The following is a 71,778-nucleotide window of genomic DNA, read 5'->3' as shown; positions in this document are numbered from 1 at the left end:
GTAGCCTTTTGTACTTTTTATATACCTTTTATATACCTTTATATACCTTTTATACTCCATAGTCTTTACTTTTCATCAAGGAAAGCAGAGCCTGGGTCTCAGACAATGGCCATGGGTTAGCATAGGAAGGAATGAAAAACATTGTTAGACTGTTCTGTCTGTAATAATTCAACCCCATAATTCTGCTTCATGTTAACATAAAAATAGTGATGTTCTGGTTGTCTCCTTATGATGTATTGGTACAACATCCAATGATGTGTCTTCTGATCCAACAATAAATCATCAGAGTGCTGATAGGTATAAAGGACATTGGGTTTTGGATAAGGCAGGAATAGGCTCCTGACTATAAGTAGGACCGTGTCTTAGTCATAAATTCAATAGATCCATTTTTCCCACTTAAAATCTCTCTGTTCTTTCAAACGGATATGGAGCTCTTTCTCATGCTTATTCTCCTGAACATGAATTTTATTTAGCACAGTTCGCTTAATGACAGCAGTTCTTGTATTCAGGGATCTCTCATCCCTGTTAAATACTTACTTCCAGTTCTCCACCCGTGGTTTCCCTGTTCACGTCATACTGCACCACAAAGTTCCCATCTACTGCCGTGGATGAGCACGTGGGGCATTTTCGTTGTTGAGACATTGTGGGCTTGAAAGAAACGTGAGCCTTGAAATGAGAAGAGGTCACCAATCAGTCAGGTGCTGTGTGAGAGGTGGGTCATTGACACAGAAAGAGTTCATCTGCTCATGAAATATCCTGCTCCACTGAACGGTTTTCTTCTTTTCTTTATTTGTGTTCTGAATTTAGGTGGAAAATGGACTTTGGCACTTCAAAAGAAAAACAGCACTAAGGTTTGCCTTGATATGCTGATTCAGGGGTAGCAACTGTGAAACAAGTAAGATGACCCATCCAGAGCACCAAATCTTTCAATTAGAGCTGTGCAAACTGTTTGTAGTATGTTGTCATTTCTAGTAAGTCATATGTTTTTTACTGGTTTAAATGATCTATAATTTTATCAACATTCTTAATAGCCTTTCAATTGATACTTTTCCAAAACAAGAGCTTTCAGCTTGTCTGTAAATTGAGTACTAGGAATCCTTTTCATCATAGAATCATAGAATAGTTAGGGTTGGAAGGAACCTTAAGCTCATCCAGTTCCAATCTCTTGCCATGGGCAGGGACACCCCACACTAAACCATGGCACCCAAGGCTCTGTCCAACCTGGCCTTGAACATCGCCAAGGATGGAGCATTCACAGCCTCCCTGGGCAACCCATTCCAGTGCCTCACTACCCTCACAGTAAAGAATTTCTTCCTTATATCTCATGTAAACTTCCCCTGTTTCAGTTTGAACCCGTTACCCCTTGTCCTGTCACTACAGTCCCTAATGAAGAGTCCCTTCCCAGCATTCTTATAGGCAGACTTTCCGGGCCTGATTCACATATCCTTCATTAGATGTCTATGTAAGGGTGTCTATGTAAGTGTACCCTCCCAGAGTCACTGCTTAAAGCTGTTTGAGGCAAATGTCTCTACTGTTGGAGGGTTTACTTATAGCCAAGAGCTATGCTAGAAAAAGCTAGGACAAGAATGTTAAGCAAAAGAGCAGTTCTAGAATAAGTCCCTGTGCAGATGTTCTCAATTCAAACTGAGATTATGGAGTTATTCCAAAATGGTTATTCCGCTTGATATTCATCACCTTTTCCACATCCACCAATCTCAATGCGTTGCTCTTTCAGAATAACAAATTGAAAGCTTTGCATAGAGATGGATGGACACTGTTTCTATGTTGCTGTCACAGTAGTATTTGAGAATCTTGTACATACATTTAGGTATCAGTAATGAAGGCACTTAAGTTTTTCTTGCCGTATTTTTGCATGCTTCCAGCAGGTATGAGAAAATGCCAAGACTGCATTGGAGCAAGTGTGAAAACTGAAGCTTTTCATGCTGCTTCTAGTCTATAACCGTTACCTTTTTCTCCCCCTTGGAGATGGTGGTGATTCCATCAAAATGATCTCCAAGTGAATTAGGAACATGCACATAGCGAAGTCCCTGTGGTTCAATGATGCGGACATCCACCTAAAGGCAGGAAGGGAGGACTTTTAGTATGGAGCAGTGCCAGTGTTATACCAGGATCTTATGAACCCTCCACAGCCAAACTCCAGCTGGGGGTGGGTTGCCTTTGAGAATGATCCAGTAGAGCCTGTCTCATTTATGGTGGGGTTCATGTCCGAAGAATAGAGAAGATTTGGTGGAAATGATCATTTTTTCCTCTCTGTCTTATCCCCTGGGGCAAGTGGTGGGATAGGAGGCAAGGGTGGTACCATTGCTTATGCTGAAAGCACAAAAGAAGCATGAAGTGACTTTGCCTCAGTGCCGCTTTGGGTTGGGAGGCCAAGAGGACCACCAGGTGATGAGTCCTCTTCCTCTCTACTCATGCTATTGATGGGACAGAGAGTATTCTTGCTTTTATTTGGATAGCCAAGGTGATTTGGAAAATAAAGTTTTGATGTTGTCAGCATGAGATGAGGTCTTTTTCCAGTTGTGTTTCCAAACAGTTAGTAAGAGTACTACTAGGCAAGACATGGCTTGAAACAGATCATAGCCTGCACCAACGAAACGTGAGCAGCAAACTTTTATATGCAGCTTGTGCTGCAGCCATGAAAAGCTCAAGAAGACATTTATGAAACAGGCACATAAGAAAGGACAGATGGAAATGTCCAGCTATCCCTGTATCTTGTGTCTGATGATGCATGACAGAGGACACCTTTGGAGGAGTGTAAGAAAGAGGGTAGGAATAAGATAAGTCGTCTTCTGGCTGAGAGCTCTGGAGGGACTGTATTCAGCAAACATCTGCTCTCATAAGACACTATCCTATGGAATGGGGATTATTGTGAAGAGCACTGTTCCAAATAAATAGCAAATATTGTTTGTTTTCCTTCAGTTAAGGCAAGTTTACACAAGGGCACATATAAGCCAAGGCTTATTTGCCCAAGTGGTTCTGACCTGAGTCAGTCTCAATTCAGAAGATACTCAGCTGTGTTAGCATGAGAGGAAGCAGGACACATTTGCTCCTAGCTACCATAGTTCCTGGTTTGAAGTGTTTAATGCTGGTTTCTGTTTTACAAGTGACCTATTTGTACCAAGCCCATATGGAAGGAAGGAGCCGTAGATGAAGTGTCCTGCTGGGGGACTTATAGGAACCATGTCTGCTTTCTCAGTGAGGACTCACTCATTGGGTGCTGCCTACACACACCAGCTCTACTTTACCTCCATGTGCTTTGCCAAGCGTCCTGGCTTCACAGACACGATGTGCTCATATGAGCTCAGTTTCCTTCGAATCATTTCATGGTAGTGAAGTTCAAACTGGATCCTTGTCCCCGGGGGCACATTCACTTCGGTTTTGAAGTTTTCCATATCCAAGGCATTGCTCCTGAAAAGTCAACTGTGGGGTTATTTTGAGAAAATACAATGAGAAAGAGAGCTTCTTTGCATTTTGGTTTAGAGTTATGCATTCGCTGGGTCTGATTCTAACTGTGGTCTACGTCAGGGAACTGCAGTTGTCCTTTAGCACAATGTTTTATCAAGCTGAAAGCAGAAACATGAGTTAAGTCCTTGATAATTAAATAGCAACCTGTTTTCCTCCCCAGAGCTCTCTCCTCCTGGGATGGGTCACCCTTAGTTCTCCTATGAATAAGTTCAATACAATTCCCATATGCCAAGGTCTCTATACCTTACTATTCCAGCAGCTTTGCCTTTGGCTTTTGCTTGAGCATACATTTTTCTGGCTTCAGATTTTTCCCGGATTTGGCTGGTAAAGGTTATACCATTGACATCCCTAGGAGAGAAAAGCACAGTCAGCTTGCAAAAGAAACAACTTTACAGTCAGTGATTGTTTCTTCACTTTAGGAAAACACCAGTGAAATCTAAGCTGGTGGGAAACGAAATAATAAGGCTCTTGTTTAACCCCAAAGGAATGAAGTCTGGTTTCCATTAGATCTCTATCTTTTCCCTACCTGCTTTTTCATTTCAAGTAGCAGCACTCTTGTACTGTAAGGAGGTTCTTCTCTCCCTCATCTCCTTCACCCTTTCCCTGTTCTTTGGGCTGGCCAAGCAGTTACCAATGTCATGGCTGTTATGGAACATGGATCAGGACACATCTCCTGACTAGTGAGCTGGCTGCTGCATCTCTGAATGGAGACTGAACCAAGTTAGTTTCTTTCTGTTCTAATTTGGGTCTCCTCCTCCCTCCCCTTTGATCTGGTGCCAACTTGCACAAGAGAGGTGGGAGCTTGGTCTGTTTGAGACTTCTGATCTTTTGTCAAGTATTGTTGATGTTGGCCAATGGCCCAGTAATTACTGGAGAGGAAGAGATGGCTGGACAGACAGTATGATGGCATGACCCTTCTTTTCTAGTAAGCCTGTTAAACTTGCTTACACTGGAAAGTAAGAGGTGTTTTGCTTTTACAAGCAATTCCCTCTCACCACGCTGAGTCCTGACAGAGCACAAGGCTGATACCTGCCCACTACTTACATAGTAAAGTTGTCAATAAAAGCTCCTTTGGGGACTTGTACATCAAACACTATGTGCTGGGGCCGTTTTGCGTTATTCACCATTTTGGCTTGGATCATCGTGTTGGCCAACCGTGATGTTATAGTGGATTGAACTTTGTAGCTGTAGAGACCTATCTTGTCATCATCCTCCACCTGTGATTGACAAAATGGCTCTGTAAATTTAGGACACAGCAAGAAAAGACGCCCTTGAGGGCAATATCAATCCCTTTTATAGTCTCAGTGCCTTTTATTCATCTGCTGTTCCTTACAATATGGCAGCTAGATGGGATATGAACTCAAGTTCAGGACACCTCCATATTTTACCTGGCAATTGTGACGGGATACTCATGTCAATGTAGTTCATTATAACACTTCAGCTGAAAGAGGGAATTTATTAAGCTGGAATGTTTTCCTTGCTTTTGACCATGCAATTTTGGAATGACTCTACTGGTGTAACCAAGCATAGAAGGGTACAGAGTAATCTTCAACACCATATACTGAGGAGAAGAGAGCTTACATTTACAATAAAAGTCTTAAATGAAGAAGACCTGAAGCATTAGTTACTGACCTAAATGGTTAAGCTATGGCAGTTGGAGAACAGTATTAAAGTGGTATATTAAGACACTGGTTTTGTCTAATCACTTTTGACGCTTATTTCTTCATATTTACCATACCCTTCTCTCTCCAAGAGCAGTTGTACAAACAGCGTTGTGCAAACAGTGCTCTGTTTAAAGAAAAGACGTTAATACCCAACCAGCAGTAAAAACAAGGGCCTGAACAAACAAAAGAATTGATTTCCAAAAAATGGTTAACTAGAAAATCACTTTGTTCAGGATTATTTTCCATGGAGGAAGGAAAAAACTCACCAGATCTCCAACATACCCCCAGTCGGATGTGCTGCGCTGGAAAAGGAAAATAGGGAGAATGTATTTCAGCAAAGCTAAGAACATAGAATCACAGAATGGTTTGAGTTGAAAAGGACCTTAAGGTCATCCAGTTCGAACCCCCTGCCATGGGCAGGGACACCTCACACTAGACCATGCCACTCAAGGCTCTGTCCAACCTGCCCTTGAACACCACCAGGGATGGAGCATTCACAACTTCCTTGACATGGATTGTGGGTGTTTCAAGACAGGGATCAGACAGTGGTAACATCTAAAAGCTACTTTCCAAGATGATGAGAATTGGCTTGAGTTCTCAGGCTTAATGTGCTTACTCCCATGCATACTCCTTTTGTCTTGTTTACATATTTACACATGGGATGTTGGAGCACGTCATCTCCCAACTGTGATTTAGAGGCTGTCCAAACCAGGACAGCTCTCTTGCTCTGTCTTTTATTTCTTGTAGAAAACATTCTCTTCCAGAGTAAACCGTTCTTCCTGGAAGCAAAGCAAGCTGGCAAAAAGTCACACTCAGAAACCACAGCTTTTAACAGGAAAATTCTTGTTTCATTTTTCTAGGAAAAGTGGGAAAACCTCAAAACACAGACCTTTTTAGCTCCTTTTGTTTTAATTTACATTATAGAGTCTGTATTTACATTATAGAATATATATTTACATTTTTGTGTTACAGTCAATATGTATGTATAGAAACTCCTATTATGTAATCGATATCACATTTATATACTTGCATACATGCGGTTAGTTCTCTATGCACTGCTTAGAAGAGCTGAAGCTGCTCATTGATGGTTGGGTTTTCCCCTGCCCTATGAGTAGTTCCATTAGGAGATTGCTATGAAGAGGTGGTGACATCTTGTGGCCATTTGAATCATTCTGTTTAATTCCCTAGAATTTAAACCCTGATAACTGTGGGATGGGATTTGGCTTACCTAGTTCTAGGGGGAGATGGGTTGTTTAATGCAGATACCTGCTTTGGTGTTATCATCACAACTAGGCAAGCTCAGCTTTTCAAACTCGATGGAGTGATCCCTTTCATCTGAAAAAGGATACCTCCATTTGGTTGAACGAGTCCTACCCTCAACCATGCTGACTGTACTGATTAGAGGAGTGGGTGCCCAGTGCCGTTGGTGGTGCCCAAGGGTACCTCCTGGCCTTTAGCTGAAGATCCAGGAGCTCATGAGACTCCTATAGGTTTTGCATGGTATCTGACACCCATAAGATGTCTTGGACACTGCTAGATCCATGTTTGTAGGCAACTGAATTGAGCCATTCAACTCCACTGATGATAAGAAGGAACTTAGGGAGACGAGTTCAGATTCTGATGGCTAAATTAAAAACATGTACCAAAGCATACCAATCCCATGTCAGGTTTCAGTTGCATTCGAATCCAAAAGGACCAAAACCACAGAAGATGCTCACAAAAACTGCATTAGCCATAGCGTGCATATAAGGCTTTCTATACAGTTACTAAATTCATTTGAAGCTAGTTAATATACTGTTACTAGGAAAAATCTTGGGCTGCATAGAATATATATCATAGCAAGGTCATTTTAATGAGGTGATTTTAAGGATCCTTTAAAGCCAGACAGAGAGACTGCAGGATTTCTGTCTGCCTTGGAACAAATGTGGGGTTTACTTACTAGCTATGCAAGCTCTACCTGAAACAGCCAGGGATTTCAGGATCTGGAAGCCTGGTGGACTGATCCTTGCTCAGTCCATCCTGACTCTCCACAAACATCACTGCACTGTGGTACTGGACGTTGGACAGAGCCTTGGGTGGCATGGCCGAAGATGAGGCATCCCTGCCCATGGCAGGGAGTTGGAACTGGATGATCTTAAGGCCCTTTCCAACCCGAATCATTCTATGATTCTATGATACAGAATCAGACTATGAAGAATGATGTTTCCTATACCTTGGGCATAGGAAACATCACCAGCACAAATACAAATTAAGACTAAACCAACCTTAACCGAAACAAATTTAAACTTGAAAAGATGAAGACCAGGACCTTAGCGCAGAAGCCATTTGTTTTATTGCGGCACTTTTCTGTTGCTCAGAAGAGCTTAGGGTTCCTGACTCACTCTTCAAATGATGCTTAAAGCTTTCAAGATACCCAGGTCTCCTTCCTTTTTGTGAGGGAAGAGATGAGGGGAGAGGTGCTGATAGAGACATGAGCTTATCACTTGCACATGTAGCGACTCCTACGGCTGTTGTTAGAGATCAGACACACGGTGGTCCAGCACTTAGGATCTCAAAGGCTGCAGAGGGCAGCCACTCCACAGGAGGACAGAGCTGTGGATGCTTCAGGTCTGGGCACTGGTGTGGTTACTGAGAACATGGGGTTTGTAGGGATTTCTGAGGCATGTGAGACTTGTGCTGTTTCTGGCATGAGGGGTCATGGCTGATCCTTGCCTTTAAACCACATCCACATCTGCTGATGCCTGCACTGCGTAGAAACAGCACCTTGTGCAATATCTAATGTGTGGCAAATTGGTGATGAGGACGGAGAGAAGTGCCTCAGGAACTGTTTTAAGGACCTGATCTGAAAGACACTGGGGCCTCTCTTCAGGTACTGAGGCCTGTCTTCTGCCATCTATATGCCATCTATATGCCATCTATATGCCATCTGCCATCTATTCTGCCAGGCTATATGTATGGATATTTAGCCCTCCATAATGATCTTTGTTCAAATCACTGTTCATGAGTGTTGCAGTCTATCATCAAGAAAATAACTAGCTAACTTTCATCCAGGGCTTCTGGCCCTCACTCCTACTGTCCTATCCCTGAAGGAAGAAGGCCTGGTGCCTAAGAGAGGAGCACATTAGAAGAGACGATGCTTTACAAGAGATTGCAGGTTTTATTTCATCTATGGGATGCCTAGCTTACCATTGCTTTCGAGCTGCAGTCCACAGGCTGCTTCTGGGCTGTGACTCAGTAAACCAAGGAAAGCAGATTCAGAGATGTTACACTGCATTCAAAGGGAACTACTTTTGTACAGGGGCATGAAAAAGATGAAGGAGCAGATGTGCAGCATGAGGAATGAGAAAAAAGATGCGATCTACCTGGCCTGTCCTCCCAATTCTTTGAGGTGCTGTTTCCTCATGAAGTCCCTCATTTTCATGTGAATCATTTCCTAAGCAGTTTTTAACAGATTGCCAATTTCATTGCAGCCTCTTCAGATTCCTTTTGGGGATCACAACCCTTACTGTGAGGTGCAAGAAGACCAGTTTCAAACCTAAAGCTTGGTAAGGTTTGTAGTCACAGTGCTGCAGATGAATCCTGGTCTCTCTGGTTGCATTTATATCCTGGGAGCTTTGGGCTTACCAGGCACCTGATTCCAGCCTTTTCTTCCATATTTCCTTGCTGTGCTGGTTCTTATGGAGAGGAAACCAGGCAGAACAGTAAGGAAATAGGTGTGATCTATCTCCATGGAGAGGAAAGCAAGCAGGTAAAGCACTAAGGAAACAGGTGTGATTTCACCTGGCTCTGAACAGCTAGAAATCAGGACCAAGACTGGGATACATAGAATCATAGAATAGTTAGGGTTGGAAAGGACCTTAAGATCATCCAGTTCTAAACCCCTGCCATGGGCAGGGACGCCCCACACTAAACCATGGCACCAAGGCTCTGTCCAACCTGGCCTTGAACACCGCCAGGGATGGAGCATTCACAACCTCCCTGGGCAACCCATTCCAGTGCCTCACCACCCTCTCAGTAAAGAATTTCTTCCTTAGATCCAATCTAAACTTCCCCTGTTTCAGTTTGAACCCGTTACCCCTTGTCCTGTCACTGCAGTCCCTGATGCAGAGTCCCTCCCCAGCATCCTTGTAGGCCCCCTTCAGACACTGGAAGCTGCTCTGAGGTCTCCACGCAGCTTCTCTTCTCCAGGCTGAACAGCCCCAACTTTCTCAGCCTGTCTCCATACGGGAGGTGCTCCAGCCCCTGATCATCCTCGTGGCCCTCCTCTGGACATGCTACAGAGCATCCTGCCTCCCAGTCTAGACACAAGCTATCTCTGAAACAGAGATAACAGCAGTGCACCATCATATAGAGGTTCACAAGGTAACCTGCATTCCAGCCCATGGGGCACTCCATTTCTTTGGTCACGAGGACCGTTGATATACTGAGACACTGTATTTTGGGAATTACTCAGGAGCAAGTATTTTTCACACGAATCTGGACCTCGAAAACAAGTCTTTCTGTTTAGATCTAATTAATAGGGTCCTAAGAGGAGCTCTGTTGTCTTGTTGCCCATGGGCTAGTGACTGTAGAAAAACATAGTGCTAAACCAGTGATTTGGAAGACAGCCTTCATATAGTGATTAACACTAAGTAACTATGTGCCAGCTTTGGGCCCAGAGTTACTGTCTCAAGGTGTTTCACATAGCTCAGTTTAGACTCATTTATTAATACTTCATTATAACATAAGAGTAACTCATTCTATAGCTGGAATCTTAGTTCTACTGCTTTGCAAAGACTCATTTGATAGGTAGAGGATGGGAAATAATATATGGGAATATAAGGAATAACTGGGGAATATATATGGGAATATAAGGAATATATATGGGAATATTAGGAGGATATGGGAATATAAGGAATACATGGGAATATACGGGAATATAAGGAATAAGGAATATATATTAACAATATATAATAATAATATAAGGAATAATAAAACCATTGGTAGAATTGGAAATTACTGCATGTGTATGCCTTTACACTATGTATCTGGAAAGTTGGGGAACAGAGGCAACATAATACATATGGCACTAATACAGATGTGTTGGAAAGAAATGATGCCTTGAGGAAGTGCAGTTAGAGAGGATTTCTGCTAATATCATGATTAAAGTATTTAAATACTGGTCTGGCAAATGTGAGCCACCTCGAGTCATATTTATGCCACAATCTTCCATTTTTCTCCCAGTGTAATGGAGAGGTTTGGGTTTTCATAAGTTACATTTCCATTCTGCAGGAGACCCCTTTAGAAAAGCCTTGGGATACAGAAGAATCATGTTTGCTTAATGTCAAAGATGCAGGGAAATCCACCTTTACTCAGGAGGCTCTTTTGTTTCCATTGTATTGAGCAAGCTCAAGAAAGGCAGCACCAGAACGTGGTGGAGGATGAGGTCCACTCTGATATCATTTCCTTCACACAGTGTAATAAAAGCTAATACATTCAACCCACTAATTTCATGATTATTATTAAGTGCTACTGTGTAAAACACAAGGAAACTCCTACAATGCTGCTTTAAATGATTCCATTTCAGGAGCCAATAGACTAAAATAAGGTCAAGCCATCAGCATGTTGCAAGCCAATTCTGTTCCCTGGTCTCAGACTCCAGCAGCTCATCACCCATGTGTCAGTGTTCTGCACCCTTTTGACCTGAGTTAACTAGGAATGAGTGGGCTACCTGCAGGACTGGAAGGTTTCAGCCTCCTTTGCCAGTGTCTGAAGTGCTTTCCCATTTCCTCATGGAAAAACATCACCAGTATCAATGTTTTTTTTCCACGGAAAGTTAGAGACAAGTATCTCCACTGTATAATGGTCCTTAGGAGCACATGTATGGAATAAAGCCTTGTGCTAGGTCCTGCACAAAGGATAGTAGCAGCCCTTATCCCAACAAGAGATATGGAGGTCTCAGTGCACTGCTGGTCCCATCTGATTGCACACTCACAACCCTTGACATGGAACAAGTCGCCTGGAGAGAGCTCCCAGACATTGTTGCTCCCTTGTTTTGAGGCATTTCTGGGTACTGTACCTGGTACCTGCCGTTTCTCGTCTTGGAGCTGGAAGGAAATCCATCAATTTCTAGATCAATCAGGTTTTCCACTTCCTAAAGGAGAAAGAAAGGAAGACATGTTGCTGCTGCCTTACTGTTTGATTAATCACTCGATTTAGTATCGATTAGCATTCTAATAGAGTTGCAAAGGGAATTTATCTCCCCTTGGTGCAAATGGGGAGCAGAGGCACAAACCATCTCAGACCAAAATGCTGCATCCTCATACATTCAGCTACTCTCTATGGCCAACTAGCTCTACATACTCCTATAAGATCATGACCTTTACCATCATTTTACAACCTTTCCTTCTGAAACAAGGAGTAATATTTAACCCACTGAAATGCAAGTGGCAGATTATCATCAGGATGGGTCTGGTCGTTGTAACTACAGCATTCCAGATACTGATCTCACTTAAATTGACAAATTCAGGGAATTTCTACTTAAACAGTAAAAACTGCTTCTGATTTTATACAAATATACCTAAGATCTAAATCTGTCCCATTGACAGCAAAGGAACATCAGGTCTTTTACAAATATACCTGAGATCTAAATCTGTCCCACTGACAGCAAAGGAACATCAGGTCTTTTCTAAGCCGCACTTAATTTATAGCAATTTAATTGCACAGATTTAGCCGCACAGATTAATTTATAGCAATAAAAATATTTAAGTACATGAGTTGTTCTCCAACTTTTATGATAGAATACACACAAAGGTTTGGGCAATATTAACTTGAAATGTATAAGCACATTGCTGTTAAACTGGTACAGCATCTACGGTTAGAAAGGACCACAGGTCCAGAATATTTTTCCTGGGAATTGCAAACTCAGGATCAAAATCTCACTACATCATGAAAAGTGCCGTAAGAAGAAAGGAAAAGAGGATATCCCTGCTCACTAATTCCTTTTGTCAATCTTGCAAAGGAAATAAAGCTTCCCACCATCCCTGCTGCCTCCATGGGAATACTGCAATACAGCCATGTGGAAATGGGTGCAGACACCCAAATCTAAGATCACCTGAGGCTGGGGGTTCACATTTGGAGTCAAAGCTGTAATTGTGCTTCTTTTCATCATTGCATTATCCTAAGAAACGACAAGCTCTTCTATAAATGATCCCTTCGCTGGGGAACATAAAGTCAATAGGATCTTAACTCTGTGTTGGAAGCCTTGTTAACAAGAACCTGAGTCAACATGAAGCTCTGCTCCACTTCATTGTGGTCCATCCAGGAGACCACATCCACAAAGATATCTAGGTGCTGTTTCTGCTTATTCCAGGGAAGCAGGCTATAAAATATGCTGAAAATCTCAGCATAGAAGCCCACTTGAATGTTTAAAGGTTAAAAGCACCAGAAAAGGCAAATTTGAGGTAAAAATACGAATCCTGCTTGAAAAGAAAGGTGGACTTGTGCCCATATTACCCTAACTTTAATAATATTTTAAAAGCAACACTACAAACGACAGGAGAAAAGCAATTGCCAGAACAATCCCATTTACAACTACAAGCAGAAGAGAATTGATGAGGTACAAGCAGAGCTATGAAGCCATGACCCAGTTCTGCTCCCCACCAAGCTGCATCTTCAACACTGACTTCAGCAAGGAAAGGAGACCTGGGCCCTGCCTTGAAATACTCACGTCTGGGATTTCATCAATCACAAGATCAAAGCTTCCTACTCCAGAAATGAGGAACAAAGCCAGGAAGCAGATCAGATGCTCCATTTTCTTGCTCCTTGCTTCCTGAGACGAGCCCACATAGGTACCAGGCACAAGATCTTCTCTTCTCTTCTCTGAGACAAGTTCAAGGAAACAGCTCAGGGTTATGGGGTATTTGGAACACAGTTTTGAAACGCTGACTTTGTTTAGGCCATAGGTAAATATTTGCCTTGTAATGTAAGCCTGAGCTGTGGTGCCTGAGCAAGGGTTATCCAAATAGTGTCTTCACTTGCCTCTGCTCTCGATAACAGCTCAGGCTTGGATAGGCTCACTTCTTGCTTTTGTAGCTTCCCCTTATGTTTGAGTAACTTCCTGCTGGGCACAGACCTTGGAGTATCCAAAGCTTCAACAGATCAAAGCAAGAACTCACTCCTAGCTTGTTTGTTTATAGTAAATGAGGTGAAGACTGGTTCCCAGAGCAATGGAGGCAGCAACACAGTGCTTCTCCAAGGGCCCTCCCATCACAGGGGTCGGCAGAGACCTTTGGGTTGGATCCTGACCCACACAAATACCCTTTTTCCACTCTGGCTGGGAAAGGATCATAGCTGCTGGTGGGATAGTTCTCAGTTTTCAGTCTTAGTCATGTGAAAACATCTGATGATGTTTTCAGATGCATGCTGTACAGTTCCTGGTTGCTTCTGAAACTGTTTTTTGGCCTCCCTGCCTCTTCGGATACTTCAAGAGGTGGGATGAAGTGAGCCAGCAAAGCAAAAGGGGGACAGAAGGGAGGAAGCAGGTTTCTGGCAGAAGAAGCTGGGCTATCCCTTCCACTCTTCCAAGAAGAAAGGAAATTTGCAGACATGGGAGCAACCGGAATGGAAAAGATTGAATTACTCTCTGAATCCAGGGACAAGACAGCAGACAAGATTATATTATGTTGTGTTATGTTATGTCAGCCCCTCAATGTTTCTCTTGTAGTGAGGGGCCCAGAACTGAACACAGGACTCGAGGTGCAGCCTCACCAGTGCCCAGTGCAGGGGAACAATCACTGCCCTGGCCCTGCTGCCGCACTGGTGCTGATACAAACCAGGATGCTGGTGGCCTTCTTGACCGCCTGGGCACGAGCTAGATCTTAACCAAAGTAGCATAATGAGGGATGGAAGTACCCTACTGCACATCTTTGCCTTCCTTTTCAGTCCATGGTAATAAATAGATCTTTTCTGAGTGCATGGTGCATGACTCTAATTCATTACCTGCCTTACCATAGAATGGGCTGACTGCTGCCCTTGCTGGGTCTAATTCATGCCATGTACAATATAAGGAGTCCACTCAGGGAGCTCAGAGGAGGATGCCAGCTGTGGGGACATCTATAATTCAGCTGGAATGAGCAGCTGTGCATTTATCACTGTATCCTTGTCACAATTTACCCATTTTAGACGTTTTGAGCAGAGGAGAATCTCCGTGTCACGATCCCGGGTATGCTGCTTCAAACAGGAGGTTGGTGGTCAGCCCTGTGATACCTGAAACATCCAGGTTGCTTTTAAATCATGCAGTCAAGAGGCTGGCAGTCTAACCATACACCTTGGACTCCGTGTTTACTCAGCCTCTTAGGCTGGTTTTGCTCTGTGCTGTGTGCCTCTAGTCTTCACAGTATTTAAGTCAGCTTCCTTAAAGTTAGCTTGGGAACAGCTCCATGAGTGCTGTTTGGGCTATATTAGGGCTTATCCGGGTCTGCAAGAGCAGCAGGAATGAAGCATCCAGTCTTTGCTGTGTTGATGGTCTCTAGTATGCCTTGAATTTCCTGCCTAAGCTCAGTTCCATTTACACATGTGCCCTTAGCTCAGTGACCAATCCTTTCTCCTCAGAAACTTAAAGCTGTTCTAGAGGTATGTGGGACCCACGGCTGGGAATCTAATCACTGCTGCTCTCAAGAGATTTAGAAGTCCCTTTGGGACAGGAATTAACGTAAACAGTTCTTTTGTAACCCCTGATTTCTGTCCTCTCATAACCCCCAAACGTGGCTTAGGGGTAGTTTTTGGGTAAAAAAATAACAGGCTAAGGAAATCAGTGCGACCACTAGATGGCATGAACCGCTTAAATATACCGTCCCAAAGAGTCGGGAAAGCTGGAATTCCTCAAAGAGGAGCTGAAGGAAATACCCAGAAGAACAGGTACACTCAGAGCCCTACTCTTTGCTGTCAGGTCAAGTGAACTTCCCCATGTGTTCATGAGGAGGACATGGTCTCAGATGCCTTGTGGTGTCTGTTGGGCTGTTTCATGAGTTGTCCTCTCGTGGTCGGCATTCCTGTGGAGGGAAGTTTTCATGCACTTGCTGTTACTGCTGGGCAGTGTGTCCCTCAGAATAACCAGATTGCATTAGCTTGGTTTGCACCTAGGAAGAAATACTCTCAGTTTCTGTGTCTTATGAGATAGGCAGTTTCCCTTTCCCATCTCAAATTCCACATCCAAATTTCCAGCGATCCAGGTGAGAACAGGGTGTACCTGCAAGGCAACACTTACACAGAGTGTCTAATGCCCTGACACTCATCCCACCACACACAAGCCGTTCTGAGAAACAACATATGGACATGTAGAAAAGGTTTTTTTGGTGTCTTAACTTTCTTCTCTTAGAATCATAGAATCATAGAATAGTTCGGGTTGGAAAGGACCTTAAGATCATCCAGTTCCAACCCCCCTGCCATGGGCAGGGACACCTCACACTAAACCAGGCCACCCAAGGCTCTGTCCAACCTGGCCTTGAACACTGCCAGGGATGGAGCATTCACAACCTCCCTGGGCAACCCATTCCAGTGCCTCACCACCCTCTCAGTAAAGAATTTCTTCCTTAGATCCAATCTAAACTTCCCCTGTTTCAGTTTGAACCCGTTACCCCTTGTCCTGTCACTACAGTCATTAATGAAGAGTCCCTCCCCAGCATCCTTGTAGGCCCCCTTCAGATACTGGAAGGCTGCTATGAGGTCTCCACGCAGCTTCTCTTCTCCAGGCTGAACAGCCCCAACTTTCTCAGCCTGTCTCCATACAGGAGGTGCTCCAGCCCCTGATCATCCTCGTGGCCTCCTCTGGACTTGTTCCAACAGTTCCATGTCCTTTTGATGTTGAGGACACCAGAACTGCACACAATGCTCCAAGTGAGGTCTCACGAGAGCAGAGCAGAGGGGCAGGATCACCTCCTTCAACCTGCTGGTCACGCTCCTTTTCTCTTGGTGCTATCATCCAACACAGACATACCAGACACCAGGACTCAGCAACCTGCCTGTCTGTCCTGAGGACCTCTTCAAAGTGGCTTTCACATCAGTCCCCCAGACAGAGCCAGACACCCCCAGCACCAATGCCCTTTGGCAATTACTTCAGGCTTACTTAAACAGAAAATACCAGCATCTGAAGTTCTGACCTGCTCTACAGGGCCATGGCACGCACAGGTGATGGCAACAGGGAGATAAGCAGCCACTGGGACCCCAGGAAAGAGCTTTCAGGATCACAGGCATCTCCCAAATAGTGACAGAACTGAGGACCATCAGGTCCCATGTGGATGTTTCATAGGAAGTTGATTGGATTAAGACCTGAAAGAAAATATTTAATGTAATTCCCTGCACTTCACTGTATTAAATTTTAGCTCTAGATATTTATCTATGTTGATGCCTTTATAATCCTTTGGGACTTTTCCCAATTTCTTGATAAAAATTGCTGGCTTTGAATGCCGCTAAATTCTACACTTCATTAAGAGATTTAGTTCCTGGTTCAGACCCTTCTCATTGGGCATTTAACGTAGGTGCATTTGCACAAGTTGGGTCTCTTGTATCCCATTCTTCTACTTGGAACAGAGAACTGGAGGTCTTTAATTTATGGATCCACGCAGCCATGGCGCTGATGCAGTGATCAAATGTGGCTCTGATCTTGTTCCGTCAAATTCAGTCTGGAGTCTGGAAAACTGCTCTTGAGCTAGAAGGTGGCAACATTTCCTTTAGTTTCAACACTCCCTACAGAGTTTATTTAACTGGCATGATGAAAATCAGGAAGGCTGGTCCTATCCATGAGCCTTGAATGGAGAAACAGGGGATGCACATCATGTGAAAGCAGAGCATCACCAAGGGGGATATGTCAGTGTATTGGCACACAGAGAGATTCCTTGATATAACATGATGTGTTCCAAGTGAAATGCACACGGAAGCTCACATTAGCTGTTAGATCATGCTTCTTTCCATTGTCTCTGCTCATGCTGGCCGCAGGCATGCCAGGCAATTGCATTTGCTGAGCTCCCGCCCAAAGACCAGCTGCTCATCTTGCTGAGTCGGCAAAAGTCAGCATCAAACACGTCTGATGTGAACACACCTGAGTAACTGCTTATCTTGTTCTCCAATGCATCCCCAGAACAGTGCCTGGCACGTTCGCCCCCAAATCAGGAGCCTGTATTCCAAGGGTAATGTGAGCAATCAAGACCCCAGGGTTAATGTTCACTCACCAAACCTAACCGCATCCGAACCACATTAAAACGCACCTTGGTGTTATTTAGCTACGTGCTGTGTCCTTAGGTGCCCTTGCTGAGGAAAGCATGAGCAGAACTGGCTGCTCCTCATGACTCTGGGAAGGGCAGTGCTTTTCCCAGCTCATTATCTCATGCCTGTGGGTTATCCGGTGTCTGCTCCAGGGTCCTGCTTTGGTCTGAATATCCCCCTTTCACCAGCTGGGCTAGGATCAGCTTTATTGCAGTATCTTTGTATTGTCTCACTGTTTGATTTCCTCTGGCCCCCAGCTCCTCACCTGTGCAATGTGAGAAGAGCGGCTGTAGAAACAAGCTGAATACGGATCAGGAGGCAAAGAGAGATAGACAGTGAGATCTGGATGCTTTTCCAAATGCTTCTTGCCTGCCTAATGGGTATTTCAAGCTGGCAAACATCTCCCCTTCCTGCCCAGGGACTACTGTTATCTGTAGAGTTAGCAGGGTAGTTTTGAACTGCTTTTACAGGGGTGCTTTGGTTTCCTCTAGGTTTTCCAGACCAGAAGGAAAATCATCCTACATGGATTGTTTTAATTGCCTGTTTCCTGCATTTCTTAGCATATGCTGACACTGATTCATCTGTGTCCCCTGGTTAGTGAAACGTGGACAGAGCAGGTTGAGGAGTGCAAGAGGCTGCAGCCTTATATCTCATGCTACTCCTGTGCCCTTGTGTCTTGAGCCAGACAAGGCACGCAGGAGCTGAAGTAACCTGGATCCAGATTAAAAACACTTCAGACCATTTTCGGTGTGTCCTTAAACCAGGCCTCAGCCTGAACCATTGCTTTGAAGTCTTTCTTGATACCCAGATGGATGGCTGAGCCCTCTTCCATCTCCCTTTGAAAAGGCTGAACATAATGCCCTGACTACCTCCTGGCAGGGACCGCATCAGCACTACAATCATTTGGGGGTTTTGATTAGGGGCTTTTGGTTCCTTCCCTACTGCTGGCAATGCCAGAAGGGGTCTGTGTGTGAACATGGTGTGGCCTCAGCCTAAATCTGAGCCACCCATTTGCTAAAGGGACGTTTCAAAGGTGCTGACCTCGCTGTCCCTTCCCTTTGCTCCAGCTCCAGCTCCTCTCATCCTTTCTAAATGGAGAGTGAGCATTTTCCTGCCCCTCCATTACACGTGGTAGATGTGGAGGATATAATGCTCCAAGGACACAGGCCTTTAGTGAACACAGTGAAAATGCTCTTTAGGTGGGTGCACGTGCGTCTGTCCAGGAGAAACACCAGCGACCCAAGGGTGCCTTTATCCATATTAGCAAAGCCAAAGAGACATTGAAAGGTTCACTGGATTGTCATTGCCATGGGCTGGGGCTGAAGCAAAACAGCTTCAGTCCCTGATGGCCCAGAGCTGGAAAGGAAAAAGAAATCGCAGTGATTTGAACCCTGACATGTGTGTGCGTGCACAAGGGAAAACCGAAACCCCAAACCAAACCAAACCAGAAGAAGTCAGGTCTGATGGATTAAAGAAGTTACTGTTGGCATAGCAAAATAAAGTACTAGCATCTAATTTAGGGTTAGGTGAGTGCAGCAGGTACAAGTTCCCAAATGCCTAGGGATGAGACATGCCAGGTCCATGCCAGCTTGCACAGCCTGGAGGAACAACCCTGACAACTGAGCCGTAGGGACCCAGCCCCATGGGGAGAAAAGAGCTCTGCCTTTGGGAAATGGAGGGGAGAGCAGCACGGTCACCCCTGCTCTGCCCAACGCAGAAACGGAGTCCAGACAATACCAGAGAGGGGTGAAAGTGTGGGTCTTGGCTGTGTTCGCTGGCACCAGGAGGGGTGCCAAGGGGAGGGTGTGGAGAGAGCCCTGCCCTGCTCCGGGATGGAGGAGCTTGCACAAACAAACCAAGGCTTCTGCAGTAGCAGAAGGTGTCCCCTTCAGAGAGGGTGAAACCAGGGGGCTTTACCACTCCTCGGTGAAGCCCCAGCCTTGAAGCCTGTCCTTAGAATCTGCTCTCTACGGGGGAGATAATGGGGTGGGAGTAATGGGGTTGTAGGAGGGTGCTTTTGAATATGGGATAATAATTGTAGCCTGGAGAAGAGAAGGCTCAGGGGGGACCTGATGGCTCCCTACAAGTGCCTGAGAGGAGGATGGAGCCAGGAGGGGCTGGGCTCTGCTCCCAAGGAACAAGGGATGGGACAAGAGGAACCGGCCTCAAGCTGCACCAGGGCAGGTTTAGATGGAGCTGAGGAACAATTCCTGCCCCAGAGGGTGCTCAGGCATTGGAACAAGGCTGGAGTCACCGTCCCTGCAAGTGTTCACACACTGTGGAGACGAGGCCTCAGTGCCATGGGTTAGGGGTGGCCTTGGCAGTGCTGGGAACGGTTGGACTGGATGAGCTTAAAGGGCTTTTCCAACCCAATTGATCCTATGATTCCATGGCTGTGGTTGAGCCATTCTCCCCTCGAGGAGACCCTTGGCAGCCCTGACATCCTTCCAGCTCCCACAGGGTCTCCAGCCCCTCAGGCAGGCACTCTGTGGCAGCCAGCATCTTAGCCCCTAACTCAGCACCCAGCACGGTGCTCACATCTCCTCGGCCCTCCTCAGTGGCGATGCTGAGGGACACCATAGGGCTGAGGTGCTGCTTGTGCCCAAAGGATGGGCAGCAGCACCTCAAGGACACCCGCGTCCGTTGCACTGATGGGGACACAGCGATGGCTCATGCCCCGCAGCCCAAGGGAACAGCCGCGGGATGGAAGCCCTGCAGCGATCCCCGCAGCCCCTGGCAGCCGCCCTGAGTGGAAAAGGGGCCGGTCCGGAGCTCGAAGGAGGAGGGGAAGAGGGAGGATCCCTCTGCCTCCTGTCAGCTCCTCAGAGGCCGGCGGCAGCGCAGGCAGCAGCGGGGCTTTCCTCTACCTGCAGGGCAGGAGCCCCGGCCGGAGCTCCCCCTCCATCATGATCCTTTGGTTGTGGCTCTGCTGCGGCTTCTCCATCTCGGTGGGGCAGCCCGACTCGGAGCTGATGGCGAGGTACCTGGAGGAGAAGCTGATGGCAGACTACAGCGTCATGGAGCAAGTAAGTGTCAAGGCGGTTGTTGTTTGGGAGCATCTGGTGTTGGGGCTGGCTTGTCCCCTCTTAACCATCAGTACCAACATGCAGGGCAGCTGCTAAAACAGCGTTTATTCACCCCTCCCTGCAGCATACCCGTGGCTGAAGTGGCATTTCAGCTCTATGGGATGCTGATACTAAGGAGCAATGAAGTTGTAAGGGCTGAGCTAGGAGAGCACCCGCACCCTCTTATAATAGTGCTAGAGGACGGGCTCCAAGCTGACATCCCCATAGCTGTGCTAACAAGGCGTTCCACAGGGACAAGGGAGTTAATGCAGTGTCCTGGCCATGCGCCAGGCTGAGTAATTCGGAGCATTTCAGGCTCAGAGGAAAGTTCTGCTGCCTATGGTCTCAGTAGTTGATTTTTAACTCATGCTGGATGTAACGGAACGCATGAATTTCTGCATGTAAAGCGCTCCTTGGCCAGGAGAGAAAGGAAATAGATTTATTCTGCAAATGAGGGCCGCTGTGTTGTGGATTGGATTTTCTGAGGAAATGGGGCTAAAAGAGCAACAAGCTTTGCAAGTTAACAAAAGAGTTTAGATGGGGGGGTTGGGCGGCTGTGATTTAAAAGGCGAGCTTCAGATCTGTGCTCACATCCTTCAGGTTCGTAACAGACACCACGAGTGACTTTGGGTCACTTAGGGCATCCGTCAGTTGTGTAAAAGTGATCACATCTGAGAGGTTCTGTATGAGACACTCAGGTGGGACTGGTCTACCTGTGGAAGACCTTGCAGGAGGCCAGGTGGGATAGATACCCTCCTATGATTCTATATGATTCTATGATGATAGATACCATGATTCTATGATTCTATATCAAAAGTGTCAGTGAATGCCTGTATTTGGTATCTTTTGCCATGCAGTAAGCAGGAAAAGTGAGACTCTTAGAATCATAGAATCATAGAATAGTTAGGGTTGGAAAGGACCTTAAGATCATCCAGTTCCAACCCCCCTGCCATGGGCAGGGACACCCCACACTAAACCATGTCACCCAAGGCCTCATCCAACCTGGCCTTGAACACTGCCAGGGATGGAGCATTCACAACCTCCCTGGGCAACCCATTCCAGTGCCTCACCACCCTCACAGTAAAGAATTTCTTCCTTAGATCCAATCTAAACTTCCCCTGTTTCAGTTTGAACCCGTTACCCCTTGTCCTGTCACTACAGTCCCTGATGAAGAGTCCCTCCCCAGCATCCTTGTAGGCCCCTTCAGACACTGGAAGCTGCTCTGAGGTCTCCACGCAGCTTCTCTTCTCCAGGCTGAACAGCCCCAGCTTTCTCAGCCTGTCTCCATACGGGAGGTGCTCCAGTTCCCTGATCATCCTCGTGGCCTCCTCTGGACTTGTTCCAACAGTTCCATGTCCTTTTTATGTTGAGGACACCAGAACTGCACACAATGCTCCAAGTGAGGTCTCACGAGAGCAGAGTAGAGGGGCAGGAGCACCTCCTTCGACCTGCTGGTCACGCTCCTCTTGATGCAGCCCAGGATACGGTTGCTTTCAGGGCTGCAAGCGCACACTGCAGCCGGCTCATGTTCATTTTCTCATCGACCAACTCATCTTCATATGTATCTGTACCTGGTCATTCAGACACTCATCCCACCTCCATAGAATGTAAAGAATCTCCCTCCAGAGGTACCCATGTTTCTCCACTACGACACCCCAGCAATGTCATAGTTGATCCTGATTGCTATGAACACATACTCCTTGTTGGGGAATTCAGCCACAAACCAACATGTTCTCGCAGACCCAAATGCCCAAGTGGGAGAGAATATCTCCACCACTGCCCTGCCAGTGGAGTGGTACCTGAAAACCCTCACTTACTTGCTTTAGGGGGAAAATCAGCCGTGAAGCTGAAGCAACTGGCTCACAGTGTTGGAATAACCTGGTTGATCACGCTTGAGGCAAATGAGGGTGTTTTCACAGCAGCTGCGTTGCTGGCAGATCAGAGGCAGAAGTAACTTACAGTACAAAAACAGTGATATAGAATCATAGAATCATAGAGTTAGGGTTGGAAAGGACCTTAAGATCATCCACTTCCAACCCCCCTGCCATGGGCAGGGACACCTCACACTAAACCATGGCACCCAAGGCCTCATCCAACCTGGCCTTGAACACCGCCAAGGATGGAGCATTCACAGCTTCCCTGGGCAACCCATTCCAGTGCCTCACCACCCTCACAATAAAGAACTTCCTCCTTATATCCAATCTAAACTTCGTTTGAACCTGTTACCCCTTGTCCTGTCGCTGCAGTCCCTAGTGAAGAGTCCAAGGTGTATATATATGTATGTATGTATATATATAAATGGAGGTGCTGGCCTACTCCCTTGGAAGAGCAAGATCTACAAGAGGATATCTGTCTGTCTTCACTGAACACATGAACCAGGTTAAGAAGAGGCAGGTGCTTCCCTAGATCAAGATACTACCCTGTAGACAGAGCTCCAATGAATTCAGGAGAATGTATAAGGCTGCATTTAACATCCTGAGAGGATCTTCCTCCACAAAGACAAGTACATACACAGGTCTCTGCAGGATCGTGGTATCTGCAATGTGTGTGGATTACCTGTTGTCTTATCCAATGATTGACCGCTCTGCTAAGGTAGTTGATAGGGTTGCTAGTTATTACTGCTGCACTAGAGGTAGTTTTCTGGACTGCTCTTCACAGGTAATTGAGTTCCTACAGCCCAAGTTATTCCCTGTAGACCATGCTGAGTAGCAGATGGCAACAGCTATGGGGTCACTACCAGCAATTAACTATTGGGCTTTAATGAGTGCTTTGGTTGGCTTTAAAGCCGAAGTTTGGTGTTAGCTCAGAAACTGCTCCATGAGATGATGCTAGTGAAGTTGGCTTATTCAAAACACTTTGATGGACTGATCAGTATCACAAACCCTGCAGCAGCGTTTTGGCAGTAGTCATGAAGTCCCAGCAAATGGAATACTGTTATCTGGTAATCCTTACCTACTCACTGGTGTTTACTGGTTACCATCCTGACTTTAGAAGGTAGCTTCTGAAGGAGCCAAGTAATACAAAGCTTTCTTATGCAGATAAGCAAGCAAACAAAATGGGTGTGTGGTGGGGAAAGACAAAACCAGTAACCAAGTTTCCAGCTTTACCAATTAGTCAGTAAAAGCCACTGTGACCATTCCATACAGGATTTTTGTTCCAAAAAGTTATCCTTTGGTAAAAAAACTACTGAGGATCCTTGATCTCTCATCCCTGCATCCCCTCCAAGCAGGATCAACTTCAGAGGCATTTTCTGGCTTGCTCTGAAGAACCTGCAGTGATAGAGACTCTGCAGCCTCTCACTGCAGGCTCCTGAGGTGCTGTGCTTGAGAAAACACTCAGACGGAAAGTTCTGTCCTAAATTTAAACTGCACAGAATTCCTCTCGTCTCCTTTCCTTCTCTTCTCCTTCTCCTTCTTCTTCTTTTCTCTTCTCCTTCTCTTCTCCTTCTCCTTCTCTTCTCCTTCTCCTTCCCTTCTCCTTCTCCTTCTCCTTCCCTTCTACTTCTCCTTCTCCTTCCCTTCTCCTTCTCCTTCTCCTTCTAATTCTCCTTCTCCTTCTCCTTCTCCTTCTCCTTCTCCTTCTCCTTCTCTTCTCCTTCTCCTTCTCTTCTCCTTCTCCTTCCCTTCTCCTTCTCCTTCCCTTCTCCTTCTCCTTCCCTTCTCCTTCTCCTTCCCTTCTCCTTCTCCTTCTCCTTCTCTTCTCCTTCTCCTTCTCCTTCTTCTCCTTCTCCTTCTCCTTCTCTTCTTCTCCTTCTCCTTCTCTTCTCCTTCTCCTTCTCTTCTCCTTCTCCTTCTCCTTCTCCTTCTCCTTCTCCTTCTCCTTCTCCTTCCCTTCTCCTTCTCCTTCTGCTTCTCTTCTCCTTCTCCTTCTCTTCTCCTTCTTCTCTTCTCCTTCTCCTCTTCTTCTCCTCTTCTCCTTCTTCTCTTCTCCTTCTCCTCTTCTTCTCCTTCTCTTCTCCTTCTCCTTCTTCTTCTTCTTCCTCTTCTCCTTCTTCTACTTCTTCTTCTTCTCCTTCTTCTTCTACTTCTCCTTCTCTTCTCCTCCTTCTTCTTCTCCTCCTTCTCCTTCTCTTCTCCTTCTCTTCTTCTCCTTCTCTTCTCCTTCTCCTTCTTCTTCTCCTTCTTCTCCTTCTTCTTTTCTCCTTCTCTTCTCCTTCTTCTCCTTCTTCTCTTCTCCTTCTCTTCTCCTTCTTCTCTTCTCCTTCTCCTTCTTCTTCTCCTTCTTCATCTCTTCTCCTTCTTCTTCTTCTTCTTCTCCTTCTTCTTCTCCTTCTTCTTCTCTTCTTCTCTTCTCCTTCTCCTTCTCTTCTCCTTCTCCTTCTTCTTCTGCTTCTTATTCTCTTCTCCTTCTCGTTCTCATTCTCCTTCTCCTCTTTCTCCTTCTCCTCCTCCTCCTTCTCCTTCTCCTCCTCCTCCTTCTCCTCGCAAGTTTCCCAAGGGAACTGTTTTCTTTTGGTTCTAATTTTACAAGATGTTGGCTAAAAGAATGTAGAAGGAAATAATAAAGGTTCTACTGGAGAAGGCTTTGATTTCCCCATTGGGCATTCCTGAGCCTTTCAGTGCATGATATAAACAGACTAAATCATCTCTTTGGCAAGGACTGCTGTTGTTTCAGTGTAAATCAACTGAAAGGGCAAATCAGGTAAAAAATATCATTGCATTCCTCTGGTTGAAGAAGTCTCTTGGCTTCCTGCATTGACAAGAGACTTGAAACTGTTTTGGGGAGGGATTTGATTTGGAGACATTTCTAAGCTCCATGTGCAGGGAAGAAGTCAGAGGCACTGCTGTTGTTGTGAAGGGCGATACAATGAGTACTATTGCATTGTCATAGGTGAAGCACTTTGTTTCATACTAAAATGTATGGCTGAGTATAAATGTCTTTATTCCCTTTCTGCACATGGGTTCACATGGGTTCTGCACAGTTCTTTTCTGCCACCACACATTAAACCCATAGTACCTGTGGAGAGTTTTGAGACAATTCAAAACTGCCATTGAGGTAATATCAATAAAACTGAAGCTATAACATCAGTTTACACAAGTCCTCCCTTGGATCAGGTCCACAGGTACAGTAGGATGGAGTTGCACTTGCTAGACCCCACCACATGAGTGTGAGGTGTTTACCTGGTCACTGCTCAAGCATTTGATGAGCATTGTGGACCACCTAGCAGCCCTTCCCATCCTGTACCATATAACATACTATGGGGCAAAGGCAGTGATACAGACAGAGCTTTTGTATAGCTCCATAGGAAGCTACAAGGGAATACACTTCCAGGGCCAAGAGCATCCAAGGTGAGGGCTGAGGTTCCTGTCTTTATATAGAAGGTCCCTTAACAAGTAGCATTTGCAAAACATGAAGTACATCCTCACCTGTGAGAGCCTCATTCCACTGCTGAGCTTTGATCGATGGGTCTGTTAATATAGAAGTGATTCAGGCTTTAACTTCAACCAAAGCAACATTTGAACCTGGCCATGGGTGATCAGTCACACAAGCCCATGTCTGGATTTAAGCAAGTGACACATCGTCTCTAAGCTGACTAGGCTCCATTAACTGCCTTAACTCTTTGCAGGTTGCACGCCGTGTTCCACGACAGGCCAAGTTCCTGCAGAGGCTGGTATGTGTCACACTGTGTCTTCATTTCATCTCCTGGGAATGACATTTGCTCTATGTGTGTATGTGTGTGCATGCCTGTGCCCAGAAATGAGCTATGTCAATGATGGTAGGTAAATCTTCATTCCAATCCTTGCAACATGTACAGGTTCTTCTACTACTTCCCAATTCATCTTCTCTACCCCAGATTTGGAAAGAGAATATGTAATGTTACAAACCTCAACCACGCAATGAATATAAGCCTGACGAAATCTCATTGAATTTTAAGAGAGAGAGAGGTTGCTTTGAAATGTGAAGATCTCTGTCTGAAATTTACTGAAGAAAGGAAGAAGACAAGGAATCCAATATCCTTCTTTCAGCAGGGGAACCTAGGCTTTGATGTGCAGCAAATCTGTGAGATCTGGCTGAACTGCTGCACCAAGAGTTGCACAGCTTGGAACAAATCTTTGACTAAAAAGGCAGCCAGTGAAATTGCTGTTCATGGCCATAGGCATGTTCTGCCTTTTCTGAGGGATGGAGGCTTCCCAGTTGAGAACTGGAGGAACTCATTTCATGCACTCAGCAACCATCACATGTTTATAGCTTTTGGTCCCTTTGATCTTTGAGACAGATTTGAATCAGCAGCCTAGAAGAGAACAACTCTCACACTTGTTATCAGTTCATTACTTCCAATCTGAGATCCGGTCAATTTGACTGATAAAGGTAAAAACGTGGAATGTATTTAATTTTCCTTCAGCTCTTTCCTGTCTTTCCAAACACTTGATGTAAACAAGCATAAAACAACGTGTTTGGCAAGAAAATCTCAGCTCAGTTCATCATAATAACCAGGACACCTTTATAAAGCACCCAGCCAACCTGCCTCATAGCAGTGTGCTGATCTGCTGCCTTGGCAGTCCCTAGCTTTATTTTTAATAGGGATAATAAATCACAGTAATAATAATATTAAACAAACGGCTTGTTTTGTTTTTTCCTTTGTGCCTCCTCTCATCTTCTGAAGGCCTTAATAAAAAGCGGAGAAAACAAACAGGCATTTGCACAGCTGTAAGTCAGAGCATCAGGCACTGATGGATTGTGTAAGAGCTCCAGAGAAAGCACAAGAATCATGGACTGGAACTTGGGCTGCCCGCCAAGCCTGACCGAGCAACCTGTTTGGAAACTGCCTCTGCTCCCACTGTTTATATTTGCTACATACAAGGAATGGCAGATCCCTTCCAGGGATGGGAAGATGAATCAGTTCTTTCATCCTCAGTTGTATGCGATGTCCTTACGCAGTGTTTGCTTTCCCCAACGGCAGCTCTCATCCACCAGGAAGAGGGAGAGGTGTTCAATGCCTTTTTCATTCATTTTCTTTTGCTGCTTCCTTTGTGATACCCTCAAGTCTGTGAGGGTATCAGAAGTGGAGCTTGTTGAGTTTTACAGAGAGATATGACAGAGATCAGCAAATAGCACATTCAGATTCAACAGAATCGCAGAATCACAGAATGGTTTGGGTTGGAAAGGACCTTAAGCTCATCCAGTTCCAACCCCCCTGCCATGGGCAGGGACAACTCACACTAAACCATGGCACCCAAGGCTCTGTCCAACCTGGCCTTGAACACCGCCAGGGATGGAGCATTCACAACCTCCCTGGGCAACCCATTCCAGTGCCTCACTGCCCTCACAGTAAAGAACTTCTTCCTTATATCTAACCTGAACTTCTCCTGTTTGAGTTTAAATCCATTATCCCTTGTCCTAAGACCCTAAGTGATGTGGTTCTTCATATAAAATATCACTAAGCTGTGGGACTCCTTGGTACAAGATGTTGCGGAAGCTAAAGGTTTACATGGATTCAAAAAGCAGCTGTGCAAAGCCATAGAATAAAAATCTATAGAGGTCTGCTAAGCACAGAAATACCACACTTGGCTCATGAGTTCCTTCAGCCCCAGATTACTGAAACAGAGATTATTTTTGGGTAGTATCAGTGCAGGTTGGACTGATTTTACGCTCTAAGCATGCCCTATTGATCTCTGCCAGTGATAGGCTACAGGGTTAGAATTGCTTTTGTTCTCACCCAATACAACAATTCTTGTGTTCTTGCAAGTCCATGTCCTCTGTCATGTTGTGAAGACTTTCTAACTTCAGGTGAATCCATCGCTGAATTCACAGAGTTGGATCTGTCACAACAGAACCACTTGTATCTCAAGTAAAAGGCAAAGGGCTTGATCCTCTTTTGCTGTTGAGCTGTCAACTATGTTTGAACCCATAGCTTATGATGAAATGCAGAACATGGGAGTGGATGCAGAAAATCTGGAACAAAAGAATTTGCTGTGGTTTATTTTAGATTCTTCTACTTCTTTCATTAATCCTCTGTATCTCTTGCTATGCCACAGGCAATTAGTGGTATGGAAGATGAGATGAAACATCAACTCATTACATCTGGAAACATTCCTACAAACACTACTTCAGATCAAAACTCCCCATCCTTTCCATTTCCAGGATAATGAGACTGGAAAGCCATGCCTATGTATCAGAGAAAGTCCTAAGAACAGCAGGATCTGATTCTAATCAACAGTGACTGAGTAAAAGCCACTTGTAGCCTAAGGAGGAGATGTAGGCAGATGTGTTCTAGCCTAGACCCATTGCACTGGGCTGTCTGATGTCAGTGAGACAAATCACACCCTAGAAGTCTTTGCCATTGCGCTTCATGTGAGCTGAGCCTGTGCTAAGCAGAATGAGAGTGGACACAAAGCACATCACACATTCTCCAGCTGTCAGACACCATGATGAGGTTCATCTGAGACACATTTATCAGAGTTCTTCCAGGCCTTGATAGTGTAGGCAGGAGGTGGGGCTTTATTCCAAGTCTGTTGACGGCTTTATGTTTGTTTCCAGTGGATTCTTCCACTCGCCTGGAATCCATTAGCCCAGCAGCTTGGTTTGTTGGATGCTCAGTAGTAGTACTGCTTCTGATGCCGGCAGCTACTACAGAACTGTTGTTTCCTGCTTACACAGACACTTGTTAAGCCATTTGTCAAATGATTCTTGTTCTGAAGAAAAAAGCCTGGAAGTGCAGCTGAAGAGCATGTTCCTGACTTCAGAGCTCTTATACGGGTGTGAGCAGAGGCTTTCTGACTGAGTTGTTTCCTCAGTCGGAAAAGTCTCACTGTATCTGGCGCAGTGAAGTTGCTCTGTATTTGCAATGTGGTTTACTGTTTGGTTTCCTTCTGCTTTTGAGGGTTTGGTCTTTGACTGTTTAAAGCAACTTCATGGGTTGCTTACAGTTAAATACACTGAAATCTTCCAGGAAGCAAACTGCTGAGCTCCATGGAGACACTGCTGTCCATAAAACACATGAGACTGAAGAAATGCTCCAACCCAGGCCTTGCGCGCAAAAACACATTCCCAAGAAGCAGAAATTGGCTTTCAGCTTCCATTGCTACATTATGTGTCATTCACTGCAGTCTCTGCTGGAAGGAATCCAATGTGGGCTAGAAGGCTTAAAATACTTTGCTTGAGACACCACGGTGTCAGTGTTTCCTATTAAGTCTCTTCCATCCATTGGCTGAGACCTCCAGGGTGGATTCTCAGCAGAGGAGGACTCAGTTGACTCCACTGACAGTAGTTTACGTTACTTATGGATCTGATCGTGTGAATTTGAAGGTGCTGCTTCATAGCGATCCCAGTTTTTCAAGAGGTCTTACGTCTGCTCTTGTGCACATTACATGTAGTTCTGGACTGTGTGGGACCTGTTTTAGGCTTCTTTCCTCAGGCCATAAAGGACTCGTCCAGATCCTCTCACATGGTTAGAGCTGAAGGCTGTAATTTAGGATACAAGTGGATTTTGTCAGTGTGTTTCACATCTAAAGGCTGGCATAATTAGAGCTCTCAATCTTCCTGGACCCTTCCCAAGCACTGGAAAATGACTGCGGCCTTTGCTCCTGTGCATGAAAAAGGAAATGCCATTTTCTTGGCTTACCTTTTGCAGCTCACCTGAAATATTGAGGGCAAGCCCACCTTAGAATCATAGCATCATAGTTAGGGTTGGGAAGGACCTTAAGATCATCCAGTTCCAACCCCTTGCCTGCTGCTGACTGTTTTATAGGAGAGTCTAATACTCACAGGGTGATAATTTGCTTGATGATATTAAGTATTAAAGCCATCAAAGCACTGATGGGGTGAGTTATCCAACTGTCAGTGTTAATGGGTAACCTTTTAATACCAACAGGAAACCAGGCCTCGGATGTCTGAGTTCAGTGTGAAATCCACAATCATTTCTCGCTATGCTTTCACCACGGTGTCCTGCACGATGGTGAACAGCGGATCTGAGGCACGAGAGGCTGTGTTTGAGATGCAGATCCCTGCTCCAGCTTTCATCTCCAACTTTACCATGTAAGTAAGTAATGCTGGCAGCTGGGTGGACAATGTGCAGGAATACATGTGCACAGTAAAACAGGCTGTATAGGTGTCATGCGTGTAGGTGCGGAGTGATGATGCTGACATCTCTGGTCTTTCCAGGATCATTGGCAACAAGACTTATTATGGGGAGGTCACAGGGAAAGAAAAGAAACACAGCAGCGATGACAAAGCAAGGCACAGGAAACCTCTGAACTCCACAGAAGGAAGGTAAGCATTGTGCCGTTAGCTGTGCCCTGGGAAGTGACATGCTCTCCTCTCATCTTCATTTTGGCTGTTTTGGCATGCCCATCCACGGATTTATAGGAAGAAGCAGTTAAATAGAACATTAACTGCGCCGCCTGGTGTCATTTCCATCTTCCGCGTCATGTAAAATGGCATGTGGTCTTCTTTAACCCTGTTATATAACATTTTCACCTCCAAGATGCTCCAGGATGTACTACAGAGGGAAAGAAAACTTGTTACTTCCTGAATAACAGGCAGGAAAGTTAAGGCACTGTCACAGATATAGTCTTATAAGAGAGAAGCAACAATATTCTGTATTGATATAAAGTAGTGACTTAACAAAGTTCAGTGGTAAATGCAAGTGGTTTAACAAGATGGCAAGGTACATTTGATTATTCACTACATACAGAACAGGGTCAGACAAAATTATCAAGGACACCCTCCCATCGAGTCCTGAGATTTGGAAAGGGCACCTTTGCTTTCTAAATTCCTTCTCCAGATACGGCTGGATCCAGGTTTCGTCCCAGACTTGAGACTTTTCAATACCAAATCGTGGGCATCACCAAAACCTCACATCAGTGAGGTCTGAAGTTACCCCTATGTGGCATTAGAAGTGGCAGGGGGGTTGGAACTGGATGATCTTAAGCTCCTTTCCAACCCTAACTATTCTATGATTCTATGATTCTTGTTACGTGGCTTATTTTCCCTTCTACAGACAGTAGTGCCTGGCATCATATCAATGCCCACGAGTTGGACACTGCAGTGTCTGTATGGGAGGTAGAGCAATTTCAGTTATCTCCATTTAAGAGGAGGGCAGCTGAAGCCAATAGAGGTGGGAATTAATCTCACTTCAAATTAGCAAACAGAAAGCTGACTGCAGTTGCATGCTGGGTGACTGATGGCACTTTGTGGTCAATAGGAAGAGAAGAGTCCTTTGAGAGAAGTGTCCAGGGGTGTAATTCTCTTATGGGAATTCCTATTTCTCCCCATTGAGTATGTAGCTATAAGCAGCTATTATTAGGGAAGAGGAATTAATTTGTCCTTTGTTTAAGATATTGCAATAAGTCAGCAATGGTAAAGTCAAGAATTCAATATGGGTCTTGAAATCCTCTGTGTAAGAAACCAAGAGACAGCCTTTCCTCTGGCCCTGCTCCATGTTATATATGTCTATCATATTCCTCTCCTCAAGAAGTCATCTCACCTTTTAGGACCTTTTCTCCTGCAGAAACCTTCAATGTGCCCAAAGCTTTGTGAAGCATTATGATGTTTTCTTTCTTGCTGGCTTCACATATTCAGTGGTAGGAAATACTTTCATTGCACCCACAAAATCCAGATTCATCATTCACTGGAGCAGGTGAGGTGTGATGTGTATGGGGTGTGAAGGTGTCTTTGGATTTTCCTTCCAGGGAGAATGGCTATGAGACATTCAAAGCTTCTGTCTTCATTCCTCGCAAGATGCAGGCCAAGTTCCTACTGCATTATGAAGAGCTTTTGCAAAGGAGACTGGGGAAATATGAGTACACAGTCAGCATCCGGCCCCAGCAGCTGGTAGGGAGGTTACGAGTGGAGGTGAACATCCTGGAGAAGTCAGGAATAGTTTCACTGGAAGTGCCTCCCCTGCGGAACAGCAAGCACAAGGGCAATGGGAAAGCTGAAGGTAAGGAGAGATTTTATGACCCTCGTAAATGGGGCCTCAGTCACTTCTCAGGATCTGGACTGGCGGTGTTGGGAGTTCTCCAAGGCAGTCTTGGATAACTGTGTAGACTGGTGTTTCATAACAACCTTCACAACCATAACAATCTGAAGGGGGCTACAAGGACGCTGGAGAGGGACTCTTCATCAGGGACTGTGGTGATAGGACAAGGGGTGATGGGTTCAAACTGAAACAGGGGAAGTTCAGGTTAGATACAAGGAAGAAGTTCTTTACTGTGAGGGTGGTGAGGCACTGGAATGGGTTGCCCAGAGAAGCTGTGAATGCTCCATCCCTGGCGGTGTTCAAGGGCAGCTTGGACAGAGCCTTGGGTGCCATGGTTTAGTGGGAGGCATCCCTGCCCATGGCAGGGGGTTGGAACTGGATGATCTTAAGGTCCTTTCCAACCCAAACCATTCTGTGATTCTATGATTCACTTTTCCTCTGCTCCAAATGAGACATTAGACAAAACCCCCCCATTGTATCAAAGCAGCATTGTCCAAGATCAAACGGTATTAGAAACTACAGGAAGACAACATGCAAAATGAATGCAAGCAGCTCATTAGGCATAAATTGTTCTGGCAAATCCCAACTATGACTTTATTTAGAAGATACATCTTTCACATTCTCTTCTTAACTCTTGCTGCACTCCTTGTATGACAGGTATATTCCACCCCAGAAGTGGCTTCATTTGAGTGACAAACAAGTGCCTAAGTATTGCAGGCCATCAGCAGTTCCTATTTAGAGATCTCTTATTCACTGGCAGGGCAATCTCCAGGTTCACAAAAGCTGGTATAATGGATATAATGTGAAAGGGATTTTGGGATTACGAACTCTGAGGTTCAGTGATGGGAATTCAGTCTTACATCAAGGCTGATGGCTTTTCTTCTATTTTCTGTAGATGACTGTGTTCCTGTGGTATCTGTGAGGACTTTGATGCTTAATGAATATAGGGCTGATCCCATTCAACTCAATAGGACTTTCTTTTGCTGTTGTCTTCACAAGCTTTGAACTGGGCCTTCAAGCCTTGGGCTCAGCATTAGAGCAGGCTCTTCCCTGGCTCCACATCTCCTGAGAAATGTTTATTTTAAGTGAATTGTTTTTTCCATCCATCCATGCCAAGGCAGATAGGAAATCCTGCATTTTAGAACATGGGAAATTCCAACAGGAAAATCCATGTTTTGCCAAAACACTAAGCACGATATGAGTATCTGCTCTTACCCTTAACCATCCTTGCTCACTGTTTGACGGTGTAAAGGTAGTTTTTCGAGTGTAAACTAACAGTGAGGAGCACAGGATACTGTGATTGCTCCTTGTCGACAAAAAACCCTCACCAAAGGGATGAGTCTGACCTGGAAGCAGGATGTAGTCTTGTGGGTTACTCTAAGTGACATAACGCCAGCAAAATCAGTGGAGCTGTTCATGTCTGCCAGCTGAAGATCCTGAAGCACATGCAATGGAGTTGAACTGATTGCTCAGTGTGATCCTCCTGATTTCATCCAAATGACAGTGAAATCAAGGCTCTCAGTGACTTGGACCAGCTTCAGGTCAAGCCTTAGGCAGCTAATTAGTCTTTGCTTGTACATCCATGTAATGTGTGATAAACGTGCTCTGTTCCTCATCAGGAGAGACAGGAAGCCTTTTTCACCTATTGGGGGATATCGTAGTGCATTGTGGCATATGTTTTCCTGCAAAACATCTGGCATTGATCAAGGTTAGAGACAGGCTAAGCAAAGCAGACACACTGTTGGTCTAGTGCAGTGTGGAAATTCCTATACACAAATGACATACAGGGAAAACTCTGGTCACTTGCTATCCAAACAGCAACCTGTGAGCACTGATCATTCTTGGCACTGTGCTTCAGATTTCAAACAGCTCATATAAAAATGGGCCCAAGCTCTAGGATTCCATAATCCGCTCTAGCCAGTAAAATATGTATAAAATAGATGTCCCATTGGGTAATGCAACTGAAGCTCAGATTCCCTGTGCTTTATCCTTGCTCAGCATTCAATTACAGACCCTTTCTGTGTGGAATCGCCCTATGCAGTTGATGAAATCTGTTTTGCTGTGATGAAATCACTGCTCTGGAAGTCATCAAAATGCCAAACCAACTTTGGGGTCCTTCATGGGCAGTCAGGACTGGGTTGTGTGTCTGCCAGATCAAGTCTTTGTTGGTACTCAGATGAGTGCCGCTCAGAGGAGTGTATAACATTGATGGATTCAGAAGGTTTGCTAAGCTTTCTGATTTAAAGCAAAAGGAGGAAACTGGGACATTACCACCAGCTAGGTAATAAACAAACAAAGAAGGGAAAAAGAAAAGAAAGAATTGGCAGAGAGTTTCAGAAGGGTCTAATATTGGTCATGGAGACAGGCAGCTTGTTTTGGATAGGAAGGATTTATTGCTCGTGACCTTTTCTGGCCAACAAGAGCAATTGCACTCAGAAGACAACAGGAACTTCCTGCCTTCCTAAACACAAATGGAAACCACAGGAATACTCTTAGGAAGGGCAAGGCCAAGGCAAGGAGCATTTCACTTGGAAATCTACAATATTCCAACGAGCTGTCGTCTCTCAAGCTTGACCCAAAAAGGAAAACATCAGAGTCATTAGATCCTTGCTGCAAAGCCTTCTTGCTCATACAACACCTCAAAACCTCAGAGCATGAGCTCTGCACATCCATTGAGACCTCTGAGGGAGGTTCTTAAGTGAGAGACATGGAAATTGTGAGTCTTACCTTCAAAAAGTGGCCGCTTGGAAGACAGTCTGCAAGCTGGGAGTAAACCAGGCAAAAAGGCAGTGTCTGGTGTCTTCTTGGATTCATGTGGTTTAAAACTTTTCAGTATCACTTGAGTGGTAGCAATCTATTAACTAAGTGGCCAGCAAAGGGTGTCAGACCTGATGCTGCCATGGTGGTGCCACAAATGAGAGAGGTCACGACTTGACTTTAAACAGTGACCGCTAAGGAGTCATTGGAAAATAGTACTGCCTGACTGGTTTGAGTTTGAATATGCCATGAAAACTCTCTTCCTCAGTTTCTGATGTCAGCAGAGATGTTAATAATATCTCCCAGTTAATGATAACGTGAGATTTTGGTAAGCAGTCATAAATTACCTGGAGAGTGTTGGGTGGAAAATGTATTGTGGCATCAAGTCATCAGTTAAGTGGCATTCTGAGTAACATGTCCAAAGCATCACCAACCTGAAACCATTGCTGGGGATGGGATGTGGCTTCACAAGTCATTTAAATACTTTTGACTCTGGCTGACCTCAATAAGAAAGTATATTCTTTTTTTCTGAGTACAAGTCCTGAGGATCCAGTGTAGAATAGGTAAAGTAAGTTGAAAATCAAACATGTTTGGGTTTGGAGTCATCCACATCTCTGTATGATTAGCACTAGCAATAATTGATGTTCAGCACTGAAATGCCAACTTGTGGCAATAAAAGCTGCTAGCAAACCTAATGAAAGCATTTGTAACAGTAGCTCAGATGACCAAAAGTAGGGAAATGGCTGACCTGCCTTTATTTTATGGACCAATCCTCTTACATTGGTGCTTTCTACACGCTATCCATAGTCACTATACCATGCAGGAAGCATAGTGGTAAAAAATCCATTTCTCTGTTTAATGGTCATTCAGGATTTTCACTTTTGACTCCTGCCAAACTGCTGGTATCCATTGTGATGAATAGAAGAGATAAAACTTAAAGATCTATAGACAAAAGATGTCCCTTGATGAGAAAGAGTGAAGGACACTTTTCATGTATTAAACAGCACAGAAATCACAGCGGTGGGAGCAGAAGTAGCAAAAGAATCCAATTCTGCCTGTTTTTTTGCTTTAGGGGCCCAAGATACAAAGACTGGACCTGGTTCCACAAACTTCCAGTGATTTATGAAAAGTAAAGCTGTGCTTTACTATAGATAGAGGCTCTTGGAAAGTCCTGCATACGTCATCGTTGGATAAGGAGCAGGGACAATGTGATGGGAGGCCTTTCCAGGATATTTCCTTTGTCAGTGATTCCTGTGCACACAGCTCCATCTGGGAGTTGTATTTTTCCCAAAGGAAGATATCAGGCATGTGAGGTTTGGAAAGTGATCTTTTGGCATGTGCAGGTGTTGTCTTCTGTCACATACAAACCCCAGCACAGGAGGTCAATGATCCTTCTCTGGTGACCTCAGAACGGAGACACTTCCTGAACGATGCACACCCAGCATCCTCAGGGATGACAGTTCTCATCCTTTTCCTCCAGGACAGTAGTGTGAAAGCTAGGCACGGACTTGGGCAAAGAGACACTAGGCTGCTTGAGAATGACTCTTTCTTTTCAAAGTCATAGGTCTCAGAAGGGTTTTTATCTCTTATCAGAGATGTCTAGAAGTTTCTACGTTAGCAGAGGATGACCTTTGCTTTTGAGCTCTAATGCTGAATTTACCAGTCTCTAAAATAATTTAGATTAAACTGTTTCTACAGTTTCATCTGAAAAATGCTATTTTCCTGCTCTGTTTACCTCTTTAGCTGAATTTGATGGGCAGTTTGTCTAAAGGCCCTATTTACTACCTTGGAGTGAACACAGACCATCATAAATCCTTGCAACTCATCCATGCTCTGTACTCCGCAATATCTCATGGATTTTCCTTTCTCAGTCACTTGTTTAAAAAGCACTGGGCCAATAAACAGAGGAGAGTAATTGTGATCCAGATATCAGTGTTGCCTAAAAAAGAAACCTGGGGGAAGACATAGTAACTGTACTCAAATATCTAGAAGAAAGGAAGAAAGGAATACTGTGCTTGCTGTGTCACTAACAGAAAGAACAAGTCACGGGTTTATAATCTAGACAGAAAAATGTGAATTAGACATTAAAAATGTCAGACAGAGAAAAAGAGAAGCTGTGGAAAGGACTGACAAGGGCAGGTATTGAGTTTCCATTACTTGAGGTCTGGAATGCCTGCTGACCATGACATAAAACCAAGTAGGAAGGGATACGGTTAGGGAACATGGGATGAATTAGATGATAGCCTGCATTCCAGACCTGACTTCTATTATTCCAGGGTAAAAAAAGTTATTTTGGACCTTTTCTATCAGACCGTTCTTTTGGTTTTAATCTCTGTCCTGGCGATGGGAGGTGAGTGGCTATGAAGAAGATGGGAGAACTTCCCCAGCTATTTGTGCCACTGAGGCTGTGTGAGGCAGCCTTGGAAACCTCTTCTCCAGGGGCTTCTAAAACACTATCTGTGTTACAGGGGTCGACATTCTTACCTCCAAAGAGTGTTTTGAGGACTGACAGATGAATGCAATGGGATCAACATGATCCCATCTAGATTCCACAGTGTTTATAAAACTGGATCCATGTGATTATGCCCATTTAACGAGTGGGGAAACTGAATCACGGAGTGTCTACCTGACTTAGCTGATTTCAGATGGTCAGAGTCCACAAAAATGCTAGGACTGGAACCCATGCTGGTGTGGTCGTGCTCACCCATCAATGTACTTATGGCAGAGGAACAAGAAGTAAAGTCCAAAGCCCACAGCCACAGATGTATTTGTGCAGTAGCTACAAGGAGAGAGCTTCTGTTTCCAGAGTGAGACTGACTTGCTCTAACCCTGGTGTGATATAGCCAGGCAGCCTGACTGATGCTAATGCTTACTTTTCAGCAGTTAAGAAGTAATGTGAAATCCTCAGATAGATCAGAAAATATAAATGGACTGTTAGGCTATTTCTATGAATTCTGGGCATTTCCCACACACTGACAGTAAATGGAATTATGGAAGTGATAGAAGACAGATGGAAAATCCAGTGAGGCCAATACAAGCAAATCTAATGCGCTATGTATTAGAAACATTACATCTGTTGATTCATCAGACCAAAGGGCACCTTTAAAAGTAGAACCAAATGAAGATGGAGGTGAAATCTTATCGAGCTATTGATTTATGGCTTTTCTGTGCCAGGAGAAAACTGAACTATGCACAGTTAGAAAAAACTGTCAAAGCTCTGGGTAATCATTTTATAACCCCCCTTTAATATCCAGCACTAGTGTCCTTAAGTGATTTCAATGGACTGGCTGGGACCCCTCACTCTGTTTCCATCAGGATGGACGGATGGGAATTGGCACGGTCAGAGAAGACATGATCCAGCATCAGTTCTTGCCTGAAACTGAGTAATTTGGGAGTTGGAACTAGGTAATCCTAAGGTCCTTTCCAACCCTAACCGTTCTATGATGCTATGATTGTAATGTCTGTCAATCAGCTCCTTGGTCAAGGCTTTTGCTGATGAGTTGGTTTAACATTCCAGGTCCTCCAACTATAATCTATTTGCATAGAAGTCTGCACTATAAGCCAACACTTCCCTGCCTCAGTAGGACAGTCTTGTGCCTTGTCTGTTCAAATGCACTCACAGGACAGCTGTAAAAGTAAAGCCAAATCAACATGGAAGTCACATCCTAGAGTGCTGTGGATTTATGACTCTTACTTTCATTCCTCTGCCTGTAGGAGTCTAGACTGTACATAGCACTTGAGAGTAAACAGCTTTGGCTAATCATTCCATAAATCCACAAGAACCATAGTCCCAGCATTTCTAAGGGCTTTGACCTGTGGGGAATCAGGTGAGATAGGTAACCACTCCACGCTCCCATTTTCCTACTTGTTAAATGGACATAATCCTATGTATCCTATTTTGTAAATCACTGCGGGATGTGGATTGCGTTCAACGCTGCATACAAATGTCACGCTGCATTTCTCTAATGCTGCTCAAAGCACTTTACAAAAGCGGAGAAGTGCCACTTGCTGTTACAGATACAGTGTTATAGGAACCCCTGGAGAGGAGCTTTCCAAGACTGCCTGCACCTTGTCATTGTGATCAGTACTGTCAAGGGAGTATAACACATAATTCAAGTTATTCTAAAGTGGATGTCTACATCTGGCCAGATGTATCATACCCCAATCTCTCCTGTCACGCTTGACCTGATCTCCATTGAGTGTAGTGAGAGCCTAAAAAGTAAGCTCAAGCATAGGTACTTGCGTTGTGAATGACTAAACTGGAACTGAATCTCACCCTCTTTTCTTTTCCCTGCCATACCACAGGCTCCTTGGGCAAGGACTTGAGACTCCCCACACAGTGCTGTTGAGCAGCTCGTGCCCATCGATTATAATCAGCACATGAGCAGATATAATAGAACTTCCGTGCCGCAGGGGAATGTTGGAATAATCACTGTGAGAGTTGAAGCACCCAAGAAGAACATCAGTTGAGAATTTATTCTTTTGTTTTCAATAGCCACTTAGGATAAGGGGGAAAGCTCTCTAAATCTGGGGAAGTTCAAGGACAAATCTGACCTTTGGTCAGTCTCATGTAAGGGTATTTATGTCTTTATGTGTAGTTCAGAGGGAATGAGCAGTTGGCACACAAACAGAGGATAAGCTGAGATTTTGGCCTCAGAGAGAGACGAGGAATCTCCATATCCCTCAACTTTAGAAAACGATCACAGCTAAAAAGACAAGCAGAGGTTCCTTCAGCGTGACTTAGCCCTAAATTCCTGTCTTTTGCTGAGATACCCTTTGAAAAGCATCTCTCTCTTCACCGATTCAGGAAGTGCTCTCAGAGATTAGGGTGAGTTCCATCTCAGGGGTGCAGTTACATCTCAGGGCTGCCGTTTGCATGGCTGCGTTGGATTTGTCTCAATCAGTAAGACTGAAATTGCAGTGACCATCCTGATAAGTTTTTACTGAGCATAAAGGCAGCTAAGATGACTCGTTCAGGTGTAGACATTACACATTAGATGCTGGTCAGATCCAGCAATTAGTCACATCAGTCCTACCTCACATGCCTGTAGTACATCTGAACAAGCCACCTCAAGGACCCTCTATAATCAATAGAGAGAAGTCTGCAGTATGATTCATCTAATCCTAACAGAAATGTTTAAACAGGTCCAATGAGTCATGCTTGCAATGACTGGCAGCATCTCAGGTATAGGATCCACATTCTAGATGCCTGGAGTTGACTGGAATATGTACCGCATACGTGTCAGAAGCTGTGTGTTTATTAGTTACAGAAAGCAATTCACAGTCTTACAGAGAGTATCTGGTCTTTGAGCTCAGTGACCTCCAAGCAGGAGTGAGCACAGGAGTTTTGCCTAAATATTTATGTTCTTGATAGCACTGCAATGTTGGTTTCAGTTTAGACTTAGAGGAGAGGGGTTATTAAGTTCTTCTTTTATCACTGGTGAGCTGAACCATAGAATCACAGAATGGTTTGGGTTGGAAAGGACCTGAAGATCAGCCAGTTTCAGCCGCTTGCCATGGCCAGGGGTGCCTCACACTAAACCATGTCACCCAATCTGGCCTTGAACACTGCCAGGGATGGAGTGTTTACCACTTCTCTGGGCACCCTGTGCCAGTGCCTCAGCACCCTCACGGTAAAGAACTTCTTCCTTATAGCTAACCTGAACTTAGAATCATAGAATCATAGAATAGTCAGGGTTGGAAAGGGCCTTAAGATCATCCAGTTCCAACCCCCCTGCCATGGGCAGGGACACCCCACACTAAACCATGGCACCCAAGGCCTCATCCAACCTGGCCTTGAACACCACCAAGGATGGAGCATTCACAACCTCCCTGGGCAACCCATTCCAGTGCCTCACCACCCTCTCAGTAAAGAATTTCTTCCTTAGATCCAATCTAAACTTCCCCTGTTTAAGTTTGAACCCGTTACCCTTTGTCCTGTCACTACAGTCCCTGATGAAGAGTCCCTCCCCAGCATCCTTGTAGGCCCCCTTCAGATACTGGAAGCTGCTCTGAGATCTCCACGCAGCTTCTCTTCTCCAGGCTGAACAGCCCCAACTTTCTCAGCCTGTCTCCATACGGGAGGTGCTCCAGCCCCTGATCATCCTCGTGGCCTCCTCTGGACTTGTTCCAACAGTTCCATGTCCTTTTTATGTTGAGGACACCAGAACTGCACACAATGCTCCAAGTGAGGTCTCACGAGAGCAGAGCAGAGGGGCAGGATCACCTCCTTGGACCTGCTGGTCACGCTCCTCTTGATGCAGCCCAGGATACGGTTGCTTTCTGGGCTGCGAGCACACACTGCAGCCGGCTCATGTTCATTCTCTCATCGACCAACACCCCCAAGTCCTTCTCTGCAGGGCTGCTCTGAATCTCTTCTCTGCCCAACCTGTAGCTGTGCCTGGGATTGCTCTGACCCAGGTGTAGGACCTTGCACTTGGCATGGTTAAACTTCATCAGGTTGGCATCAGCCCACCTCACAAGCGTGTCGAGGTCCCTCTGGATGGCATCCCTTCCCTCCGGCGTATCCTGTTTCAGCTTGAACCCATCACCCCTTGTCCTAGCACTACAGTCCCTGATGAAGGGTCCCTCTCCAGCATCTTGTATGCCCCCTTCAGATACTGGAAGGCAGCTATGAGATCACAGTCTTTAATCTTTAACCTCAGTACGTAACTATGCTTGTTGACCTGACTCCATGGCAATTCCATGTGTGTTTTGCTTAGACATCCGTAGGACAATGGGAAAACCTTGCAATATTGTGATTTGATCTCAACAGGTGATGTTTCTCCTCCTCCTTCTACTGTAATTGGACATACCAAAACCTTGGCTAAAGTTACATTCAATCCCAGTGTTGTTGAGCAAACCAGGATCGCCCGAAATGGCATTTTGGGAGACTTCATCATTAGATATGATGTCAACAGGGAGCTGAGTGTGGGGGATGTTCAGGTACTGTACACATGATGTACACATCTTTTCTGTTTTATTACCTATACCTGAGATGGTTCAATTATCTTCCAAATGTCCTAGAAAATGTTTCCCATTACTTCTCCATCTGTAAGAACTATCCAAAATAAACCAGTCAGTTGGCATCCACAAGATGGACTTAAAACCCAGAGCTACCTACTTCATTGGGGTTTTTTTGTACCTGCTTTTAAGTTTATCAATATACTGGCTGTGTATATATATATATATATATATGCTCCTCATATGCATGTTGCAATTCTGATCACTGGGTACATACGTTATATCCTTACTACATCTGGAAGGAAACCCCAGTGTCCACCATGAAAGAAGATGTGAAGAGCTCCAGTAGGCTCCCCAGTATGGATAAACAGGAGATCAGGGATACCAAGGAGCACTAATATTCACCAATGTAGACACAGACACTGAAAGCAGGATCAGGTGTGCCCAACCAAATATCTCATAATGGTGTGCGTGGAACATTGCATCTACCTTCCTTTCCTGACTTCCTTGCTCTTCCACAGATTCTTAATGGGTATTTCGTGCACTACTTCGCCCCCACAGATCTTCCTCCATTGCCAAAGAACGTTGTGTTCGTGCTTGACAGCAGTGCTTCCATGGTGGGAACGAAACTGAAACAGGTGAGGTCCTTGCCTTTATTATAGACTGGTTGGCTGCGAGGATGCAGAGCTTGTTTCAGGCTTTATGTCACCAGGTGGGTTCTTCTGTGGAAGGTTTGCTATGTCTGAGGTGAGAGGAGGCTCTGAAGACACCTCAAGGTGAGATGATTTACCTGCAATGAGAGATTATCATGTTAGCAGGAATGGGATGGGAGCACGAAGTGCAGAGGACTTCATCACTTGATGCAGTCAAAACTGAGCTAGGACGCAGCAGATAGGATTGTCCTGGGCAGTTCTGTTCTGAGCAGTTTGAAGAGAGGCAAATTAGGGGAGAATTCCCAGCAAAGTCCATTCAGCAAACCACTGTATTGAGCTTAACAGTGGAGAGAAGATATTGCTGTCTTTAAATTACCTTGGCAAACCCCTTAGCAATGTATAACTCAATGGTTTCAGTGGAAAGAAAGGTCGGTTTTTCCTATTTGAGAATCTGAGTCTTCCAGCACAACTCTCAGGGCACAGATCTTAACATGAGCCAACGTACACCATCACCGACTCTTAAAAATGAACTTGGACACGGAGGGTTCAGGCTGGTGCCTAAACATTTTTACTTCTTCAGCTCTCTGAGCTGGACACATGGAAACTATCCCCAGTTTAAGAGCTAAATAGTTGGCTTGGAAAGGCAAATATTCCAAGTATATTCCCTGGGGAATAGTCCAAGTGTATTCCCTGGGGAATATCCTCTTTCTCTCAGCACAGTATTATTGGTCTAAACTAGAAGCGGAGATGAGTTAAGACTTCATTTCTGTTCTTAATGATTTGACAGACCTATCTCAGATCTGCACTCATACTGGAGTGTGAAGGTAAGCCCAGTTTCCATCTCAAATATCTGTGTAGAGAAGGAAGTCCTGGTAGGGTCAATATTGTTTCCTTCATTTGAAGACTTGCCCCACAGGCATCTGATATGGAGAAGTTAGCTGGCTTCACTCTGTTGAATGGCCACATCTTTACCTTCTACTTTCTCACCATGAGCTAATGACAGTGGAAGGTGAGACTATCCACACAGGTTGACACCAATATGAGGCAGTTTCAGCTTGTGTGGGTGGTTGATATTGGAATTCTACTAGAACGAGTGAAGGCCAATGGCTTGGACTTGTGGCTTGGCTACTTAAGGAGCAATCTTTAGCTCTATTAAGCTCCTTGTTTGCCTGCCTGGAACACGGTGATGTTTCTGGAATGTGAGGTTATTTGAGAGACTCATTTTCTTTCTATGGCCACCAACATAGTCCTTGACAAACACAGACCATGGTCACTCTCTGACAGTTCTCTGACAGTATACATGCCTTTCTCTCTGCTAAAAATGCTACTCTTTGCTTTCAGTGGTGAGCAGAAATCTTAATTTAGAAGCTGTGTCCCCTATTATATCAAGTTATCTCCACTACGACTTTTATGGCTCCTCGCATTGTTCTTCCCAGAGACTGGAGTAGCAAACAGAGCTGTTAACAAACTATTCTGAATGAGGTCCTGAATGAAGATGCCTCTGAATCTTGACAAATTCCAGTGGACAGAGCCTGGCTCTTGGCTTTCTGTTATCCTTCTGCTGGAGAATGCCTGCAGAATTGAATCATTGAATCATAGAATGGTTCGGGTTGGAAAGGACCTTAAGATCATCAAGTTCCAACCCCCTGCCATGGGTAGGGACACCTCACACTAAACCATGCCACCCAAGGCTCCATCCAACCTGAACACTGCCAGGGATGGAGCATTCAAATGCACCCAGTCCTGCATGCTGAAAGCAGACAGTGAAGATACAGCATTGAGCTGGAGAGATTAAGACTCCAAAGAGCTAGTGTAAGGTATGCAAGTAGTGCCTTGGGCCAGCAGATTAACCCTGTGCTATGGAAGCTTTTATTCTCCTCATGAGTTTTATTCTCCTTTTATTCTCCTCTTTCCTATACTTAACTAGAAACAACATGGCCATTAACACTTGAAGGTCTACTTCATAGCCTAGCCAGCTCCTATTGCTAACCATAAATGAATCTCAGGCTGATTAGCTACAAATGGGTGTCTGTTCAGCCTGAAGCAAGGGAAGAGTCTAGCCAGAACCTTTGTTGAGGGTGTACCCAACTTTTTGCCTGTTATCTCAGTATACTCTTTGTATGGAGAGGGTAGGTTATAGAGGAATGCTATGTGCAAGAAGCACTTATCCTCCCCTGATTTCAACTGCCCCAAAAAAATAGAACTACAGGGAATTATGATTACAAGAGGTTAGTCAAGGAAAGATCAAAACGTAGGGCTGGCTGAATAATGCGCCTCTTTTGGTACACTAAGGAAGTGTGATCAATTACAGCCATGGCCCATGTCTGCTCGGTGGCCTTTTTACCCAGTTGTTGTTGTTTGTTAGATTGCAGGCACAACCCCTCTTTGGCAGGATACATCTGAGCAGAGGACATGCCTTCTTTTCTTCTTGTCTCTTGGACTCTTGCAGCTGTGGTGATCTATAGTGCTGTGGAGAGAGCTGGGAATTCCCGTGTGACTGTCTTTCCTCATTTCTCCCTAATGAGTCACATGCAAGATCAGCTAAAAATACAGTCAGCACTTGCAGAGAGTGCTTTTGCAGGTCAGCTGCAGTAACTATGGCAAAAGACAGCTTTTAGGGCTGTATAAGCAATGGCTCTGCACCCTTTGCTATAGTGACTGGAAGAGATTTGTACTCTACAGCTACCTGACTTATTGAAGTTAATGGCAAAGTGACGCAGATGGGGTCAGGATTTCATGCATCCTGCAGTTCCCACAAGCTAATTGTGAGTCATTTGTCCTTTCCTCTCCCAAGGTTTTCCTTTGCCTACAGGAATTTTTACATGTTTGTGCCGTCCCTTTTTCCTAAGATACCTCAGCCTTTGAAGCAACAAGATGCCCAAACGCAGCCGCACACACAGATAATGAGACTGATGGATCAGCTTAAATCCAATCATTGAGACCCTTGCAACATTCCCTTCACATCAGTGAGGCATATATTGGCTCTGTGGGGAAAAATCAGCTAACGTCCATATTCCTCCTGCAATTTTCACATCCTCTGAACATGGGTCACGTCAAGCAGACTCTTATGTGTTTCAGCAATCCATCTCCACTGAGCATCTGAGCCTTTGCAACAGTCACCTTCCAGCACTGTCACAGGGAGGTAAAGTCCAGGAAGAGAAGACTCTTGAGCATGATGATAAAGTCCTTCATGTATTCAAGACCTTACGTGTCATGACAGCTGCCCTGGTGGCAAGCAAAATACTGGGTTTGTCCTCATGAGCTTTGTTCCTTCATTTGCAAAGAGACAATAAGCTCTGTGCGTAGTTGTTTCTAATAGGAGTCACAGGAGCCTGGAGAACAGGTTGCATCTGCAAGGTTTACCGTAAAGCAAAATGATTTGCCCTTTGAGCAGTCTGACCTGCTGATTTTTATGGTACTTTTGGCCAGGTAGAGGGGGACACAGCAGCTTTACATTCGTATAACTAGGAGAAAAAGGGGCCAGTAACAGCTTTATCACCTTGTGATTACCATTCTTATCCCCAGCTTCACTAAACCTGGTGAAAAAGGACCTTTATCAGCTGGCAATTCAGTGATATAAAGCAGGCATGTTCCAAGCCATGAAGGTGTGCACAAGAGGAAGGGTTTGCAGATATTCTACAGACATGCAGTAAAATGCAGCTGTTTCAACCACGTACCCATTTCCCTTTACCTTTCCCACAGGCAATAAATGCCCACACACTCAGTTAAAAGTTGGCTACACCACAAGCCTGGCAACTTGTCAATGGCTGTGTGCCAGACTGTAATTTCCTTGGAGGTTAATTGCTTTAGGAGGAACCCAACTGAAACTGGGACCTGCTGAGTATTTGCAAGGGCTTCAGATTATTTGCCTGCATCCATGCATAGGACACTGCTGGTACCCTTGATCTGTGACCCACACGGCCTGAGCCCTTCTGAGGGCTGCAGTCCCTCACATATCCCTAAACCTCTGTGGCTTCCAGCACACAGACTCCCTCTGAGTAGTAGCAAGGTATTGAGAGAGCAGACAAGCACCTGAACCCTTCATGTTCTCACTCCAAACTCCACTGGTTTCTGCTGGTTGTCTCAGAGCTGGCTGTGTGCCTGTTGAGTATTAGTTCAAATGGTGGCTGCTGCCCAGGAGAACCACCTTAAATCACCAGGTGGCCTTGGGAAAAGCATTAGTTCTAATTACAGCCTTTAATGAGTTTAAAGCTGCTGTGAAGAGGAAAGATTTGTCAGCTTTTCCATTTCAATTGGAAAGCAACAACCTGGGCAATTCAATGTCTCCAGCACTGAGAACTTCATGCAGCTGCCTCCTACTTGGCAATACACAACAGCAGTGTCATCTCAGTCCTCTCTGTGGATGTGAATATGGAATATAAGAACTACAACAGTAAATAAGACGTCACATCCATATGGACTTTAATTACCCAGCTTCCAAGAAAGATGCAAGTACTTGTCATGCAGCAAAATAATCTGCCTCCACCTAACACTAGAACTTAGAGATAATGACAGGGTCATACAGAGAAACAAGCAACCTTCACAGCAAGATACCCTCAGATACTCATGACAGGGAGCATCTGCTTCTGGCCTTGGGACTAACAGCCAGCATGTCCCCAGCTGATTTGCTCCATGTTGAGCAGTAGAAGTAGAGACAGCATCTCCCAGGGAGACCCCAGCCCAGCAATAAATGACAAGTCCCTGAATGGGCTTCATCATCAATAGGATGCAAAGGCAAGTGCAGAGTTCGGCACGGAAATGAAGGCTCGAACTGAAACCCCATGAGAGTTTGCCCAGAGGTTTCAATTGAACCTTTGCTGAATTCACCAAAAGGATGAATTAAAAACAAGTGCTACTGAAGACACAGGCCAGCAACCACCAGAGAAGTCCATAGTGAAAAGGAAGGGACTAAATCAAGCTGGGAAGTTAGTGCACAGATCAGGGCCATTAAGGTCTATAACCAGGCATAGCTATGGCAGAACTAGAGACAGCTACAGCATAACACTTGGTCTGAAACTCAAACTAGGACTAAGGGCCCAGGCTGGAGCTTAAATGTGCATGACTGTGGGTGGAGGCTCCAGGTGAGGCTGGTCAGAGCCATTAAACCCTATTAGAATGCTCAAGGCCTTGGCACACACATACAAGGTTCTGAAGCTGCAGATCTGGGTTTCTTTAGTAGTCCTTTCCAACCCGGGATTGTGTTTTTCCAGTTGCTGGAAGCCAGATGTGGCTTCTGTTTGTGTTTTCATCATGGATCTGGCATGTGAACTTAGGTAGGTTACTTTGTCTGTGCTTGCATCTTTGCAGAGTCTTGTCTATTTAACTGGCAAACCCATAGCTGGGCTTACGGCTGCGTAAGATCCCTCAAGTCTAAAAGACACCTGATCTTTGCTAAGATTAAAGCTATTAGTCTAGCGTTGCTTCTAACAACACTGCTGTTTCCAAGTAAATACCCCTTCACCCTAATACAGGGTGTGCACTACTCATTGCTCAACTGGGACAGTCTGTTTTGAGCTGTGAGGAGCAGTTGAAGCTCAGAAGTGCTTGTGGGACCAACTGCTGGAGTGAGATCTTCCATGTTACATTACTGTATGAAGTCATTAAACAGGCAGTTCTGACTCTGGGATCCACATGATGTAACCTGAGGTCCCTGAGGAATGGGGGATATTATCCTACCTGTGTCATGAAGCTTTTCCTTAGTTACCCCTGGTGTAGTGACTTCATTGTCTGCTCTCCTCTCTGAAGAGCTTAGAGCAAAGACTTGGCCTGTGTTTGTACCTGAAGCACTTGCTTGGGGTGGAAGTGGGCAGGGGAAGGGTTGTAGGTAGGGATGTGCAGGAGGGAGTGGGGATGCTGGAGGTGCTGAGGGGATTTCCCATTTGGAAATGGGGAAATTGGAAGGGGAAAAGGTGTTGGAGGACTGTGGGGGTCCTGTGGCAGACTCTCAAGTGAGAAAACAGCAACGGCAAGGTTGCTATTTTCTAAAGAAAAACTTAGTGCTTTCGTATTGCTTAATGCTAACCCTGAGCAGAAGTGCTCCAGCCAACCACTGTCACCATCCTTCACTCACTGGAGGGATGAAAATGGGGAAGCTGCCTCTAAAAGTAAGAGGTATCACAGGTCAATGGGAGGAGGTGGGTGAAGAGTCACAGTGTCTGCAGAGCCGTATCAGATGCTTCATCTCTTTGGAAGTGCAGCACTCCTTTTCATGGAGAAATAACACCTCCTCCCTGAGCTGGAATGGCACAATCTCTCCTTGGTGTAATAGTACAGATGTTTTGTCCATGCAGAGGAAATGGCTCTCTGTGAAGGAACAGTGCAACTCCTAGCAGGCTACACACACAGGTAGGATATTCTAAGGCCTTAGAAAGCTTCAAACCTGGCAGGCTTCTGACTGAAGCACCCACTCTGAGAGAGTGCCTACATGATGAAGAATGGAGGCTAAGTGAAAAGCACAGGGACCGGTGTCCCAGCCCAACTCCTGCTGCAGAACATAGCAGCTAATGCTTACTGCAATTGAGGGGATGTGCTGTGTTCAGCCTCCTGGGCACGTCAGCTCTTCGCAGCACTGTGTCTGTAGCTGCTCTGTGTGACAGAGAATGAAAGTCCCGAGTTGTTGGAACAGTTTCCGTGCGCCAAGACTAACTCCATCCTCTGGGGATGGGCAGAGGGAGAGATGTCACGCTCTGCATTGAGGCCATGGGGCACTTCTGCCTTGGTGTTGACCTTTTTGCTGCTAGCTCCATGGAAATTGTTTGTCATGCTGGCAGGGTGGGGGTTTGAGTGTCCAGCTGGCTTATTATGGGATGGGATCCCACTTCAATGAGCTAAGCACAAGACAAGAATGTGGCCTTCATCCGCTGCGGTATCAATCTGGCTGTCTGCCTGTTGTTTCCAGTGGGGTTATTTCAGTATGGCACAGTGGGGCAGCATTTAAGCTTTTCCCTTTAACTTACTGTACAGAGATGTTTACTGTTCCAACTGTAATCCATACTGCACTGTTGATAGAGGCTCAAGGTAATGATGCTTGGGGCTGGTAAGAACTTGCCTCCTTAAAGCTTTGTGTAGGCATTTATTTTTACCCTCAATGCTGCAGTGAGGTTGCAAAGACTGAGCATCTACTCTGCCCTCTGGGCACATGAAACTCCAGTTCCTCACAAATCAGATCATCTTATGGTTGTTTTCATGGGCACTGGAATGGGTTGCCCAGGGAGGTTGTGAATGCTCCATCCTTGGTGGTGTTCACGGCCAGGTTGGACGAAGCCTTGGGTGCCATGGTTTAGTGTGGGGTGTCCCTGCCCATGGCAGGGGGGTTGGAACTGGATGATCTTAAGGTCCTTTCCAACCCTAACTATTCTATTATTCTATTTATTCTCACCATGCTGTTGGGTGCTAGAGAAGTGAGTTACCCCAACTGATATCTAAACTTGTCCACGACCTTGAAGACAGTTGTATCCCCTGAGCAGAAATCAAGTCCTTAAATGCCCTTAGACAAATGTGGAGCTAAGCGTTTTATTCAGTGTCAAGTGGAAAATCTGTTTCAGAAAAGGCAATAGAAACAGTTGCTGTAAATGATGGAGTATTTCTTTTGCTGGGAAACCACAAAGCAGCTTCTCCTAAGGCCATATAGGGAGTCAACAATGTTGTACAGCAAAGGATCTATTGCATTCAGGCAGGAGAGACTGGACCATGGACTGAAGACAGCCCTTTACTGTCCAGAGCTCTACAACCAAACTCCCTCCCATCACAGGCCAGGGTCAGTGTAAAACAAAATGCCTGTTGTCCAGCTTGTGAAGGAGTTTTCCTTGGTTACATGGTCAGTGTCTGCCAGGAGGAGAGCACAAAGACACATTGACTGGGAGAGGGTTAGATGCACTCGCTGAACTGCAGTTCAGTGATGCTCTCTGCAGAGGAATAAAGGGCACATTGTCGCCCCCAAGGGGAATGAAGGTGGTGGCGGAAGGTAAAAAAACCCAAGCATACACTTCTGGGTTAAACCCCATTCTTGGTACAGAAGTCCCTGTTGCTGGCAAGCGGTGTGTGATTGCATTACATGGGCAGAAACTGGGACACAGAGAAAAGCAAAACTCAAGATGTGGCTTCAGACCTCAGCAGGAATGACGCTGTAGTGCTGCAGAGACCCACTATGCATACAGAACAGGACTCAGCATGAACTGAAAGTCTTTCAGTATTAGGCTTGCAGAGAGGATGTGGGTCTAGGATGAAGTGCTCCCAGGCAATGGAAAATGTGAATACGTGGGCTTGGGACATGCATTATAATGAGGTGCTTGAATTCTCCCCTTGCTTTGTAGCAGGGGCAATGTCTGGCAATGCCACAGCATCTAACAACCACACAATGTCTCCCATTGAACTGCACAGCTTTCGAGGTAGCCAAGCTTCACCCTCACCCTGCTCCTCAAACAAGCAAGGGACTGTGAGGGAAATGTCACAGGGACTCAGATTCCTCCTAAAAGGTGCCCAGATGGTCTGACATCATCCCAGATGTCTCTGGGGCAGCTCTTTGACCCAAGAAAGGGCTGAAGGCTCTCAGCTCTCCCATGGGAGCTTGTCTCTTCCCATGCTCCACTAGTGTTTAAGAAAAACACTAATACTACCGTATCCTGGGCTGCATCAAGAGGAGCGTGACCAGCAGGTCGAAGGAGGTGATCCTGCCCCTCTGCTCTGCTCTCGTGAGACCTCACTTGGAGCATTGTGTGCAGTTCTGGTGTCCTCAACATAAAAAGGACATGGAACTGTTGGAACAAGTCCAGAGGAGGCCACGAGGATGAGCAGGGGACTGGAGCACCTCCTGTATGGAGACAGGCTGAGAAAGTTGGGGCTGTTCAGCCTGGAGAAGAGAAGCTGCGTGGAGACCTCAGAGCAGCTTCCAGTATCTGAAGGGGGCCTATAAGGATGCTGGGGATGGACTCTTCATCAGGGACTGTAGTGACAGGACAAGGGGTAACGGGTTCAAACTGAAACAGGGGAAGTTTAGATTGGATCTAAGGAAGAAATTCTTTACTGAGAGGGTGGTGAGGCACTGGAATGGGTTGCCCAGGGAGGTTGTGAATGCTCCATCCTTGGCGGTGTTCAAGGCCAGGTTGGATGAGGCCTTGGGTGGCCTGGTTTAGTGTGAGGTGTCCCTGCCCATGGCAGGGGGGTTGGAACTGGATGATCTCAAGGTCCTTTCCAACCCTGACTATTCTATGATTCTAAAAGTGAGGTCCGTCAGAGCCAGCCCCAAGGGCAAGGTACAGAGGAACTGGAGTGGAGCTGAGTTCTCTTCCTGCTGTTGCTGGGGGTTGTGCAGCCTTGAATCATCTTGGCTGTGAGGCAGGGCCCTTAAAGCAAGAACCAGAAGAGCAGCAGTTGTGTTGCATGTGCAGGTATGGTGTGGAGGTGACACTGCAGACCAGAGTGGTGGCTGAGAGCTGGCTTGTCTCTGTCCTTACAGGCTTGAGAAGACACTGCTTGCACACTGGTCATTTAGAAAGTGTGAGCCATTCTTCAGCTTCTCAGCACATAAACTGTGATCACTCCTTGGCAGCCATGGCCACCCCTCCTGTCCCCAGCTGTAGACCATGATTGTTCTGCTGCAGGTTTGGGGAATGGTATTTTGTAGCCCTGGAGGTGGCTGTTCCAAGCACTAGATTCCTGCTGTGCTGACAGCTTGTTCACCAGCACAGTTTCTCAATTCAAATGCATTGAAGTGGAATTCGGTCTCTAACTCTCAGCTCAATTTCACCCATGCTATTTAGAGGGGAAACAGAGGCAACTTCCTCCACTGAGTGGAGGAAGTTTATCCTATCCATTTATCCTATCCGTTTATCCTATGTTAAATCCTCATTTAGAACTTGCCTCTGATGGCTACAAACCATTCCCAACTAGCAAAAATTGATGTTTCTCCCAGCTGTATTGCTACTTCCTGCCCTTTTCTCCTTTAATCCTTTTTCCACCCTCCATGCAGAAATGCATTTATCCACGCAGACACATTGGAAGTGTTTTACCTGGCACAACGGCACTGGATGCTTAAACTGATTTTCCTCAGTGCGAGTGGGTTAAATCTGTGCCCAGCTGATCCCCAGCATGAACCAGTGTCATGCACAGCCACAGAGGAACAATGTGGCCCTTACCAGGGAAGAAGTGGTTAATGCTCTGCATCGCAGGAAAGTGCCTTTGGCCCCAGTTCCAATGCAGTGACTCACTGGGGCCAGGCGGGAGTGGAAGTTGCAAAGACCCCATCAGCAGCTTGGGAATCCCACGGCAGCTTCTCGGAGGCAGGAGAATTTCCAGCTGTGGCCATACAAGGCCAAGAATGAGAAACCTGCTGTCCTGTCCTGACTGAAGCCGTTGCCAGGCACGAAGAGCTTTGCAGATCCTTGCCTGGGGGCTGATGGAGACTGGAGGAGCCCTGGGTCATAACTGCATACACAGGGATTTCAAGCTGTGCACTCTTACCAAGATATTCTCCTTATTTAAAGTCACTTGTGCCTGCCAGCTCCTGAATCATTTCCAGCCCTCGAGAGGGAAGCCACGTCCCTCTCTCACAACCCATTTATGGCTGAGGAATAGTGGTAAGCGTTGCCACCTTGTGTGGACTGAAGTCTTTCGTATAAACCTGAAGGTCCCTATGGGTTTGGAGGAGAGATGGAAACACACAAGACGAGCCAGGCAGTTCAGAGCGCTCTGGGAGAGATGGAGACCCAGTTCAGTTCCTTTTGGCTCCAGTAAGCACTATAGTGCTCAGGATTGGGCAGTATTAGGTCTTGAGGTGAGACCCGCCTTCTCTATAGCTGAGCTACTCAGCCTCCCAGAGGCAGTGCTGGGAGACAGGCACTTCCAGACAATGACTCAGCTCCTCCTAAGCCCCATCCAAAACAGATGGGATGGATGACTCTCTGGAGGTGTCTTCCCCTGCCTAGGGAGGAATTAGATGCAATGCCCAGCTTTCAGATGACTGAGTTGGGAAATGAATCCCACCCTTTATTTTTACTGGGGATGAAGCAAAAGCTACAGGAGAGTGAACCACATGGCCTCCCTCATTCTGTTTGCTTTGGAGCAAACCCATGCACATATACACACTTGTACATATGTTTGTGTGTATATGACATAAATTGAAAGGGCGTTTTTATTGAAGTTCAGAGGCAAGCACATGACGGAGATGCCAGAATCCAGGCTGTCTGTGTATGTGTGTATTAAAATACGATGGAACCTTTTCCTGGGAAAAAATGACTCAAACTCCATGGAAATAACTGAACTGTGACAAAAAAGTAAGAGACAACAAGGAAAGAGAGAATGACAAAAGGGGGGAGAGAGACGATCCCAGCCCCACATTTTGCCCCTGTATAAGGGAGCGGAGAAGTGCTGCACCTTCTGCTTCAGTTCCCTCCTGAGCCCTTCTGCTGTTCCAGCTTGGATACTGCGTACATCAAACTGCATTGTTTCACCTTTTCTTTTCCTTTTCTTTTGGCTAAACACAGGCAAGAATGTCAAAAGGGATTTCTGAGCACCCTGGAGGTGAGATGCAACAAGGCCAAAGCAGGATGAGTTTTCCCCTTGCCTTGTTCTCAGAAGCAACAAAGCTGTTTGGGCCCAGTAAATCCCTCTGAGAAAAGCACGGTTTGACAGAGTTGCAGCAAACTTAAAAGAGTGCTTTTTGTAATGGGAAGGGTCAAATGATGTTAATTATAATCAGAGCTATAATGAGATCTGGGGAGTTTCCCTCCAGATCACTGCTTCTGGGCACCTTCGCTTCTCTTCCTTGCCTGCTGCGGGGAATGCTGCACATAGGGAGCTGTTGTGTCTTGTTTTAACATCCCACCCCACTCCTTCAGCAGAGGTTGGCATGAAGGCCTGATCACACTCACATAGCATAGAAGCTTCATTTTCACTTTCTGCTTACTTTGAACCCATTTTTGAGGGACAAATGTGTGGGCCACTCTTGTTATCCTGGAATGAATCCAGGAGTCCTCTTCTCCACTGTGTGATTGCTGCTTTGCCCCTTGTATATGTACATGAGAGGTGGTTTGGTCTACTGGATAGCTGGAAACTCCAGGTTTTGGAAAGCTCCCATTTGTGGCTTTGACACCATCACTAAAGTAGCCTGTGCCTTGATTTTTCCCTCTGTAAAATGGGACTGAATGTTTGAGGGCCCTCTGAAGGGTGATGTCATGTATTATGTGATGTACTCTTACAATAAAAAGGCTATTGTAAAAGAGGAGATGACAGTGCACAAACCCTTCCCTTCTTTCTTCAAAGAACTGCTCTTTAGCTCATCTTAGCAAGTTCTCTTTGGACTGTTTGACTGGGGAGACAGCCTTTATGTTTGGGGCAGGCATTTGTCTTCTTGAAGGTTTATTTTGTGCATATTTGTTATGGTTTAACCCCAGCTGGCAACTAAGCACCACATCATCATGATGTGAACCTAGTGGGGTTCTTCCCTTCTCTTTGAAAGAGATTCTTCCACCAGCATTCGGTTTCGTATTTTTAGCTATGAAACACCCATAAAATGCATGGTGGTGAGACGTGGAGTAATGTTCCAGCTAAGCAAATGGAAGGATGAGTCCTGAAATCCCTACAGAGGGAAATGGTTTATACAGAGGACAGAAACAGACAGGGAGGGACTCCAGAACTGGCTCCAAAGTGTTTGAAGCTATGGGAAACGTTCCCCTTCACTTCAGATGGACTGGAAGCCAAGTCACCAGCTGTGAGGATGAGAGATTCCACTGCGGTGGGTAATGTGTTTGCAGTTGCATCATTGCATCATCAGCTTCAATGCAGAATCCAGAGGGATATGGATGACACAGCCTGAGCAGTCCTTTGAGCTCCTTTCCCAACTGTCTTTACATAGCAACATCAGGCCTAGAAATACATGGTTTCCAGCACTGCTGATTGTCTAGAAAAAATACAAAAGGCAAGCTCTTCACATATTTCCCTCATAGGCATGAGAGAAACCTTTAAATGCTGATGAGTCTACCATATGATTTGCTTGGAATTTAAAAGGCTTAATGGTGGCCAAGAAGGGGCAGAGCTGCTGATCCCTCCACTTACAGATATTGCCTCATATTCCTCCCATGAATTTTGTGTCCAAATACAGGGATAGAGGCTGTTTTTAGGCATCTTCTTTCATCTGGTCTTACTAAGCTGAAGTTCGTCTTCATGTGAACACAGCTGCAAATCAAAGTTGGTCACTCTGGGGAGAACTGGACACATCTGCATTCTTCCTGTTGGCTTATCCTCAGTGGCCTGTCTTTCCCATCACCCAGGAAGCTTCACCTCTCACTATGAACTGGTCTTGCTATCAGCTTTCCTCACTCTGCCTGTATTTATATAGGATGAGAAACAGCAGAGCAATATAATGTTGATGAAAAACAAGATGCCCGTGACAAATGTGACTAGCAGGTAGAATCTGCAATGACTACTCAGGGCTTATATTTAAGTCTTATTAATTCTATTAATTCTTATTAATTCTAATTAATTTAATAGCTTAAACATTTGTTAATTGCTGGAACTATTCATTGGAGTATGTATATGCCGGTTGGCATCCTAATTGTGAATAGAGCATGTGCATCCTTTACATATATAGAGGTATTCCAACTTGTAAGTAACCTTTTTACTTGCATACCACTTAGAGCTTCCTGCAAGTCTAGAGGGAAGAACAACTCCATGAGGTTTTTGGTATTAGAAAACATTATTCAGTATCCCTTAGTTCAAAGCATGGGAGTCTTGGGACCTTTTATCCTAATTGCCATACATGATTTTTAAGCTATGCAAGATCTTTTGGGCAAGAGTTGTTCTTATGTCTTATATTTGCATTGCACCTGGCACCACAGAGATCAGGCCTTGATATGGGGAAGGATATCCTGGTTTTCTTCACGAGCTAAACTGGCACTGTAGAAATATCTGTAAGATCAGTAAATGTCCTACGAATTCAATTCTTGCCCACTAAATGTGTTGTGCTTGCTGTTCTTTTTTCTCTTTCTAGACCAAAGAAGCTCTCTTCACAATCCTCCAGGACCTAAGGCCTGAAGACCACTTCAATATAATTGGCTTTTCCAACCGAATAAAGGTCTGGCAGCAAGACCGGCTGGTGCCAGTTACTCCAAATAACATAAGAGATGCCAAAAAGTACATTCATAACATGTCACCTACTGGAGGTAGGATTCAGAGATACAAATGAGATTAATTTTGGTATCCAGCTACAGAATGGAGGGTGGTGAATGGTCTTGTAGCAATAAAAACACATTGGGACTTAGGTGATGGAACAAGGGAGCCCCTTCCCCACCTGTACTTGGGGTTATGTGACAGGAAGATGCGTGCCCTTTATCAGTATACATGAAGGGAAGGTCTCCCCAGATCCAATCATACGACTTGATATACTTATTAAAGCCAAGCTGGGCCCATTCTCCCATTTATCTGGAGAATGAAAAATTCCCGAGGTTGTTTCTTGAGGACACAGGAAAAAACATCGTATCCTGGTGAAGGACACACAAGGCCAGTACTTGTGCAGTTTCTGAAAGCCTGTGTAAAAGCAGACGCGTGGTTCTGTCTGGGCTGGGAACTTCAGGGATGGACAACCCAGTGTGGGCTGTGGGATTGCCTTCTGCATGAGCTAGTTTCTTTCTCATCCCTTTTTGTGTGTGCGTCATTGCCAGGAAGAAAGAAGGGAAAGGAGAAGACCCCAGAACAGTGGCACTAGCATGGCTTTGGATTTGATTCAGTGTTCTGCTATGAATCTATGAGCATAGCACAAAAACCCCCAATAACATACTGAGGTTTGTAAGCAGACATAATTTGGCAGCTGTGTCCATCCTAGCTGAGCACTCCTCAGATAAGCTGCAAGCTGCAAATCCTTCCCCTTGAAAAAGTCAGCTGGTTGAGGGTCAAGTGGGGTCTTCCCATGGCTGCCCTTGAGCACTGACCACTCCTAGCAAAGGAAACTCTCTGATGGAAAAACACAGCAAACAGGATGGTTTCCATAATGTTTGCATCGTCAGAGGAAGAGTTTAGGAAGCGGTCAAGGGACCTGCCCAGTTAAACAATTACCAATGGTGAGACTAAACTCAGACTACAAAGCTTTTCAGTACTGAAGTACCAAGAGAGCTATGCAGGAGCCAGCTGAGTTTGCCCATGAATGTGCCAGAGAACAAAAGTAAAAGGAAACTATTAACTCAGGTTCAACAGGACGTGCAGTGATTCTCCAACACAGGCCAGCGGTACTTCAGTTTTGGCTAACTCTGCGTTTTCATAGAATCCCAGACTGGTTTTGGGTTGGAAGGGACCTCAAAGCTCATCCAGTTCCAACCCCCTGCCACGGGCAGGGACCCCTTCCACTGGAGCACCTTGCTCCAAGCCCCTGTGTCCAACCTGGCCTTGAACACTGCCAGGGATGGGGCAGCCACAGCTTCTCTGGGCACCCTGGGCCAGCGCCTCAGCATCCTCATAGAGTGAAGAATTTCTTCCTAATGTCCATTTTTAACTAATACCTAAATATTAAGAAAAAATATATTTTCTGTCTGATGCTGTTGCTCAAGTATCTGGATGGATGCTCAAGTATCCATCAGTGAATGTGAACGCATTCAGACTGACACTGGACACAAAGTATGTGCCGTGCTCGCACTGCTGTGTCATACTCACACCAAAGAAATGGGAAAAAGATAACGTTGCTAAATATTTGTGCGCGTGGCAAAAGGCAGTTTTCAGTGCTTGGTAGCTCTGTGATGCAGCTGGGTTTGAAATGACACAATCTGCTGCATAGAATGGTTTCCTTTTGTTTCTGGGGAAAAAGAACAAAACCCTGAAACTTTGGATCTGGATAGAGACTGAGGGAGTATTAGGATATTTAGGTGCAGGGTTTTGTTTCAAAACCATTTTGCATAAAAACACGGTCTAAATTATGAGGCCTTTTCAGAAGTTTTAGCCCTTTTCCTGTTACTTGACTTGGTGCAGTCAGTGGACCTGTGTTTCTCTTTCCACTGGACCTAAGTTTCTAGGTACATGATGCATGGTCAGACCTTGCTCATAACCTCTCTAGATCTCCCTTTTTCAACCCCCAGGAGTCTGTTGTGTATGGCTCTTAACCCATTTCATCTGCTTTCTGCCTGAGGGCTGTTTTTAACCCATCTGTACTGATCTTGCAAAGGTTCCACAACCAACCCCTCTTTGCTTTGAGTAGCACAAGAAATACATGGAGCAAGGAGATACCTGTATTCGTTTTCTTGCTTTCTATTCTCTGAACACACAGTAGTCTTGGATCCTTTCCGTGGCTTTTCTTCTAACATACATCTGTCCTCTCACTTATTTTCTGTGTTTTCACTCTCCCCCACTTCAGGCAGCTCAATTCTTCCCTAGCCAGTTGTTTTGGGAAGACAGTTAACAAAGCCATTTCTCTTCTCTTTAAACTTTCTTAGCCCTGGGGTTCAAAGAACAAACACAACCATTTGTTTTCCCATTTGAAGGCTTTCTACCTTTCTCCGCATCTTGTGCCCTTCAGACTAAGTGAGCAGGACTTGTTTTCCTGGTTCAGATAGCATCTGGGAGAGTCCCGTAATTAAGTTTATCTCTTCTTGTATGTACCGGCAGCACATGGTGTGTGCTGTGATTCCTCTTACTACGGCTGATTGTTGTACATTGAGGCATTCAAGGATACAGCAATTTCATATAATAAACTGCACTTCATAAGACAATAAACAGCTATCCCAAACTGGTGTTGAGAATGAACTGAATTAAAGAGCTGGTGCAACCTCAAGTAGATAAAAAGGAACATCCTGATGAATAGAGATCATAGAGTCATAGAACTTCATGACGTTGGCATTGGTCCACCTCACAAGTGTGTCGTTGTATTAAAGGGAGCTTATGGAAATTATTTGTACCATTCTGAGAAGAAATGAACTAATCATTTTGTACCTTCCCAGGGACTAATATTAATGGTGCTCTCCAGACTGGTGCAAAGCTGCTAAATGATTACATTGCTCAGAATGACATTGACGCCAGGAGTGTCTCTCTGATCATCTTCCTCACGGATGGGAGGCCCACTGTTGGGGAAACACAGTCATTAAAAATCCTCAGCAACACCAAGGATGCCATCCGCGATAAATTCTGCCTCTTCACCATCGGTATTGGCAATGATGTGGACCACAAGCTGCTGGAGAGGATGGCACTGGAGAACTGTGGCATGACAAGGCATTTCCAGGAGGATGAGGATGCAGCCAGCCACCTCAAAGGGTTTGTTCTGCTTTTTCTGTGCTTGTATCTGCTTATATTGGGAACTCTGGGCAAGGGGTTGGGAAGGAAAATCCTCTAAGGAGACAACACAAGAGCTGGGAGTTTCCCTGAGGCTCAACTCTGGTTAGAGAGGCAGAGTATGCTCAGATACTGAGGATGCCTACCCAGAAATTGTCTCCTTCCTAGTAGACCCCCTGGGCTGTGCTGGAGCTTCTCAGGCCCTCACACCAAGGCATTTGTTTCTCTAATTCAGATAGTTGTTTCGGGCATGTAAACCTGGAGAGATGAGAGGCACGACTGCCACCTCTCTGCAGGAGATGGATGGAGGAAAGGATGCACTGCTGATTTCAAGTTGACAACATAAATGGTATTGAAGCTCTGTCTAAAATGCCAGGCAGTGTGTCAGTGTTTCCAGGCAAAGATGTTTGGCTTTCGCTCCCCAAATGCTAATGGTTTAGACCTCAGAAACCAAAAAGAGACAGTCATTGGGCACAGACCTCTTGCCTAGCTAGTTTCTAATTCATCTGGAGCAATGAGACCATGCACCTTCCACCAGAGTTTTTCCTTCTGTGATGGTTATGTGTGAATAAGGGTATCTTCCTTTTAAACTGGATTTTGTAGATCCATCTGCCACTCTACCCATGTCATTTGCCCATATATTTTGGATAGCAAGTGGCATTCCCTGGCAAATGAAGAGTGCACTGATTGATTGGGCTGCAGGAACCCAGCCCTGCAAATACTTGTTGAAACACCTCTATCTGATAAATAGCTCACTGTTTATCAAGCTTAGTGATGGCAAACCCATTTGGCATCTGGTGCTAAATTTATACAGTCACTTGCTGGAGACCAGTTCAAATCACTGTTGGAGGGAAAATCTACATGGGTGCCAGTGTAACTTCTGAGTTTTGTGGTCAATGGGTTGTATTTGTACTCAGATTCTTCCTTGCACTGTACTATAAGACAGGTTGTTATCTCTCACTCCACCATTTGTTACAACCCAGGTGTCATTTCACAGAGAGTTCTCAGGTTTAGTTCACTCATGTTTTCAAACATGATGATGTCTCTGCAGCAAAGACACTGAATGCTCAGAAAGACTTTAAAGGAAAGTCAACCGACTCAGGCTTTGGGATTCACTGGGGAGAGAATAAAGCAGACTTTAGCTTTCAGATAATCTGTTTAAGCAGATGTGAGAAATAAATGCAGCTTGATCTAAACAAGGGCTGAGGCCACATCTTTGTTTATTCACCAAATTAGGCTCAGATGACTTGCCAAGTTAGGGAGAGCCTGGCATTTAAATGGAAAATAGGCAGTTTGGGAAGATCCATCAAAAGCACATCGCTGTAGGGCAAACACAGTACTGTAAACTTGGGCCTTGACCCCTTGTAAAGGCCTTTTGGCTTCTTCAGTGTGAGATAGTCACAGAACTACAGTAGGTCATGTTAACAAGGCATTGTAGGGTTAAGCTCTCTAGTTCCATGGAAGCCATGTCTTGCTCCAACAGAAAATTGGGGGGGGGGGTGGTGGTGGTGTTGGAACTGGATGATCTTAAGGTCCTGTCCAACCCAAACTATTCTATGATTCTATGAACAAGGTAGCAGTGAGTTCTTTTCTGCCAGGCTGATTGTATTTAGCAGTTAGGATTCCTCCATTCCATGGAAATATCCTCATTGATGGAGACATAGTGAGATTCCTTCTTCATTTGCGTTCAGACAACTACTCCTGCCTGTCCTACATTGACCATTTCAAATGGTTTTATCCAGAGCTCTTCCTGTGATACAGAATCTTTGCTTCAGATACTCTCCAGATTTGGGGAACCTGGTATCTTGGTATTACAGTTTCTGGCTCTGGAATACCATGTAGGTGATAGCATCTCTCCTGAGTGCATTTGGAATAACTACAGTGAACCTGAGAAGCCAAGAACTTACTTTTAATGCACAGCTCCTCTTAAGCAAACTTAAATGGTCACAAATATCTCTTTGCAGAGCTCTGGAATCATAGTAGAAAGTAGGTGACTTCCAGGCCATGCTGGGATGCTTCTGAATGTACTGAAGAGACTTTGTTTAGATGCCTTAGACACTGAAAACTAAAATGAGGCAGAGAATAACTTTGGTTAAAAGGGATCTCTGGAGGTCACAGAATCCATCCTTCTGTTCAGAATAGAGCCAACTTCAAACTTAGGTGAGGTTTCTCAGGGCCTCGTCCACTCAAGTTTGGAAAATCTCTAAGGGTAGAGACTCTCCCCATCTCTCTGGGCCCAGTTACAGTGGATGCAGTAGTTAAATTTAGGGCCTGGGAACTCTAACTGCTTCTGAATGTCTCAGGAGCTGTATTAGACAGTCTGACTGTATCCTTGGCCGTGTGTAAGTGCGAGAGTGTGTGCATACACTTGGATGAACAGTACTAATGGTGAGAAATTTGCCTTTCTTTAAGGTTCTATGATGAAATAGGAACTCCTCTTCTCTCTGATATCCGTGTTGACTACCCTGAAGACAACGTGGAGCAAGTCACCCAGAACTTCTTCCCTAACTACTTTAATGGCTCTGAAATCATCATAGCTGGCAAACTCATCAACCGCACCTCAGATAGTCTCCATGTGGAGGTGACTGCTAGCAACTCCAAGAAGTACATCCTCCTCAAGAAAGATGTGGCTATTGACCTGCCAAGCAGGAATGATATCAGAGGTATCCCTGGCTTGGAAGATGACAAAGGTGATATAAATTACATTGAGAGGGCATGGAGTTATCTCACCATCAAGGAACTGCTTAACTCTCGGTTGAAGAGTGATGACAGTCAGGAAAAAGACTATTTGATGGAAAAAGCCAAGTCAATGGCCCTGACTTATAATTTTGTTACTCCCTTCACTGTTCTGAAGATGAGAGAGGCTGGGCTCCATCCAGAACTAGCTCCAGAGGACTTTATCAGCCCTTCGACCGATGGCATCGGGGAAAAGTTGCAGAGTTTGCAGGGCCACAAAGCACCACCAGGTATGAGAGGAAATAACCATGTGCTGGTAAGAAATCTTTTCACATAGCTTATGTCTCATTGCTGACTTCGGCAACAGGGATGATGTAGCCAATGAACTGAGGGGTGGTAAACAGAAAGGTGAGACTTTCATATTGATTTTGCTAATTATGGGCTGGGTGACCTTAAGCAAACCTTTCAGGAAGCTGATTCAACCCCTTGAAGCACTTTACTGCTCTGTAGAAATCATTGAAGAAGAAGAAGTGGTATTCTAAATGAAGCTTAAAGTAGCTGCAGGAATATGCCCATAATCTTGCTGAATAACTCTGGCAACATTATTATGCTATGGCTCTTTCTGCTGCTCAATAAGGAATTGTAACAGCCTTCCTTCCCCACTTCTAGGTATACAGAGACAGCAAGATAAACAGAGAATTAAAATCTCCAAAACCTCAGGTCAGTGCCAGTTTTCATGCCTTTAATAATCATGGTTGACTTACGGAAATCTCAGTTGCGTGCCACTGTGGTATAATCATCCCAATGGATCAGCCACAATCCTACTTACTAGACCTGCAAGGTAGGGAGGAAAATGAAACCAAAACCAAAATACACAGAGGATCAGTAATGGGAACAAGTGTGAGGAAACATGGCAAGGCAGATGGTCCACAACGCTTGATACTCATGTTTGAGTCTTATGTAGATTTTAGGGGAGAACAGGAAGATTGTTCTTTCTGCACTAGAACTAGTCAAAACCCATTAAACACTGAAGAATAAGCCTAGCTCAAGAGTTTTGACTTGAAGTTCACTGGAAAAGGTCAAATTTACTTTAAAAACTAAATTTTGGGCTTGTCTTACTACTAATGACACCTATCTGGTAGTTGATAAATCAAGGATTGTTGGAAAACAAAGATTGTGCAACTGTTTAGTATCTGCTGTTGACTACCCTAATCTGATACTGTGGGCTGCATCAAGAGGAGCGTGACCAGCAGGTCGAAGGAGGTGATCCTGCTCCTCTGCTCTGCTCTCGTGAGACCTCACTTGGAGCATTGTGTGCAGTTCTGGTGTCCTCAACATAAAAAGGACATGGAACTGTTGGAACAAGTGCAGAGGAGGCCACGAGGATGAGCAGGGGACTGGAGCACCTCCCGTATGGAGATAGGCTGAGAAAGTTGGGGCTGTTCAGCCTGGAGAAGAGAAGGCTGCGAGGAGACCTCAGAGCAGCTTCCAGTGTCTGAAGGGGGCCTACAAGGATGCTGGGGATGGACTCTTCATCAGGGACTGTAGTGACAGGACAAGGGGTAACGGGTTCAAACTGAAACAGGGGAAGTTTAGATTGGATCTAAGGAAGAAATTCTTTACTGAGAGGGTGGTGAGGCACTGGAATGGGTTGCCCAGGGAGGTTGTGAATGCTCCATCCCTGGCGGTGTTCAAGGCCAGGTTGGATGAGGCCTTGGGTGGCCTGGTTTAGTGTGAGGTGTCCCTGCCCATGGCAGGGGGGTTGGAAGTGGATGATCTTAAGGCCCTTTCCAACCCTCACTGTTCCATGATTCTATGATATTGAGGACCAGGAAGGTTCAGTGTGAGGTGTGTCCATGCAGCAGTCCTTGGTTAGAAGTTACACATTTCTGTGTGCTGTGGGGGATGTAGCCTGCTGACAAAGTATGGAGTGGTATACAACTCAGCATGATAACTCCCACTGAAATTATATTCCAGGAAGAAAATATCCTGATTTTCAATGGGACTGCTCTGGGATTTGAGTTTCCATTGAAAACCCAACCTCTTCTGTGAGAAAAACAAACCAAAATAGAATAGATCTTTGTGAAAAAACAAAGCAAAACTTGGCATTTCCTGGCAAACTGAATCCAATCCTCTAAAAACAACAAACTAGGAGGTCTTAGAAAAAACAGGGACAAAGATACTTTTCAAAGCAATTTTGTTATGTTTTTGGACATTGCAGTTTTGTGTAAGTCTCTTATATTTGTCTCTTTTTTTCCATGTCTTCTCAGCTGATGGAGACCCTCACTTTGTCATTGATTTCCCCTCCAGTAAGCTCTCTGTCTGCTTCAATATCGATGGAGAACCAGGGGACATCCTCCGATTGGTTTCTGATCATAAGGAATCTGGTAAGAAGCCAAGTAAAGCAGCTCTTTGAGGGTTGGAACTAGATGATCTTAAGGTCCTTTCCAGCACTTTCTATGATTCTACCTGCAGAGGAAAACTGAAGTGTAAGGCCAGCTCTCTGGCAATAAGACTGAGCACCAAGGTGCTTCATAGGCAAGAAAGGGACATTAGAAAAAGCTGGTTTTCTGGACAGGCAATGGAAAAATGGTGCACACCTGGCTCTAATCACCCGGATTGGAAAGGGAGGTAAACTGTTCACTTGCACTTACTGACCTCCAACTTTATCCTAGCTTATGGGTACATCCGGAGCAATCCTAAGCAAGGAGGAGGCCTGGTCACTGTTACATACACAATCCACCTACAGAAGTGTTTGCCAACAGAGTATACACCTAATCATAGAAAGAGCTGTCTTTTATATGTATCCAAACTTTTCCTAGTTCAGGTCTTCATTGACTGAAATCAAGGGAACAGCAACTACACGTAAACAGCCAAGAAACGCACTTGAGTGCATGAGAACCATTGCACCTCTTCAGTCCAGCGAGACAGGAGAGCTCAATTCCTCCTGGGATCATTGAACCCAGGATGGTCTGGGGGTTGCACTTGACCAGTCCTACAACAGCTGAACAAACAGCCACAGGCATTGTGCATCCTGCATGTAGTGTTTGCACAAGCCACCTCCATGTGAGAGATTCCACAGAGGATCAGCTTTCTGGTGTGGAGACGTTGCCTTAATTTGATGGTGCATCTTTATCAGCTGTCTAGCTACAAAGTCACAACAGGCAAATAAAAGATTTGGAATCACCAAAATTGCTCTGTTGTTGGAACTTAACTCTTTACTTGCAACACTTTTTGCTTCAGGACAGAGTGAAGTACCCAAACAGGCTAAAATGAACAGCCTTAAGAAAACCCACACTATTCAGGATCCGCTTTGCCCAAGCTAGTCTGATCCTTAGGGGCTCAAACTGTGGTCTGATCTGATCTGGAATTCTAAGCAGGGCAGCTAACAAGCAGATTATGCCCTGAAGCAAGGAAATTGTGGGACGAAGGGGTGTCAAAACCAGAGACAATGCACAGATTTGTTTTACAAAGGCGATACATAACCCCACAATCGAGTTATAAGAATTCTGTTCTGCTTGGCAGTGGTCTAGCCTCTATACTTCTGTATTCATGCCTTAGTGAGTAAGATCCAGCTCCTGGCAAACTTCTTTCATAGATTCTGTTCTACCACTTCAATCATTTTGTGGCTGAAAAGCAGAATAAGCTTGAGGAAATTAGACTCTGTAGCACTAGCAAGTTGAGTCTATGAAGACAGAAATGAGAGACACCCCTCCAGGAATGATGGGATATGGAGATACTTCATCTCACTGCTCATGGCTTGGGTTAGCAACAAGCCTCCTCCTTTATATATGTTTACTGTCTAGTAGCTATTCAGAGGCCTGTGGGAAGTGAGACACTGTCCTATGGACAGCAAGTTACAAAAGTCAGTAAAATTATTGGGAATCTTACCGTAGGCATATAAACTTTATTTGACTCAGTGGGACCTGCACCTTAGACTACTCAAAAGCGGTTCTTCTGGGGCAAAACTGAGGGAAGTAGGAAAGGCAGCGCTGGTGAGGCTGGAAATAACCCCACAGGAGTGCAGGGTGCACTCTTCCGCAGTGACACAAAGAGAACCTGGATTCCCTGCACTGCCAGGAAACTGAACTGTGGAGGTCCAGCAGTTCAGCTCAGACTGTCGCAGGTCAGGACTGAGAACGACCTCTGTAGGTCCTGCTCAGTGTTTAGTGTGTTGCCCAAGGTAATAACCTTTACTCTGTGGCTTCCCAGGCTAATTTTCTTCTTAGGAGTCAGCTAGGAAGGGACATCAAGCTGCAGCTGTCTACCACCCTGAGATGCTCTGAGATAGCAGCGTTCAGATACACCCAGGTATCTTGGAAGTTCAGTCCCTGTGCCAGTTGTGGTATGAGGAAAAGCAGGACTGCCAGCAGCTTTTCTTAGTCCTCCAAGATCTGGTATGTTTGCCCAAGTGACGTGCTGTGCATCGACAAAGAGGTGGTTTAGGTAAATCATGCCATGGTTGGTCAGGCTAGAGCAGTCAGGAAGATAAGTATTTGGCTTATGTGGCTCAAAATCCCTGCACATCATTATCTTGATCATAGTTGGATCTAAGGTTGGAACTTAGGGAGTGACTGTGCTGTGAAGCAGCTGGTTCTATCCTGTAGCACTGTGTACACAATGTCAGGACTGACAGGGCTGGGATAACCCGCCAGTATTTCTGAGCTTGGGTAAACTTAGGTGCTCTGTATAAAGCAATCAGTTTACTATGGACTGGTTATACTGTTTTAGGTGAAATAATCGAGCACGAGGTGGTGAATCTTCATGTTCTCAGTTGCAAGGTCTGCATCTTTGAGACAAACAGACCTATTCCTGATTTCAGCTTTCACTTACTGATTGTTTTACTACAAGGTGTAACTGTGAATGGGCAATTAATTGGAGCTCCTGCACCACCCAACGGCCACAAGAAGCATCGGACTTACTTCAGCACCATCACTATCCTCAACAATAAGCCAGAGAGATCTTACCTAGAGATCACACCCAAAAGAATCATCCTGGATGATGGGGAAAGGCTTCTTCTGTCCTGTGGTCGGAGCGCTGTTGTGCGAAGCAGCAGCCTCGAGGTGTCCATCTCCGCCAATTCCAACATCACTGTGACGATACGAGACACCATCAGCTTTGTCATCCTCATCCACCGTTACAAGAAGCCGGCCCCATATCAAAGGAATCACCTGGGGTTCTACATCTCCAACAGTAAAGGCCTCTCTTCTGATTCCCATGGGCTACTGGGTAGGTAACAAGCTCCTGGGTTCAGAGCTGTAAACCAGACAAAAATGATCCTTCCAAACAGTTTTAAAGGACAGAGACAGTAATGAACAATGCAGGTGGGGATTAAGTTCCCAGTTGAGACTTTTGCATCCACTCTCAAACATTTTCTCTATTGTTAGTATCCCAAACGCTTCTCCCATCTTTTTCTGTCTGAGCTACGTCCTACTATCCTAGCTCTGTGGCTGTACCTGTTTTTCACATTTCCAGTCTTTTTGTGGTTGCTTAATACAGGTGTCATTAGAATACACATGCTTGACGGTCCCCATACAGAGATAGAAACCAAATATTCCACAAGAATCCTGAATAAGGCCTTTAACAGTATCCCTGATTCAGAATAGCCTGAGATCAAGAAAATTAGTACTTCTTGTGGCCCCTTTCTTTCAAGCATGAACGAAAAGAAGAGCCATGTCCACATTTTGAGAGCAACTAGGATTTAGGTAGGCTCGGAGAATGACTAGATGGTTGGTTTGTTTCTGCCAACAAGAAGCAGTGTTGTTTATGGCCATGTACAGGTGCAGAACCCTAAGGCTGAAGATATAGTCCATTCATGTACCCCCAGATTAAGCAGGTGATCCTTCAGGAGTGGGGTTTTGGATTCAGGCCACTTGCATGCACAAACCTCTAAATCCACATTGATGTTTGGCCTAAAAGAGCTTGTCCCCAAGAAAACTTGGGGCTTCAGGTCTACATCTTCCTTCTTCTTGCCGATGGGCATTGTACGAGTTATTATCCTCTAGTAATCATGGCCCACAGAAGGGAACTTACTACTAGCAGCTCAAAAAGCTCTTAAGCTCAGCAAATGTGTCTTCATGAGTGAAAAAGGAAATAGGGTTTTATTCTAATCTCTGCGTTTGTAAGATTTAGAAAAGAACTGCAGGACTTAGATTCATCTTTCTATCGCAGAGAAGCTCTTTAGAACCTCATACAGGAAGAACCCTCAAAACATGGCACGAAACAGCCAGTCATGGACTCTGTTTTATCTTGCCTTGCAGGTCAGTTCTTGAACCGCGAAGTTAAACTTCTCCAGGAATCTCTAAACACAAGTCAGCAGCAGGTTGGTCAGAATCAAACTGAAGCATTGAAGCCAAACCCTACAACCACCCTGAAAGTGAACGGACGGCTCGTTCCTGTGGTGTGGAAGCAGAGGAAGATCTACAATGGCCAGCAGGAAGTTGAGTGCTGGTTTGCCAAAAACAATGCGGACAAACTGATCGATGGGAGCTATAAAGACTATTTGGCTTCTCATCCTTTTGACACAGGGACCAGCTTTGGGACAAGTAACAGCCTTTAAGACGGATCAGAGCCATGCATTGCAGCACCATGTGTGACAGTGGTTCCCTTCTGAAGCCTCTAGAGCTAGGCAACTTATGAATATTTCTTTACTTTTTGGTGCCAAAGAAACCAAGGCTTTTTGCCCTTGGAAATCAGCTGTCTCTCTTTCATGCTAGATGGATGTTGTTCATCAAATTCCTGAAGACAAGGAGGTTGCAGGGGGAAAGGGTTGAGGACATGGTAAAAGCATGATGAGTGCTCTCCCAATAGGAATGAAGGGAGAAGTGGTCGAGCACTCATGTCAAGCAATGCAGAGAGCTGCTGGCCTTAAAATTAACCCATGCAGGGATCTGTGCAATACCCCAGGGGCTGGTGAGTCACACAGAGAGAGGCATAGATCATACAGCCCAGTGCCGGTCTAGAGAGACACCCTTGGGTGTCCTCCTTTTATGCTTTGTGACTTGGAGCACCTGCTCCAACCACGGTCCCTGGGCAAGGGAGAGAGAGACAGGAGAGGTGGCTGGATATTCATCTGTAGTGCCCCATTAGCATCAAAGAGGTAATAAAGAAATCGAAACCTTACAAATCAACAGGCCACAAGACATTATTGCTTTCTTGGTTATTAGGATGAGGTCTGGATTTACCACTAAGCATGATGTTCCCAGAACCCCTGTGGACCCTTAAAACAGTGGTGAAAACCTTCATGTGGGTTACTGCTGCCTCAGTGCACAGGCTGCATCCTTAAAAAGCAGCAACAGGAGTGGTGCAGGCTCCCATTCCATGAAGCATCTCATTTATGTAACATTGCAGGTTTAGTGATAGCCTGAATCTTGACTCCCTCAGAGAAACAAATTCCACTGTGAGCTTCCAATAGGGCTGCCACCTCCATGAGCAGAGCATCCCTTCTGCTTAGCAGAGATTTAAATTCTCTGAAAGATGATGAACCAGCACTCAGGACCGCTTTTGACCCTACAAATAGCATCTTGAGCTTAGACTAGACGTTTCTAGCTGCTTTTCTAATCAGGGAGGAAGTCTTTATTTACTCCAAGTTGTAAAATAACTTTCATCCCAATTTCCCCTGGCTCCTTCTCCTTCCTTATGCCACAGGAATCTGTGCACAGCAGGAAGGAGGTTACAGAAGGGTCCGCCAGCCACCCCCACTGCAGGTGGTGCAAGCCTCCAACCCCAAACTGCAAGGCTGTGGTCTATTTTAAAGTGAGGCATCACTGAATAACGCTATAGATCAGCCACAAGGGAGTTTCTTTAATAGAGAACTTGGCCAAAGCGGACTTTGACAACCACAAAGACATTTAGATGGCAAGGCCAAATTGAGCTCATGTATACTCTGCCTTTCCAGAACTGAAAGAGGGTGGGTGTGGAAGCATCCCCAGGAACTAAATGATATCCATGTGTTAGGAGGAAACAGAGCTGCCAGAGAGCTACAGAAATGGGTTCAATCTCGACTGATTTTCTTCATATTTAGTATTTTATATTTAATCATATTGTTGCTGGGGTTGGGGTGGTGATTTTCCAGTTGCTTTGTCTTCTGGTTTCTACTGCTAGCCCTGTGGCAGCAGAGCAGGCAGCAAGCATGGTTGTTTATTCACACCATGTACTGCAGTGAAAAGGGAACTAGCTAAGGGCAACCAGCTAGATTTAATTGCTGGAAGACGCTTACAGAGAGCTCAGTCAGTGCAAAAGTCAGGCCAAGGCTTGAGCTTTGGAACAGAACATAAAATAACTACTGCTTTAGGCCCAGCTATGTCAAGAAATAGCTCTCTTACAAGAGACAACTGAAGGCATGCAATAACCCAAGAGGTTCACGCTCTGCAGCACGCACACGGGCCAAAAATGAGATGGGAAGGAACATCTGTGAAGTCAACTTCTCCAGCCAAGAAAAGAGGGGAAAGAGAGATTTCCAAACAACCTCCCATATCACTAGAACAGGGTGCAGACAATAGTGGTGGTGAACTTATAGACAGCCCGGTCTTCTTTATACTGTCCTCACTGAAGAGATTTCTTTGAAATCTTTACTTCCCTCCCACATTTAACTGTTCAAGTGTATTGCTAAGGGGATTGATTGGCTTAAGGTCTCCTCTCGTCTCATCTCTCCTGTATATAGATATGTACATATACATATATGCATATTGCTAATGCTTCAGGTGCGTCATTACTCCTCTTCCTCCTATGCCAGCCAAGGAAACGTATTTCTTTCAGGGCCCTAAGAGAACAATGATCAAGTCCAGCTTCCCAGCCATATGAAGCACCTGGAGCAATATACTCAAGTTCTCATTTTAGGCTCCAGTTATCCATTTCACAATAAATATTTTACAGTGAACACTGCAGTGAAGCTTTCATTTGGAGAAGATAAAATGAGCTTTGAAGCTAAGGTTATGTATGTTTTATGCTGCTGGACAAGCTCACGTTACTGGGTGGCTGAAAGACTCACTCACAAGTTAACAACAGGTTGTGAACCAAAGTAATTTCAGTGGAAAATTAGAGGTCAGTGATGCTCTTCAGCCTCTCCACACTTGGTAGGCAGCAACAAGCGTGTTATGTGAATGGACTCTAAG

At 45.2% G+C, this 71,778-nt stretch overlaps 2 protein-coding genes across 2 annotated transcripts in view; one reads left to right on the top strand and one right to left on the bottom strand.

Annotated features, from left to right (window-relative positions):
- ITIH2 (inter-alpha-trypsin inhibitor heavy chain 2) overlaps nt 1-12,942 on the bottom strand; it is a gene marked incomplete at its 5' end in the record, with an annotated part of 32,438 nt that extends 19,496 nt beyond the window's left edge. Inside the window, 8 exons of the mRNA XM_080633624.1 lie at nt 538-666; nt 1,968-2,075; nt 3,267-3,429; nt 3,730-3,834; nt 4,531-4,703; nt 5,417-5,452; nt 11,209-11,283; nt 12,859-12,942. Of these exons, the coding sequence (XP_080489750.1) occupies nt 538-666; nt 1,968-2,075; nt 3,267-3,429; nt 3,730-3,834; nt 4,531-4,703; nt 5,417-5,452; nt 11,209-11,283; nt 12,859-12,942 (873 nt within the window). The remainder of the gene's footprint in view (nt 1-537; nt 667-1,967; nt 2,076-3,266; nt 3,430-3,729; nt 3,835-4,530; nt 4,704-5,416; nt 5,453-11,208; nt 11,284-12,858) is intronic.
- A 7,354-nt stretch (nt 12,943-20,296) lies between these two features.
- Nucleotides 20,297-69,224, top strand: ITIH5 (inter-alpha-trypsin inhibitor heavy chain 5; the record flags this gene model as incomplete). The annotated part of the gene is made up of 14 exons (XM_080627013.1): nt 20,297-20,416; nt 26,022-26,066; nt 30,267-30,430; nt 30,557-30,664; nt 32,086-32,336; nt 41,908-42,077; nt 42,617-42,733; nt 56,733-56,904; nt 59,662-59,971; nt 62,402-62,955; nt 63,335-63,385; nt 64,936-65,052; nt 67,517-67,894; nt 68,926-69,224. The coding sequence occupies 14 exons, from the start codon at nt 20,297-20,299 to the stop codon at nt 69,222-69,224; spliced, it is 2,856 nt and encodes a 951-aa protein (XP_080483139.1).
- Between the last annotated feature and the right edge of the window lie 2,554 nt (nt 69,225-71,778).

Source organism: Psittacula echo (genome assembly GCF_963264785.1).
Source record: "Psittacula echo genome assembly, chromosome: 1".
Classification (NCBI taxonomy): Eukaryota; Metazoa; Chordata; class Aves; order Psittaciformes; family Psittacidae; genus Psittacula; species Psittacula echo.
This window is presented reverse-complemented; position numbering and strand designations above follow the sequence as displayed.